Source organism: Amborella trichopoda, chromosome 3 (genome assembly GCF_054954075.1).
Source record: "Amborella trichopoda isolate Santa Cruz 75 chromosome 3, AtrichopodaSantaCruz75HAP2 v2.0, whole genome shotgun sequence".
Taxonomy (NCBI): Eukaryota; Viridiplantae; Streptophyta; class Magnoliopsida; order Amborellales; family Amborellaceae; genus Amborella; species Amborella trichopoda.
The window spans coordinates 59,177,643-59,249,731 of NC_142338.1; the positions used below are offsets into that span (position 1 = coordinate 59,177,643).

The following is a 72,089-nucleotide window of genomic DNA, read 5'->3' on the forward strand; positions in this document are numbered from 1 at the left end:
AGACGCATCTCTAAATCTTGCCAAAAGATGCAATTTGAATGCTGGATATACTTATGAGGGAAAAGTTTATATAAGGTTGCAACCTTAAAATGTAGAACTACGGATGCACCTAAAAAATCCATCGAAAAATGTTGTTTTAATATTGAAAAACCCTCAGATTGATCATCGAGATGTATGACTATGAAAAAAAAAAGGATTTTGAGTCCCAAAAACAGTGCATCTTACAACACATCATCTAGACTGTCCATTTTAAAGATTTTTATATATTTATAGATCTAATTGATTTTAATCATTTTTGAAGTTAAAAATGTTATAATTAGGTATGAAAATAGATTTGAGATAATCTTAAAAATATTTTAATCAAAATTATAGGTTGTGATCAAATTAGAAAGTGCACCTTAAATTGGATTGTTTAAAGTTGCAACTTTATGGAAACCACACCCTAATTATAATGATGCGAGGATCTATTTTAACATCTTAATAGAGATGTCAAAGCTTTAAATATAGTGTAGAGATTAAGTAGACCTATAAATACTGAAAAGGTTTGAAATGGACGGTCAGGACAATGTTAAAGATGCATTATTTTTATTTGTGATTGCTATAGAAATTCATCTCGATGTCCATTAGTTATAGGGTTTTTCAATGTGAAAATCAATTTTTTTGGTCGGTTGGATTTTTTAGGTGTACCTTTTTCTTTAATGTAAGGTTTGACACGTTATTCAAACTTTTCCCAATATTTTTGTATAAGGTGTCAGAGGCGGCAAAGGAAATCAGAGGCGCTTCGAATTTCTTACTTTCCCTCCCTCTGTAAAAAGTTATTAAAGTTTGAAAACACCATCGGCTGACGGGACATCTGTCACAACACACGAGACGCGGGAAAGTCTCTCTACTTCTCGAGCTCCATATTATTCGTGTCTTTCTTTCTCTTACCCCTCTCCAAACAGCTTTCCTCTTCTGAAACCCTAACCCCTATTTGCCTTGGCCATGGAGGACTACAGAACCTGCTCGAACTGCGAGCTTCACTGTCACAAAGTAGATCCTTTTCAAGTTTTCAAAACCAGGCCTCGGTTTCTCAAGGAAATGGCAGGTGACTTCTCAAAAGAGCTCGTGAGAATCTCTCCTTTCATATTACTCCCCGTTTGTGTTTTATTTTGAAATATGGCGACTTTACAAATGAATTATCTCTGTTTATTTGAGAGTAATCAGAGTTAATCATGTCCATTTCACTTTTCAATTAGGACTGACATTTTGATTATTATTATTATTATTTGTTTCCTAGCCCAATTTTTAATTAATACCCTTTTTTTTTCCACTGGTTTTACTGCTATTGTATTGTGGCATCTTTACCTTGTTTTGTACTCATTTTTTTGGGCCATAGTTGGATCCATACTATGTCTGGTTAACTGTTTTTTTCACTTTTGCTACATTGCGGCTACACATGGTTTTCTGTAGTCTGTTGAATCATAGCATAGTTCTTCTGTATGCGATTGTTGTGTGAATGCGCTGAGATCCCATATTCTGATGCTATAATCTGCTTCTCAGCTTTACATGCATATGATTTTTTTTTCTTTCCTCGCCACGTTAGTGGGGTTTGGGCTGGGACCCTACTGTTTGTATCGACTTTTATGAAATTACACAACAGGTGTGGAGCCGGACCTTATGTGATATATTATTTACAGTGGGCGTTACTGCAAGTCTCTCTCTGTCATTTGCTCTATTTTGTTTAGGGTCAAGGTTAACTGGCACATTGTATTTCTCATTTTTTCGTTTATGACTTTTATTTTTTCCATTCCTTGGAGGAATCATCTTTGTTTCTTGGATGGGGGTAGCTATTTCTGATTTTTCATATCATTTCCTCTATGATTTATTGAATGGTTTGGTGATGATATTCTTCTGCCCACTTTTTTTTTTTCCATATGACCTAATTTAGACATGCATATTTCCCTTGCATATTTTTTTTTGTTCTTATTATCTATTTAAAGCCTCTAATTCATTGGATTGTATATTTTATCACATTTTTGCAACCTGTAGACAATAATTATTCTGTACTTGTAGGCATTGCCACAGGAATTATACAAGCATATTAATGGGGTGGCATCTGAAAGGGCCATATTGGAGAGTCCCAGTGGGAAGTTATGGTTAGTTGAGTTAAAGAAGACTGAAGAAGGTGCTTTCTTTCAAAATGGTTGGAAGGAGTTCATTAAAGGTCATTCTGTGAAATTGGGGGAAAGCATAGTTTTTAGGTATGACGGGAATTTGCGTTTTGATGTTCAAATATTTGGTAGTAATGGGTATCAAAGAGAAGACATGTTCATTGCTAATACCTGTAAAAAGTCCACCTCAAATGAAGGAGAAGGGGAGCTCAATGAGGCAATTGATGCTGCTTCCATCAAATCTTGTAAATCCTATGCCAAAAGAAAGTTAAAGTTCCTCTTAATGAATAATTTCACTCCACCTGTAGCAAAAGAGCAAGATATGGGAGTAGATAACCATGAACAGTGTGTCGATGTTTCTCAAACTAGAGATTGCAAAGATCATGAAAAAAGAAAGTTGTCAAGCTACCAATCTAAATTATGTAAAAAACATGTCCGGCCAAGAAAACTCACAGAAACAGGGGATTCAATGGAGTCAACTCCAATGACACCTACTGAGGATCATCTCGTTGTTCAAAATGAGATCATTGCTTGTCCTCAAGAGGAAACAGTCGGAAAACCAGGTATTTCCTTCTACCTTTATTTCTAGGCACCAATACCATAAAGACTTCATCTCTATAAGAGTTCTGCTTCTCATTTATCAATTTCCATTAGATGATGCAGATGAAAGTGTTTTGCATAGAGAATCTGGCGACCCAAAGAATCTCACAGAAAATGGTGATTCAACGGAGTCAACTCCTTTGACACTTTATGAAGATCTTGTTCAAAATCAAATCCTTGTTTCCCCTCAAGAGGAAAATGTTACAAGAACAAGTATTCACCTTTATGATTCTTAAATTAATTAATATATCATCTCTACAGGGGTATTCACCTCTTTCTCGTTCGTCATTTTTTATTGGAAAATTTTACAGATGAAAGAGTGTTGTCCTCGCGAACAGATGGTTATACTAAAGAGAAAAAAGAAAGTATTGATGTGGTTCGTACTCATATACCCAAGCAAACTTCATCGCCTAAGTTCTTGAGGAAGTTTCAATCTGGGAGACGAGTGGTCACATTGGACGAAAAGGCTAGGGCCCTTGAAGCAGCCAATTCATTCAAGACAAATAATCCACGTTGTGTAATTGCTATGAAACCCTCAAATGTATATCATTGTTTTTATTTGGTAAGTATTGTCTATCTGACTTTTTGTGATATTCAAACAATCTAGTTGCATTATTTTGAATATGATGCAGATTATTCTCCATTGATTATATGATTAGCTATGAAACTTCAATATTTTCATCATCTAAATGTGGTAAACAACGGTGATGGATGTATGTTATATCTTGGCCTTCATGTTTCTATGTGGTCGTAAGTACTATAAAATTATAAGGTATTTGCTTTCATAAAGTTCTTAGAGTAGCACTTGGGAATTGATGTTGTGCTCGGGGAAAACTATCACTATAGTTGGTGGAGTTTTTCCCTTTTATTGAATCTCATTGTTGGGAGTTTATTGGTCATATCCTTGTGATTGATTTGATTGCACACACATATATTCGCTTTCGTATGGTTGTATTCTATTGTATTTGCAAACCCATATTGGATGTTGTAAGTTATTTTTGGAAGGAAAAGACAAGCAAAAGGTTTAAAACCCCACTCTTTAGAATTGTTACTCCTTATTTGTTCTACAAGGATGTGAGTTGGGCATTTCAAAACTAATATATAGCTATGTTTTTTTCTGACTGCCTTATTATTATTATTATTATTATTATTATTAGTAATTTCCCTTTAACAAATGCCAACTTCTTCTTCTAATATGATTGATCTTGTTTGGAAGTGAATGCATCTCACTGTGACCCAAGCATAAAATTGCTGGTTTATGTTAAAAACAAGGTGGAATTTTTTGTTTTTGAATTAGAGACTTGCTATTGAACTATGTGTCCACTTATGAAAGATAGTGTATTGAATGTTAAATGAATATGACATGTTGCTAGCTTGTTGTTAGTGACAGTAACAGAATATATTCTATGAACACTTAAAGTACGGGCCAGTGCTTTTGCATGTATTATAAATGTTATATTTAACTTATTTTATATATTTTATATTTTATACTTTCTATAAATTACTTGCTAGTTGGAATTAAATTGCCTTGGTCTGCCTAGATGTCTTGAGCATGGGCTACATTGATATTATTCTAAGGGGAAGGGTGACTTTCGTTACCATTGTTATCTATTCACTTTATTTGGAGACTATCTTGTGCATTTCTTCCAAATGTTATTGGTATGTTGTAGCCTAAGAACTAAAAGAAATCCGTGTCGTCGTTGGTTGATATGCACATTTTTTTCCCTTTCTCCTTTTGACATTTGAATACGGAGCATTTTATTTGGGGACTATCATTTCTGCCTTTCTCCTTTTGACATTTGAATACAACACACTTTTTTTTTTTTAAAATATTTCTTTATCTATGTATATTTAAAGTATTCATAGTTTAGGGAGGCATGATTACAGTCTAAAGGTCAAGGTAAAGTCAAAGGTCAGTGGTCGAGAGCATTATTATTTTCTTGGAGCGTTATTATCTTCTATTATGTTAGGACAGTGTTCAATGACAAGGACCTGGGTCAGAACTTGCTAGGTTCTTGAGCCCGAGCTTGACATTCATTTATTTTTCTTCTTTTTTTCCTTTTTAGGATGTTTAAGCACAATGTTTTAAAACCCAGATCATGCGGGTGGATTAGCCCTCCCCCAGACTGATCCAGATTGGTGATTTGAATTTGCCATATCGGCAAAAAATTGATAAAATAGTAATAGTAAAATGATAGTATCAGCTATTCTTTACCCACCCCCTACCCCTCTTGGGATTGCGTGCCTAGCAATTCTGATCTGGATGGCTATTCCTGATTTAGACCACCAGGTTTTTAGTCACTTAAATTAAGCATGCCATAGTCTGATGTTTAAATTTTACAAGGGATTTCAAAATTTCCTTTTCTCAAAACATGTAGCTAATTGTAAGCTTTCAGTTATCTTCAATAATCCCAAAGTGTGAAAAATCCATTAGAAGATCTGTCCATGTAGTGCAAAATGATTTATCTTTCTTTTTGTATTGTATCAGAATTGTGTTCATGAAGTCTATTTGTTAGTGCCATTAGGTTGCTGACCTTTCGGTGGCTTATAATTTTAGGAGAAGAACACCATACACTTCATATCGTCATGTATAATAATACACTACAGTCACCATCACATGTTCTCGAGATGGACAGTAAATGTGAACCATAAAATTGTGGTGAATTTGTTGTGTTAAACATGGTTCATCTCCATCGTCCGTCTTAGAATGAAGAGTGGATTCTGTGCCTTCTATCTTGTACATATGTATAACATATATTTTCCATTGTCTTCATGGCTATTAAATAGAAGTGCAGTAATTGATATTGTATTCATGCAGCATATTCCACGCAGCTTTGCAAAGATGCATCTCCCGAAGGTTCGATTAGCCATGCATCTTCGTGATCCAACTGGGAGGGAATGGGAGGTGATATGCATTTGCAGGGAAGGTAATGCGACAGCATTGAGTGGTGGGTGGGCAGCTTTCTCTATTGGAAACAATTTGGAGGAAGGAGATGTTTGCATCTTTGAGCTCAAAGAAGAAAAGCTAATGGCGGTGCACATTTTCAGAGTGGTGGAAGAGATTGTACCATTGATAAGGTGCTTAGAGCCAATATCAGCAGGTAATTGAAATTGAGACAAGCCTGAAACTGTTAATGGTTTTGAAGGCTAAAGGCAATTGGAGAGTTTTTGTCTCTTTTGACAACTTGAATGGAGTAACAATTCCATTTTTGTTTTTTGTATGTGGACATAACTGGGGACTCCACAATGAGTTGACCTCCACTAAAATGGCCTTTTGATTGGGTTTTATAGCGAGCTTTCACTCCGACTTCCACACAATAATGGAGTGTGTGATTTCTACTTGGTATAATTGTGATTGTGTTTTAAATGCAAATTGCTCTGCATCTCAACTAACCATTGTTTAAGAAAACGCTGAACTAGATTGGAAATTGTCGATCAAGATTGAGAATTGGCAATTTGGATTGGAAATCGCCCAATGGCAATTTGATTCTTGGTTGGATCAGCATTTTTAAGAGTATATGTATTGTAAGGAAAAAGTTTATACAAGGGCGAGGCACTAAACAATCAAAAGTGCACCTCAAAATTCACTAAAAGAAGTTGTTTTGATGTCCAAATCGTTAAATTGATCATCTTGACCTCAAGATGTAAAGACATTAGAAAAAATGGATTTTAAGTCTTGAAAATAGTAAATCTTGTAGTTTATTTTTGGACTGTCAATGTTCAAGTTTTTCAAGTGTTTATAGATATGTTCGATCTACATTATTTTTGAAATTTTAAATTTTATAATTACGGATAAAAATAAATTTTCAAGCCATCTTAATGATTTATAGTATTAAAACAATATCTTTCAATACTATTTGAAGATGCGTTTTACTTTGATTGTTTATAGGGCCTTGGTCTTATGCAAACCACACCAGAATATTAGTATGTCCAACCTTTATTAAAAGATGTAAACATTGGTCTTTGGTGTGTTTAAATGCTGAGCATGGGGTTTTTTAACGGTTGAAGCACTTGTTAAACAAAGAAACTAATCGCATGAGAAGCAAACAAAGAAACTTATGATTATTTTTCAAGTTAAAAATGTTAGGATTTAAGAACCTCTTAGATACGGAAACAAGAATTCCAAAAGTTGGATCCCATCAAGATTGTGTGCTTATTAAGTTAGAAACAAAGTCTGAGAGAGTACGAGTTATAATACAATAAATAAAGCATGAAACGCACATCACAATAACACAAAAATTTACGTGGTTCACTCTAAGGGGTCTATATACACGGGCATAGAAAATTCAAATCTACTATATCAATAAAAATTATATCATAGATTTTGGAAATTATATCATAGATTTTGGAATATAGAGTTGCATTTTTAACTTTCGACATTGAGCAAACCATTTTATATCTGCTCTCCTGATCGGTACCATCGTCGATCTCTCATCTCTATTCTACATACCATTGTCCAGAAGGAGAACTTTAAGAGCAATCGGTATCATTGTCGATCTCCCATCTCTATTCTACAAATCACTATCCTGGAGGAGAACTTTAAGAGCAATTGCAGACTTTTTCTCACAAAAAGGGAAACCATTCAAAATCTTCATGAAAAACGTTTCTCCACAAAATCTTTATGGCAACTTTCCCTCAGGGGAAACCACTTCCCACCCAAAATCTTCATGGGATCCGTTTTTTTACAAAATTTTCATGGAAACCATTTACTTACAACTCTCAATCTACAAGAGACATAACATGGAGTTTCTCTCCATAGGAAAGCTCTTTTCTTTCTGAAAAGGAGACCTTGTCTCTCATGCACAAGAGGCTCTTGCCTCTCTCCAGAAGAAGTCACATTTCTTGTATGGTGACTCAAATAAGACATACCAATTATCTCTTTCATCCCATATATATAAGATTAGGAGTCCACGCTAAATAGGAAACTTTCGATAGATGTTACATATATCTGAATAACTAGGAGATATATCTAGAGTCTTAATCTTTTTGAATTTTTATTTCTTTTAGGAAACTTATCAATATCAATCACAATCCCACATAATATGAGATTTCTTCATGTGGGTGATTTTGGATATCACCATGTTCAATAAATCACCGTTCGAATCCTATGAGAAACACTTTGTAAACAAGGAAAATGGTTTGATAGGGCTACAACCCTATTAAAATAAGTAAAGCCTCACTCCATAACCCATCAAATATTACAATTCAAGCTCTCGAAATGTTTACGTCTATCATCTTAGCTTTAACATATGGTTGTGAAAAAAACTTAAGGATTTTAAGCTTTAAAAATAGTGTATATTGTAACAAATATAGAGACCGTTTATTTCGCCCTAAAAATAAGTGTTCACAAATCCACAAGATTTGTACTAATTTTTAATTTTTAAAATTTTTAATTGATGTTGAAAATTGATTTTAGAGCTATCATGGAGCCAAAAGTGCTTTCCGGACAAGGATTTAAGATGGCAAAAGTGTTTTTTGGACGAGGATTTTAATGTAAAGCTTTATTTTGTTTTCATAAAGCCTAGGCTTTATAGAAACTTAAAAAAAAAACGTAGAACAATTTTTTTTTAGTTAAACCTTTGAAAAAGGGAAGATTGAGAACTTAGCCCATGGTGCAACAACTACGCCATTTCACCTTTTACTATGATAAAAGGTGTGAAATATGATATATATGCTATTTTTGTCCTTTAATTTATTTTTATTTTTGCCAATCTGGATAGGTGATTATGTTGGTCCCAAGTCGAGAATGGTGGTGGACAATCTGTTCCATTGATCCAATTTTTAAAACACTGGAACTAGCTATGCAAGCAAAGCTAGTGATTTTGCTTGTTGTATCCTATGCGTTAAATTGGAAACCAAAAAAAGACAACGACAATTACCGAATATCAAAATAGCCTGCTGAGCTCGTGGCTTACAAGGCTTTATTTGCTTTTCTTATTTTTTTATTTTTATTTTTTATTTTTTTAACAAGAATATTAAAATTTTATTGCTCAGGTGACAAGTACATCAGACACAAAGAAATAAAATATTTGATACTCAAAGGGATTGAAGCTCAGCAACCGTCTATGTTAGTCTATCAGCAATTTCATTAGCCTCCCTGTAAACATATCTAAAAGAAACACGCCATTGATTATCAAGCTCCATCACACTCATCCATTGTGTCCTAAAGTGCCATGGAGGTCTAGTAGCTATGTTAATCCAGTTAATAGCATTTAGGGAAGTCTCCGTCTCTTGTACATGGTTGCTCCACTCTCTTTTGCGTTAGTATTTTTAGACCTTGCAATAACGGCAACAGTCCATTTCAGTTGTATCTCCACAAGGTGTTGTATTACAAAGGATAATCTCCCCATCTGAATTCTTAACTACACCAAAGTCTCCTGATCCTGGATTGCCCAGCTTGAGCCATCCCACCAATGGCGGTTCCCATCTTTCGTTAGTTCTCATGCTTACCATTTTCTGCAGCAGGAGGTTCGGAAGTTTAACTTCCATATCCATCTTTGATGCACCCCGGTCCTCCAATATAGAGTTAAGCACTAATTTTAAGAAAAATACTTTTCAAGTCCATTTATGGGTCACGTCTGAATGTTGTTGATTGTAATCTCGTGCCCAAACTAGTTCCTTTCATATGTGATGAACCATATCAGAATCACTCGATGGGTGGACAGTTAAGGTTTCCACGTCTTGATTATCTATTGATTCTATTATTCTATTAATTTTTGTCTAAATTTTGATTGATTTGCTCGATTTTTTGATTCCAATCTACCTTATCCAAATTGGAATCGGTTGGTGGTGATTTGCTCTACCCTACCGATCTTTATTTAAAACACTGGCTGAGAATAAATGGTGCTGTTGTACACTTTGCTTGCCAAAGCATATGATGTACCGCCTTTTAATATGTTGGGGTTAAAAGGGATTATATATTTATTTTTGGCATAAAGAGGTCACAATTATTATTAATCTTTAGATATGAAATCTAATCGATTAAAGCTTGTCACAATATTCGAGAAATTTTATGTTGGATTTTGTTTTTTACTGGATTTCACAAATAATGATCAATATTGATATTGACCTCTTTCTATCAAAAGTAAATAGTCTCATCTCATTATATGGGTTAAAATTATGCTTCATATTTAGTTAGGAAAAGGTATATATGCCGATGGTGATGGTGATGGTGACATTTATTCCATGGGCAAAACATTTAACTTAGGAGATATTCCTTAATTTGAAGTTTTAGTTATAATTAGATGATTATTTAAAAAAAAAATTAGATTTAAGTTCATAAAAATCTAGATCATTCTCTAAAAAAAAGTGGACAATTCTAGTGCATCTTGGGATGACATTTTTTATGCACATAGAGAGTGAGAGTTAAATTTTTTTTTTTTTTCTTTGAGATTGTTCATTGGATTTTAGAGATCACATCCCAAAAGTTGAGACAAAAAAATAAATTTTGGCCGAGGGTGTAAATGAATAGTATACTCCGATGTAGAAATCTGTTGGTTGTGATACTCGTCAAATTTGATATCACCTTGGATGACATAATTCCAAGGACAAATATGTGAGACATGAACTCACCTTCTCCCTTGCTTCGTGACAGTTTTTTATGTTAGACTTGCTTCCCTTCGCTTTTAATCTGAGCCGTCGGATAAAAAATGGGACCAGGAGGCTGGCTTGCCGCCCAAGCAAGGTGTTTGCGATATTGTAAGGTATCACATTACTTGAAGAAAAAAGTTTATCTTGAGCCAAGGCTTTAAACAATCAAATTGGAGCCCACCTAACAAAATTCACTAGAAAAGGTTGTTTTGATGCCTAAATATCCTCAAATGGATCATCTTGATATCAAGATGTATGGACATGAGAAAAAAATGGATTTCAAGTTTTGAAAATAGTGCATTTTATAATATATTTTTGTACCGTCAATTTTCAAGATTTTCCACTTTTCATAGATATGCTGATCTATATTATTTTTGAAGCTTTAAATATTATAATTAAAGATGTTGAGGCTATCATAAAAATTTCCCATATCGAAACTACATTTCTCGACACTATTTGCACATGCACTTTACTTTGATTGTTTAGAACCTCGGCCGTATATAAATTGCACCCAAAGTTAAATGTCCCTTGAACAATAAAAATATTCAGAACTACCCCTGAGAATGATCAATAATTTTATTGAAGATATTCAATATTTTATTAGTGGTAGTTAGGGAATTGAAGATTATAGAATGTCTTAAGTTTTGAAACTTTTTTTTTATTAATCATTTATTAAGGAAGAGATGGATTTGTAGTAATTTGAAAAATGTTTCAAGCCTAAAACTCTTGAAAACTAAACCGTATGTAAATGACCAAGATTTCAGGCCATCGGCTTGGCGGATAGTCCCTGGATAAGGTTCAAAACTTGTTTACATACTCTGATAAACTAATTTTAGTTTATAAAAAAAAAAAAAAGTTTAAATAAGGTTGCAACTTTAAAATATAGAACTAAAGATGCACCTCAAAAATCCAACATAAAAGTTGCTTAGGTGTTGGAAAACAATCTAATTGATCATTTCGATATCGAGATGTATGAATATGACAATAAAAAAAGATTTCGAGTCCGTGAAATAGTGTATTTTGCAACATATTATCTGGACCATCCATTTTCAAGATTTTCAGGTGTTTATAGATCTAATTGATTTGAGCTATTTTAGAGTTTAAAATTATATAATTAGGGATGAAAATAGATTCTCAAGCCATCCTATGAATTTTTTATAGCTGTTCCTGTTAAAGAAAGGATATTTTGTCTATTTTCCTTACTTTAATGCCTTCCGTGTAATTCTTGTAGGATCACATGTGTTGCTTCTTTATATATATATATATATATATATATATTACATTATTAAGTCAGAATTAAAAGGTAGACATATGTCGCAAAAATAAAAGGTGACCCCACACTTATAGAGAGGTTAAAACAGGTCTTAGAAAAGGAAGAATACATGATTTATTTTTATCGTTTAGGCTAACTTTTTTTGGTTAATTAGGTGATAACAAAATATGAAGTTATCAACTAAGAATTATGCTTATAGCTTGGATGGTAAGATGCCTCCATATTTTTTGCAATATTTGTTTATTTAACTTAAAATACTTATTAAATTTAATTTAATATTTCTCATGTATGAAATTGTACTAAAATATAAATTTTCTTCATGGTCTCTTGATGAATAACCATGCAATCCTTTTTCTTTTTTATTTTTAAAATATTCTATTTTTTTTCACTTTGATGTACATTGCAATGGCCAAAGAGTTTGCTAGATTTATGATCTTCAATATTTCATTTCGCGTATTTTTATCTTGAGTTCCATGCTATTTTTTCTTTTTTTTTTTCTATTTTTCATTTCCAGATATTTTACTAAATCTTCATTTGATATTTCAATGAATATTTTTTATTATTTAGAGATGGATGAATGCATGAATTTCTTTTTGTAGATTTCTATTTTATGTAAATATCTTATATGTATTGCAGACAGTAAATTTTATTTATTTTTAATATTAAATATTTGTTTTCTTATTTCATATTCTCTATTTTTGCTACGTGGGTTAATGTCTTATTTTATTGGATAATTGGTGTTCGATTATATTGAAGTATTAAATTATTTTATTTCTAATGTTGTCACGGCCCACTAATTTACATGCTCACTTAAGAAATAATTTTATAATTTTTTTATGCCCTTATGGGATGTAGATTACCCTAATATTTTACAAATATTACAAGATTCATTTTTGGATCCGTTTATTTTTATTTTTTTATCTTTCATGTTGTATGTTTATGAACTAACAGTAACTGTTATTAAATTGATAGATCAAAATATTTGTCCTATAGTAAGTGTAGCCTTTTGTTAATGTTGCTATAGAAAGTTCAGTTCAGTGTACCAAAGCATCCTGCCCAAATGCACAACAAAATGACCCTGGAGGACCCAATGTCCAAAGTGACCCTGCATCCATTCCAACTCTCAGACATTGATGATTTCATGGTTTGGGCCACAGATGATAGAGTCACTAGGTTTTGCTTATTTGATTCTTATACATGCAGAGAAGCTGGACTATCTTTTATTAGAGATAAAGCCATCCCCTGCCCATGGTTCAAAGCCATATGCCTAAATGATTGACCCATTGGCTCAATCTCAATCACCCGATGGTCAGGTGAGGTTCTTTTTAGAGGTGAGGTTGGCTACGTATTGGCCTCACAATATCACTAGTGTGTTTAGTGATATCCCTGAGCTAGAGAGGGTTGAGGCCTTGGTTGATGTTGAGTCTCAAAGGGTCTTGGAGAAGGTTGGGTTTGATAGATATGGGGTCTTGAGGAAATACTTGATTCTAAAAGGGAAGACCAGGGATATGTTCATTTATAGCTTCCTTTCAACTGATTCAGTTGAGTAGCGGTCCTCCTTTGATTCGGGTGGCCTAAATGGTTTTCTTAAAAAAAAGAATGGTTCAAAATCCCTGTTGTGAGCAGTACCTCGTCGCAATGAATTGCATGGTTCAGGACAACCAAGGCAATTCACCATTCGGAATCGGGGATACCCTAACTCTGAGCCCAATTCCGCACGGGCTAGCGGATTTCTAGACCATTGGTTCCAATAAGTATTCCTGTCAAAAATCTTTGTACACCTATACTTTGTTGGTGACTCTTTTCTTGAAGTACGATTTATGGCTTGGCAGAGGGTGCTCAGTAGCACTTAAATTGCCTGTGCTTTCTTTTGTTTTTCTTTCCATTGTTGCATGTATGAAGGGATGTGTGCTTTCAATAATTTTCTCTGCTTTCCATTACGTAAAACTTGATCAGCATTTGATTAAACATTAAAAAGCACATCTATAGTGCGCTTCCTAGACCCTTCCCCAGACTAACAATAGGTCATGCCCAGTTCACTACATTAAGTCCCTAACACAAATGAAAACCACATCAATCTTTCGTGGGTACGTAACTCGTAGACTCAGCAGTGTTACTTGCCTCAGCTAAGGGCCGAGTACCTCGAGTGATAATGATTTCCAAAATATTGTTACATGGCTACATACTTCAATGATCGACTGATTGGCTTCATATCAGTGAACCGGGGGACTGGTGAGGCTCGTTGTGGAGTCGAGGTTATGTCCATGCCTCATTGGGGCCAAGGCCTAGCCATATGTGCAGTGAAGATGTTGATCGCCAAAATCTCTGAGGAAATTTCCTAGCCCAGAGAGATTGGATGCCCTAGTTGATGTTGAAATGATAGTCTCAAAGGGTTCTAGACAGGGGTTTGTCAAGATGGATTGTTGAGGAAGTAGTTGATCTTTAGAGGAGAGACCAAGGATGTGTTATATAGCTTAATTTTGATTAGTGATCTATTTTTTTTATCTATAATAAAAAGAAAAAAAATTATATCAACTGATACAATTTGTCAGAGGATTATATCAGTCAAAGCACTAAAAAACATATGGGAGGTTTGTTGAGAAAAATAAAATATAAGATTTTATTTTTCTACTAAGAATTGATGTTTTTTAAGGGGCGGCTTATAATTTGGAGTAAGTTTGCATGTAACCGGTAGACCACGAGGCGACTCATGAGATACAAAAACAAGTTGGCATTTGCCTACTGAAAAGTCTGCAATGAGACTCTAGAGTGGTGTTCTTCAGTTGTTGAAATCACACGCCTACTGCACTCACCATATTTAGACCCTTGCACAATTCAAAACACAATTATCTTTGATCCTCCCTCTTATCTTTCATCTCCTCCATATTTGCCCAAACCCAAGCAGCAGAATGGAGGACCAAATGGCCAAAATGACCTTACGTCCCTTCGAACTCTCCGACATTGATGATTTCATGGTTTGGGCAACAGATGATCTCGTGACTCGGTTCTGCTTATTTGAAACCTGCACGTCTCTAGAAGCTGGATTTGGATTCCTCAAAGAGTAAGCCATCCCTCAGCCATGGCTTAGAGCTATCTGTCTGAATGATTGAGCTATATGGTCCATATCTGTGAACTCCGGGGTCTGGTGTGGCCCTTGGTAGAGGACACCTTAGCTACATGCTGGCTTCTACATATTGGGGTCGAGGCCTAGCCATGACTGCAGTGAAGGCTGCTGTCTCGAGAGTGTTCAAGGATATTCCTGAGCTAGAAAGGTTGGAAGCCTTTGTCGATGCCGAGAATGTTGGGTCTCAAAGGGTCTTAGAGAAAGTTGGATGGGTTCATGAGGAAGTACTTGAAAGTGAAGGGGAGGACTTGGGATTGTGTGCTCTATAGCTTCCTTTCAACTGATACCATCAAATAGTGGTTCGCTTTTTTATTTATGTTGGAAATTTCATTGAAATTAAATTTGGAGTATAGATTGTTTGTGGGAGACTTATGAAGGTTTTGTTTTCAAGGGTATTTGAGTGTATTTCTTGTGAATATTTTCCAAGTTATGTACTCTGGGAGTCTGAACTGTAAACAACTTTCCCCATAAGGGTCACTAATAATGTTCTTTTTATATGGCAACTCTTTGATAGCCAAAAGATTTCATGCTCCAGTGAAAGCGTGTTGTTTATTTTCTCCTCAGGTAAAACCCAGTCTAGGAGTAATTGCAGGATTTCAAATTTTGAGGATGTAACTTCTTTAATCCATAGGTTAGTCTCAATTTTCAATCCAATATCTATGCACTTGAAAGATAATAATATCTCAAGATTCACTAGAGATGCTCCAATTTTCCGAGGGCGAGATCTAAGTGTTAGACAAGTTAAAAATTTTAATTTTATCTTTTGAAAATAATCATCTTAGATGGTTGGAAAGGTGAGGAGTTTGGAGTTGTGGGACCATGAGTTTGAAATTGCGGGATTCGGTTTTGTGAAATTCGCATTAATGTGGCAACGATCTAAATAGGTCTTCAAGGTTATCAACTGATATATTGGAAATGATATATTGGAAAAGTATACAAAAAGACTATTTGTTTTTTGTACAAGGAGGTCATAATCATTGTCACTGATGTGAGTTGGCTAAGCAATTGGAAATGATATATTGGAAAAGTATACAAAAAGACTATTTGTTTTTTGTACAAGGAGGTCATAATCATTGTCACTGATGTGAGTTGGCTAAGCAATTCCCAGTGGGTTGACTTATACGGTGAGTGAAAAAGATGAAAGAAAGAAAAATTGCCTGCTACTCAGGTGATGTCAGGGAACCGCTTGAATCCCTGAAGTGAACAGCCGGGTTCCAGACAACCCTGGTGATCCCCAGTTAAGGCATGGAAACCGGGGACAGCTGACTCCAACAATTTCGTCTGCTCGTTAATTTTTAAACCACTGGTACATCCATCTAATGATGTGCTTTTTCTTGAACTAAGTAGGATTTATGGCTTTCTAAGGGGGCGCTTGGTATCAATCATATTCCTTGCGCTTTCTTTTGGATTTTCTATTGATGTATGACTGTGTGCATGACTGTACTCCTGGGTTTTTTTCCATTTCACTTTTGACTAATTCAAAAGCTTTCCTTAATGGAATCTCGATCAACATTTGACTAGACATTCGAAAACACATCAGTGTTACAATTTATTATTTGCTCAATTCACTATATCAAGACACCCGAACTCAAAGGAAAACCAGATGAACATCTCATTCCCATCTTCTTCCCCTTCAATCCTCACGCAAAAACCACAATACAACCATGGAGGACCAAATGTCAAAAATGACCCTGCATGGCTTCGAGATCTCGGACATCGATGATATCATGGTTTGGGAGACAGGCGATCTTGTCCTTCAATTCACTGGCCGGGAAGCACCTACATCTCGAGAAATCGAATTTGCGATCCTGAGAGACCACATCATCCCTCACCCATGGTACATGGCTATATGCCTCAACAATCGAGCCATAGGCTCCATATCGGTGATGCAGGGGTCCGGTGAGGCTTGTTGTAGAGGTGAGCTTGGCTATGTCCTTGCATCTCACTATTGGGGCCAAGGCCTAGCCACATGTGCCGTGAAGATGGTGATCTCCAATATCTTTGAGGAAATTCCTGAGCTAGAAAGATTGGAAGCCTTAGTTGATGTTCAAAATGTTAGGTCTCAAAGGGTTTTAGAAAGAGTTGGGTTTGTCGAAGATGGTTTGTTGAGGAAATATTTGGTCTTTAGAGGCCAGAGCAAGGATATGTTGATGTATAGCTTCCTTTCAAGTGATGTACTTAATTTGTGGTCTACTTTTGATTTGTAAAAGAATACTTGTGAAAGTTAAAAATGGGTGAAATATTAAATAGTTGAAAGGTTAGATGAATTTTGATCAATTTCCCTTGGAAATTTGAAAGCAATATTATCAAAAAAGGGATCATGAAAATATTTTTTTTGGTTCTATCTACAGGTCAACTAGTCATCAAACCTGTTGAACTGATGAAAACCAGTCATAACAACATAATACATAAATTTTTTTACATGAATTATTTTAAAAGTCCTTTGTTTTTTCTTTTAGGATCCCTTTTTTTGTTAGACCAAACTGGTTTTGGAGACAATTGTTGGCCGGACTAATCCTATACCAATAATATTGTCATGAAGGGAGTGGCTTAATCTGCTCCCTGATATCATTAACAATTTTTTACCACTGCATCTCATGTAGTTTAGTGGGTTAAAAGATTTTTCAATGCATATGTGTTTAATTCTTTACTATTGTATAGGATCATGTTATGGAGATTAAACTTAATCTTTTCAAGATACTCAGTCTTTAATTAAAGGACAGGGTTTCTATGAATAGGCCAACTCACATGCACCTATGCGTCCCCATTAAGTGGATGCAATACTAACCCCTACAAGATTTTCAGGTCTTTTAAATACTTATACTTTTTAATTAAAAATATAAAATAAAAAATAAAATTAATCGTCTACATTAGGTGGACGCAATACTAACCCTTCAAAATTTTACCCTCAATATGAAGGCTAGCGTAGACTTTGACTAATTGTTGTATATTACAGTGTGGGTGCCTTGCTCTTTCCTTGAAATAACATGCCTAATGGGCTATATTAGGAGCCCAACACAAATCAAAACTTAAGCATCTTTCATTCTCCATCTAATCTTTCATTACCACCATATCAGCAGCCCAAATCCAAGTAGAAGAATGGAGGACCGAACATCTGAACTGACCCTACGTCCCTTCAGACTCTCCGACATCGACAATTTCATGGTGTGGGCGACAGATGACCTTGTCAGTCGGTTCTGTCGATTCAAGACCTACACATCTCGAGAAGCTGGCATTGCATACCTCAAAGAACAAGCCATTCCTCATCCATGGCTCAGAGCTATCTGTTTAGATGATCGAGCCATAGGGTCCATATCTGTGACTCAAGGGTCAGGAGGGGCCCTCTGTAGAGGAGAGCTTGGCTATGTGTTAGCATCAAAGTATTGGGGTCAAGGCCTAACACCTCATGCAGTAAAGATGGTTCTCTCTAGTGTGTTTAAGGATATTTCTAAGCTAGAGAGGGTGGAGGCCTTGGTTGATGCTGAGAATGTGAGGTCTCAAAGGGTTTTAGAGAAAGTTGGGTTTGTTAGAGATGGGTTCCTAAGGAAATATGAGAGAGTGAAAGGGAGGACCATCAATTGCATGCTATATAGCTTCCTTTCAACTGACACCATTAAATAGTGGTTTGATTTGTATTAAAAATTGGACTGAAGTTAAATTTGGAGTATAGAGTGTTTGTGGGGGACTAATGGAGGTTTTGCTTTCATGTGTTATGCCCTGGATGTCTGAATTGTATTATAACTTAAAAGGAGTCAGAAATTTTACTGTCCTTTTTTTCTTATTCTGTTTTGTTATGTGTCGGCGGTGGGAATGGAGGGTGGGATGTTATGTTGGCACATCAGCCCCCGTAACTACCGATTCCCCAACCCCATTCTATTGTTGGATCGTATCTCTAAATATATCTTGAGTGACATCAGCCGTGTATTTGTTCAAGTGTGGTGGTGGTGGTGGGTTGAGGATCTGTCTCTATTTCTTAGCTAAATGTCTCTGAAATTTATCTCATACTGTGGCATCTTATGGTAACATTTATGGTTTGATAACTTTGAATTGAGATGGTTCTTTGAGATGCATATGCGAGATGAAATTATTTGAGAATTTTGTTCCAACTGTGGTGTATATGCCTATCTTAGATTGCATTAATATGCAAGTGCTTTGTAGAATTTGAATGTCCAAATATAGCGCCTTTAAAGATCAAATGTTTGGTTATGATGGTGAGAAGCTTTATCAGCTTTTGTTCATAGAGTGCCTTTGATGATCACAACTAGCTAAGCTAAAATTTAGGTCCTCATTCACATATAGGGTGTCCAATTCCCTTGTACATTATGGATCATGTTTATTTTGTCTGAAACTTTGATTGTGTAACATGAATGTTTTAAAACTCGGATTAGAGGGGCAGATCATTTACCCATAGACCTGTGTTGGATTGTTGGATATGTGATTTGAATTGGGTCTAGATTGTTCCGAATAGGTGATCTACAAAAATATTTTTTTAAAAATGAAATAAAATAAAAATTAAAATCGTATTTTATGGGATGGGCTGTAGAGGAGACGTAAGAAAACATTAGACTTAAAGTTTTTTTTTTTTTACATCCATGTATCTCAAGGTCGAGATGATCAGATTTAACATTTTTTCAACTTCGAAACAACTTCTTCTAGTGAATTTTTGATTTGCGCTTTAATTTGATTGTTTAGGGCCACAATTTAATATAATTGTTTTCCAAAAATAATATAGATTATTATATTTAGGGTGTGGTTTCTATAAGGTTGCAACCTTAAATAATCCAATTAAGGCGCACCTTCGAATTCTATCATAACATGCAATTTTGGTGTAAAAACTTATTAGGATTATCTGAAAAATCTATTTTTACATCTAATTATAAAATTTTAAACTCAAAAAATAGTTAAAATCAAGTTGATCTATAAAATTATGAAAATCTTGAAAATGGACAATGTAGATAATATGTTGTAAGATGCACTATTTGTGGAACTCAAAATCTTTTTTATTTATAATATTCGTACTTAATGTCAATATTATCAGTTAAAATGATCAATTAAAAGGTTTTTCAACATCAAAACAACATTTTTGATGGATTTTTGAGGTGCATATGTAATTCTACATTTTAATGTTGTAACCTTATATAAAATTTTTCCTTATATATATATATATATATATATATATATATATATATATATATATATATATATATATATATATATGGATGATCCGATATAGCTCTTAAACGGCTAAAGAACTCAAAATTTGAATTTTAGAAATAAAATAAGGAAAAGTGTTTTGTGGGTCAAGGGAAACAATACTACATTTGCATCCATGTTAAAGATGGATTTAAATTGGTGGTTCCTCAAAAAAATAAAATAATATCAAAGGCAAATCAAAATAAATAAATAAATCAATAGGGCATTTCAGTCTTATTTGGCTGGAGCAATTTTGCAGCATATGCTCCCGCGGGAGCACGACATAGTTGGGATCGAGTTTTAGATTTTTCACACGGCGGGGGAAAGATCTCGACCGTACTCATTTCATGCTGGTGAATATAAAAAATATGAATTACCGCGCGACCCATTCTCTGGTGCCCGCTGGAGCATATTGTGTGTATGCTCCCTCGCTAGAGAATCCCATTCGGCAAGTTTTGTTTGGGCTAAAATTTTGGGAACGATATAAGAATGAATATATAATTATTTAAAAAAATTTAATTTTGAGTTTTATAGCACTCAGTCATCAGTTATTTTAGTACATAAAATATTTTAAGTTTTTTAATTGAAATATTCTCTGGATTGACCTAAAAGGCAATTTTTTAGAGGGAGTAAATACATTGTACACTCGAGCGGGAATTCGACTCGGAAATCGCATGTCCCATCTGGGAACAAACCTGTCTCTGCATTCTCATTTTTGTACTTCCTCTCTCTAACAACGTTATCTTTCTCTCTCTAAACGTGGAAATGGAGGAAACCCTTGGGGAAGAAGTTCGGAACTATGGTGGTACAGAGATAGCCCCAGCTCTCATAGCAGTTCATCCAAACGAAGAGTCCATTGTAGTAGCAGTCGGTCCTGAGCTCCGAGTTTATGATTTTAAGTGAGTCTCTCTCTCTAGATTTTCGCTTACTTCCTCTGATTTACAGTAAGTTTCTCTCTCTAGATGTCTATCTTTTTACTTCTTGTGGTTTCCAGTAAGTATCTATCTGAGCATCCAATCCATGATTACCGATTGTTTTCCTTCTAGATCACCTTGTGCTCTATCAATATACTATTTCAATTTAAGTTTCATCAGTTTTTGAAAATTTCATGAACAAATTTGTGCTCGATTCCTAGAGAGTATCGCATTAGCAATTTTCTAGTACTTAGTCCTGGATTTTTTTTCTTTTTTGGACTTGAACCCGCTTATTCTGTACTAATTTGGTGTGATCTTATTAGATTAGTTAATCTGGATATGAGTCAAAGGGTTATCTGCTATAGGATCGATAAGATGGGTTTTGGCAATGTAAATATCTCAAACTTCTCTTTATTAGGGTTATTAGAATGCTGGCTTGTGTTTCTGAGTTTTTCATAAAACAAATCGTAATTTAGCATTTGTGATTCAGGGTATAGGGGATTTTTCTTCTATTAGTTAACGGTGTGTAGGATTTCTGGGTTCTGGGGAAATAAACATTTCAAAGTTTGGTGAACCTGGGTCTTTATGCAATGGAATAAAAAGTTATCAGTGCAATTGAAAACCATGGTTATACTGCCATCCATTTTTGTTCCAGGACGAATTCTGACTAATTCTATTGCAGGAGTTTGTGGAAATGGTTATTGATCTGTATTGTAGTTCGAGTTCTTATGGTCATTGATATAGTGGAATGGTGGAATAGGATTTGTGTAGCTGACCCCAAATAGTTGGGATAAGGCTTAGGTGATGATGATGATGTTTTTAGTTTGAGTTTTGATAACCATTTTATATAGTTATTTCAAGAGTTATGGTTTTAGTTCGAATTTTTATAAGCATTTTAAGTGGTCTTTCTAGAATTATGTTTTTCTATCTACTATCCAAAACTCCCTACACGTGGGATTGATAGCATGGAAACAAAGAAAGGACCTAATGGATGGTTGGAGTGTGATGTTTGCTGGGTTTCCAAGGTTTCCAGGATCAGTTTGAAGATGTCATATTAATAGGGTTCAAGCATAACTTCATACTTATTATCAATCTATTTCACTGGAACGGGAACTTGTAGAAGATGGGCCTATATATTATGTGGATTTAAGTTCCAGTCTTCTCTGAGCATTGACCACTTAGGTGGTTGTGTACTCACTACTCATTCCTTCCTACTCAAATCAAATTTTTCTCAAGTGAACTTTTGTTGAGAAGATGTGCATTGTTTCATTTGAGAAGTAAATTTTGTGCAGCATTGACTGGTCATCTTTTTTTTTTTTTTTTTTGATAATCATACATTCATGCAATTTCGGTTTCTAGAATTTCAATTTGAGCAAGGAATATGGTTTTACAACATAATCCTTATTGGGATGTGGATCAGGTAGCTCAGTCAAAGCTTTGCACTCAAAATTTTACTAGAATTATGCTTTCTTTTTTTACGGGGTTCTTTTGGACGATCCTAGCAAAGTAGACAAATATCCGTGCTTCTCTCTCTAGGAGGAGATATGTTTATTTATGTTCTTCCTTCTCCCAAAAGGAATTTGTATTGGTTACTCTGTATTATGCAGTTAATCTGGAAAGGTTGGTTGTTTCCTGTGGATGTCTTTTATGCGTGTTTGATAATCAGGAGAAAGACCTAAATCCCAATTGGCATGCCATCAAACATATACAACACTTTTAAGGTTTTCTGTGTCTCTAAAGGAATTAAAATTATGACTGCTTGCCACATGCTTTCATCATTCTATTGGCAGATTATACCAGTAATCTACGTCATTGTTCTTTTCGTTTTATTCTATTCATATTATATAGATATTAGCAGGAATAATAGAATATCATCATTTGTGAAATTGTGTATATCTATCATCATTTATTCAAATGAAGCAATGGATTCGGTGGCACCGATAGGTGGGCTGGCTATGTGCAGCGCAGACCCAATACGGCACCTTTTAGTATATACCACAATGCTGTGTCATGGTTATCTCAGACTTTTGGAAGTCTTTTTTCCCCCCCCCCCCTTACTTTTTGGTTTGTGACAGTCGTTGGTTAGATCGATTCAGCTGATACAATGGCTTCTTGATGATGCATTGGACTACTTGAGTGTTAAAAATCCTGCTTTCTTGCTTGTCTATGGGAATTTCAGCACTTTGGATCATTTGTTAGTATGGGGTTTTTGTGTTCATTTGTCCTATATATTTGCTATTTGCATCACTCAATTTTTTCTCCATCAAAATTGTATGTTACTATGAATTCAACAGGAAGATAAATTCTCATTTTAATTATCTGCAGCGGAGTTTGATGTAGTCACCTCTTATGCTTTAATTGGTGTTACTATTTTCTTTTCTTATTGAAATCACTGTATTTCTTTTGTTATTTTTTTTCCCACAGAGGAGATTGTCCAATTACTTTGCAGGATGCCACTGATAGCCCTTCTCATATAGATGCTCTTAGAGCAATTTGCTTCGGTGCAAAAGGGAGGTTTTTTGTCTCTGCAGGTGATGACAAACGGGTCAAGGTTTGGAGCACAAATTCTTGGCATTGTATGACAACTGTGTAAGTTCTATTAACTCTTCCAAGTCAATATAATATTATTAGAATGTTTGTTTGTATTGTTCACCTTTGTGTAAGTGTGAATGCTGTGTATTCTTCATTTTCTTTAATGTTCTGGCCTCTTAACAATAAATCAAGAATATTCGCTTTTTCTGGCCATTGAAATTTTTTTCGACCTTGGGCAATATGCTTTTCAGTAACAAGAATATCCCCTCCTGAAAAGTTTGTTTTTTCGTGTGCATGTCTTTCTTTGCCCCGCTTCTTTCTTTATCATTAGCTTAATCCTTGCTTGTATCTCTTTGTACAGGTATGCTGAAAAGAGAGTAAGCGCTGCTGCTTTCAGCCATGATGGGAGGTTTCTTACTTTTGCAGACAAGTTTGGAGTTGTGTGGATTGCCTCTATAGAAATTACTGAGGAAGGTCATGTTTCACATACAAAGACTGCCAACCCACTTCTTGGTCACTACTGTAGCATCATCACGGGCCTGGTTAGACTTCCAATCTCACTTGTTTATGTCATTTACTTATTTGTCTCATTTACTCCTTGTCCTTGGAAACTAAGTTTGGATCAATGATTCAATGCTATGCCCACTTATTGTACTGTTATTTGTTAGTGGTGGTCTAAAATAGAGTATGAGATGCCTTTCTATGTATCATGCCTGTTTTTTTTTTTATATGTTCGTAAAATGCTGGACATGGATATGGAATCGGTTATGAAGTATCAATGCATCATACGTTTCTGCTAAATGAACCGCCTCTTTTGAAAAAATGTTCGATACAAGGTTTCCTGCTAGCTCTGAATATTTGATCAAATGGTTGATGGGATAATGGGTTGGTTGTGCTTACTTTATACTCACAAGCTTTACTATCCTAATAATTCTTAATGCTGAATCTTTTGTTTGCCAATGTAGTGATCTCATCTCTTTTCCTCTTTACACAGGAATTCTCTCCAGATGGAAAGTTAATTGCCAGCGCGGATCGTGATTTTAAAATTCGTGTGCGCATTCTTTTTTTAGCTGTTTAGTGACTTGTGTTTCTTTTTCTTTATTTTGTCCTTTTTTTTGGTTAGTTAGAACCAGTGCTCAAAAGAACGAATCTAGCCGACTAGTCGGTCCCGGCCTGATCCGCCTAGTCGGACCGATTGCGACTAAATTGCCATTAGTGCCCCGATTTTTACTGAAAAATGTAATTTGGGTAAATAATCCCAAAACATCCAAAAAAATTGTAAAAAATGTTTAAAATTTACATGTATTGTTTTTTTACATTGTCACATAAAATAAGCAAAACAAAAAAATATCATAGGAATAATTGTGTTTTGGAGAAAATTTCTAGTATACGCCTAATGATGGTTACTTAGCCATATCAATGTACAAGTCGGGCTTGGGCTTGATTAGTTAGCTGTTGCCATTTAGCAGTGCTACATCTCAAGTTTGATACCTACTGCTGAACTGCCCAAGGAAAAAAAAAATGGGTTGACCTATTTATTCGGCCAAAAAAAAAGGTAGGACATCTTCAAAGCAATGGTCATACTTTGGTCGCATACTAGTAGATATTGAATCCTGAATGAAGATACCAACAATTGAATTGATAAAATAAATCTAATAAAATCATTGACACAAGCTATTTGTATGCAAGACTGTCTGTCTTTGATATAAGAATATTGTCATCATCCCTAGCCGTTAGACGAGAAATTGGTAGGCTAAGGGCATGCCGCAAAATTAACGAAACTTTTTCTTTGACTTTGAGGGTAGTTAAAGGTATGCCTCCTAGTCAACCCATTTTGTATCTAATGGCTAGGGGTGATTGTGACCATCCTGTACAAAAAGTATTCGTTTTTATTGCATACTTAAATAAGGAATTTTTTTTTATAAGGTTGAGGCCCTAAACAATCAAATTAAAGCTCATCTCAATCACTAGAAAAGGTCGTTTCGATGCTCAAAAATCCTCAAATCGATCATCTCGACCTCAAGATATATAAACATGAGAAAAACTTGATTTCTTGTCTCGGAAATAGTGCATCATGTAATGCGTTTTCTGGTTTGTTAATTTTCAAGATTTTCAAGTGTTCATAGATCTGCTCGATCTAAATTATTTTTCAAGCTTTAAATTTTGTAATTAGATATAAAAATAAAATTTCTGGCCATCTAAAAGATTTCTAGTACTGAAACATCTTTCGATACTATTTGAAGGTGTGCCTTACTTTGATTGTTTAGGGCCTCAGCCTTATACAAACCACACCCCTTAAAACCAATAAAGGAGAAAGTTCATTTAAGGGCGAGGCCCTTAACAATAAAAATAAGGCGCATCTCAAAACTCCAATAGAAAAGGTTATTTCGATGCCCAAAAATCCTCAAATCAAATCATCTTGACCTCAAGATGTATAGACATGAGAAAAAATGGATTCCAAGTTTTGAAAATAGTCCATCTTGTAATGTGTTTTTAGACCGTCAATTTTCAAGATTTTTCAAGTGTTCATAGATTTTTCTCTGTAACAATGCACAAATCAGGCGATCTTTATAACAAATCACTGATTAGTGCACAAATCGGCAGATTTGTGTCGATTAGTACTAAGTAGTACAGTAAATTGGCCGATTAGTGCACTATATGAAAATTTCAGAATGCATAACCTTTGGAACTCAGGCCAACTCAGGATCGGGCAGTAACCGATCCCGATCTAGTCGGCTGCTTATTGAACAATCAGCTGATCTTTTGATCACTGGTTAGAACTGCTACAATCAGGAGTTATTATTTGATTAACCCAATGTCTTTGTTGGCAGGTCAGTGTATTTCCTAGATGCCCTCTAAATGGTGCTTATGCAATACAGAGCTTCTGCCTTGGGCATACAGAGTGCGCTTCTTACATACCCTGAGCTTTTTGCCAAATTATCATGCTACTTCAGTCCAGCGATTATATGCTTGCCTATTTTAATTAAGATCAGGAAAGTGATAGTCTTTGTGTAGTGTAAAAATGTAGTGTAAAAAAAGAAAATATTTCCTCTCAAAGTCGTGGATTATTTGCTTAATACAAATCTTGAGAGAGATTGTCACTTCTTTCTTAATAATATTGTTTTCATCATTTTTTACCTTTCAAAAAGATAAAAATGTTGTCTGCAGTAGAATAGTGACGTTTTTGTCTGGCATTTCATTGGTCATGATGGGAATTTACAAAAAATGACATCTCTACTCTAGAATTACATTGTGCTTTTTATGCCATAGTTTATCATATGTAACACTTTATGAGGTGATGAGGATCACATGGGCAATGGTTATTACATTTTATAAGTTATGGTCTTATGGATGCTCTAAAAAATTCCAATTAGGCTTCTGCCTCTCTTTGGAAATTGCATGATGAAGTTGATTATTGTGCTTTAAAAGAAAGGGCCATTGGAGCAAAACATAGCAGGAAAACTAAGCGTTGTGTTAAAATTTCAGAGTTATATTAATCAGTTGATGTTGATACACAATTATGTTCCTATTGGCAGCTTTGTATCATGCATCACCTTCATTTGCTCTTCAGATAGCAATAAGGCCTTTCTTATATCTGGAAGTGGTGATTCAACTGTGGGTATATCTCAAACTTAAGTTGTGGTTTTCCATGTTGGAATAATCTAACCATACAAGGAATGGACGATAAATTTTCTAATTTTCTTTGCAGGTTCGCCTCTGGGATCCCATTTCCGGAAACCTTCTCGACACCTGTGAAATTGGCTTAAAGGTAATACTTCCCTTTCTGCATCACCAATGAAAAGGATAAAGAAAGAACTCTCTCTACATCCCTGGTGTAATTTTTCCATAGAAGTTCTGTATACAAAGCTTTTGTATTCTGAAGGTGGGGCGAGTGGGTTCTAGTGGAGATGAGGAGGCTTGTCATCCTGCAGTAACAGATTTATGTGCATCACCAGATGGTTCATTGGTTGCAGTTGGAGTGCAAAGGCAAGTGCTTTAATTGTTTCCTTGTGCAAATTGTGAAAAAGAACCTGTGTTTCTCAAATTAAGCCTCTCAATTGCCTCAATAATGTTGTTTAGAATTTCAGACCGAGTGGACAAGCTGGTCCCAATTCAAACTGCTATGTCTGGTCAGAGTTTACCTAATGGGGTCAAGGCTAGTCAGGCCTCTTGTTCAGACCTGTTTCTAACTCATCTTAGGAAATGAATCCTAAATATTTTTTAGGTTTTTTGTACTTAAGAAAATATCTATGCTCCTGAGTTTACAGAAGCATTAATCTAAGACTACATTGTGCCCTACAAGAAAATTGAGGGGGCAAACCAAGCAGTCTATCACCTCTGAATGGCCCTTTAAGTTTGTTATATGAATAGAAAACAAAACCCACACCCCAACCAATCTTTCAATGCTTGGACTGAACCTTTGCTTGGTTAATAGAGCATAAATAAGGTCGACAGTGAATTATCCAGATTCCAAAAATAAATGAATGGGGGAAGATTCTTTCTGATTTATTCAGTTATTGTTGCTTGGGCATAGCAATCTTAACCATTCTTCCAATTCTTATTGCATATTACATACTATAGATGGAGCTATGATACTTATTTTAGATGGAATTATAATTATGTTATCTTGAGTTTCTCATCCTCGTTTGATACTGTCTTTTTTTAATGTAGTTTGCGTGGAGTGATGCTTTTGAGCTGTGACCATCACAAAGAATATCTCCTGGTCATCAAGGTGAGGGTTCTTAAACCCAACAAAGGGTGTGCGCGTGCATGTGCTCCTAAACCTAAGGGCCTGTTTGGGTAATGGATTTTTTTTAAGGCATGGATTCCTAATATCTTGGATATTGTCAAAATCCACCGTTTGGATTGTTTAATGATTAGGATGCTTAAAATCAGAAATATAAAAAACATGAAAATAAGACCTATATTCCCATGATTCATTTTCACACCAAAACCTGTTTTTTTGCATTTCTAAAGCCCATGGATTTCACTCAATGGCTCCCTCGACCCGAAACATAGGCAACATTTGGTAGGTATGAAAATTTTAGAAAGAGAAAGTACCTAAATTTTTTAAAGAGAAAACTATCTCAAAAGTTTTATAAAGAAAAACTATCTCAAATTTCAACTTTTAGAGAACGTATGATAAAATTTTAGAAAGATAACATATTAAAATTTTAGAGTACCAAAATTTTTTAGAGAGATGAACTATCTCAAAATTTTAGAGAGAGAAACTATCTCAAATTTTAACTTTAAGAAAGAGAAAGTATGTTAAAATTTTAGAGAGAGAAAGTACAAATTTTTTAGAGATAAACTCTCTCAAAATTTTAAAGAGGGAAACTATCATATTTTAGAGAAAGAAAGTACATGCAAATTTTTGGAGAGAAACTATCTCAATTTTTTAGAGAAAGAAACTATTTCAAAAATTTTAGAGAGAGAAACAATATCAAATTTTAGAGAGTACCTAAAAAGTTTTATAATAGAAACTATCTCAAAAAAATTTAGAGAGAGAAGCTATATCAAATCTTAAGTTTTAGAGAGAGAAAGTATTATTAAAATTGTTGAGAGAGAAGGTATTCTTAAACTTTTAGAGGGAAACTATTATAAATTTTAGAAAGAGAAACGGCCATAAAAAAATTTAGAGAGAAAAATGTCTTGTTTTTTAGAGAGAGAAATTATCTCGAATTTTGAGTTTTAGAGAGAAACTATCTCGAATTTTGAATTTGAGAAAGAAAAAATATATTAAAATTTTTGATATAGAAATCATATCAAAGTTTAGAGAGAGAAACTACCTAAATTTTTTTACAGAGAAACTATCTTAAAATTTTTGGAGGGGGAAACTATCGCAATTTATGTTTTAGAGAGAAAAAGTATATTAAAATTTTCTAGTGATAAACTATATCTAATTTTAAATAGAGAAAGTACATCAAATTTTTAGAGAGAAAAATTATCTCAAAATTTTTTAGAGTGAAAGTATCTCAATTTTTAAACTTTAGAGAGAGAAAGTATATCAAAGTCTAGAGAGACACCATATCAAATTTTAAAGAGCAACTATTTCAAAATTTTAGAGGGAGAAACTATCTCAACCTTGAAGTTTTAGAGAGCATCTTAAAATTTAAGAGAGTAACTATGTCAAATTTTAAAGAGAGAAAGCACATAATTTTTTTTGGAAAAAGAAACTATCACTTAAGTTTTAGATAGAAATTATCTCATAATTTAGCTTTTAGAAAGAGAAAGTATATTAAAATTTGAGAGAATAACTATATCATATTTTAGAGATAGAAACTACTTAAAAAAATGTTCAGAGAGAAACTATCTCAAAATTATTGAAACGGGGAACTATCTCAAGTTTTAAGTTTTAGAGAGAGAATTTTAAAATTTTAGAAAGAGAAACTAAATTAAATTTTATAGAGTAAAGCACTTAAAAATTTTAGAGAGAGAAGTTATCTCAAAAATTTTAGATTGACAATTTCAAATTTTAAATTTTGGATAGAAAGTATATTAAATGTTAGAGAGACATATCATATCAAATTTTAGAGAGAGAAACTATCTTAAAATTTTTATAGATATACTATCTTAAATTTCGAGTTTTAGAGAGAGAAAATATATAAAAATTTTAGATAGAGAGAAGTTGTATCAAGTTTTGCTACCGAATAATGGATATAAAAGTGATGGCAAGGAATCCATGAATTTCGTATGGTTTATCCAAAGAAGCGATTTGAGGAATCCACGACAAATATCGTTAGATATTGGAAATCTATAGATTTCTTTGGATTTCAAATATCTAAGATTCCTAATTTCCTCTTATGCCTTAATAATTGTTTTTGGGTAAAATTTGAAATTTTGAAACTGACACGTCTGAGAGCCCGAGGGATTTCGAGTTTTCAGACTTCCTCCCATGCTGACACGACAAATATCCTCCCTTGTTGTAGACCGTAACTACTTCCACGATTTTCACTCCCACTTGCCTCAGCATGGGTCACCCTACAAAGCAAATTTGGATGGTTGCTGGAGCATCCGATTTTTCGTCTGAAAATGGCCCGAGTGTAGCCAAAGCCACCGGAAAACCCATTGTGTTTGTGAGCATAAAGGTGGTTAGTATATCAGAAAATAGGGAAGTAGCAATTGTTTTGGAGGGAAAAGGCATGGCAGGTGGAGAGAAGCTGCTAAACTGTTTGCAGGGTGAGATTGGTGTTGGTGAGGAGGCTGCTTTGGCTGCAGAGGCTGCAAATGCTGCCCTGAGAAACCTGCTAATAAAGAGGCAGTATCCCGTGGAAAAGCGAGAGCTTAGGAAAAGGAATCGGAATGATAATAAGGTCAAGAAGCGTTGAGAGAGAGAGAGACTTTTTGGTTTTTGCTGCCAACTTCTCAATTTAGAAAGATTTTCAGGTAAGATAGGTGACAGCATTGGTATTTTCAATAGGTTTCTCCTACCGCCATAGCAGTTCACCATGTATGCATTATGTTCTGTAAACCATTTTGTTGCCGAGTGTAGCTTTTTATTCAGACTTAAAGATTGAGAAACAATCAATCGGTTGGAGAGCCTTAAGCTTTGGCTGTTATTGGATACAACTAATTGCTTTATTATATTTCGTTTGGTGGAGGACTGCACCACTTGAAATTTGTATTTAATAACGTTTTCCCTGATTTCAGTTTTATTTTAGACCGAGAAAGTGGTGGATAAATAAATATATATTGTATTAGTATCTTTCTCTCTCACACACACACAATGTGCCAATGTTAAATATATTAGTAATGTATTAATTAGATTGTTAATCTGTTGTGGAACGGATGTGTAGCACTGTATTGACATAATCTAGATGATTTATAAATAGCAAATATGGGTTTTTAAGTAGCATGCTTTTGTGATTGTGCAATTATTCATTCAAATCATCCACTATCTACTGGAAAAGAGCAGTTAGCAGAATTTTCATTGTTCTCTTTCTAGATTAAGAAAAATTAATCAAAGAGGCTGCTTATATGCATGTGTTTTTGTCTTCAGGTTATTTTCTAAGGAAACCTTGCTATGTGGGAAAATTTTATATGCGAGCCCTCTCAGATGTTTGATCTCATTGGATGGCTTCAATTAAATGTCATACATAAGCACTATTTTATATTTAAAGGAAAAAATTTATATAACGATGCTACCATATAATGTAGAACTATGGATGCCCTTCAAAAATCTACAGGTGCCCCCCAAAAATCGATTGGAAAAAGTAGTTTTAATGTTGAAAAACCTTTTGATTGATCATCTTGATATTGAGATGTATCACTATGAAAAATAAAAAGATTTTAAATCTTAGAAATAGTGTATTTTACAACATATTATCTATACCGTCAATTTTCAAGATTTTCATATGTTTAGATATCTATTTGATTTTAACCATTTTTGAAATTTTAAATTTTATAATTAGATATAAAATTGGATTTTGAGATAATCCTAGTGACATTTTATATCAAAATTATAGACCATGACAAAATTTGAAGGCGCACTTGACCTCTACACCTACGGAAGCATCTGTATGCAAACTGCACCCATATTTAAATTGTTTCTACATATCATATTGACACAAATTTGGGGGCATTCATCCGTGCCTAGAAAAAATATGTAAAGAATGTTTTCAATACTTTGAATTGTAAAATTCTCTCTCAAAAAAAAGAATGTTTTAAATAAAATAAAACGAGCAAGCTACCCTGAAAGTTTTAATGGTAATTTGGCCATTTTATATTGCCAAGATATTTTTTTATATTATTTTTAAGAAAACTTTTGTATAAGGGGTTAATCTTATACTGTAAAAGTAAGGTGCACCTGAAAAACCCCTTGAAAAATGTTGTTTTGTCTCTATAAAATTCTCTATTTGAGGATATTGACCTCGATATATATAGATTTGACAGAAAAAAACATGAATTTTAAAAATCTAAAAAGTAGTATATCTTGTAACACATTATCTAGACCGACAAATTTTAAAATTTCATGTGCTCTTAGGTCTGCTAGATTCATTTTTGGAGCTTTTAATTTCATTCTAGGGGTGAATAATAGAGTTTTAAGCCATGATAAGAGTTTTAGCCCTAAAATACATCTTTTAATGAGATTTTGGGTTCATGTGGCTTTTAAAAGCCTTATGAGTGTGTAATGAAAAATATTTACTATACAGGAACATAAATTCAGTGGGAGTGTGGTCCCTCGAAGACCATACTAAGTAAATGATATTTACGAATAACGGACTATGCTTGACAATCTAGGCCAGTCGGTTGGAAAACTCAAGGAACCTGGGCATAAAAAATAAACCGAGAAAGGTTTTTGGGTTAGTCCTTGATGAGGTCGGAGGTTATGCCTAGATGAGTGAGCCGAGGGACTGTGTGACCCTTGTGTGTGATGGTAGGCCTACAGAGACGGGCGCCAAAACCTCATCCATGTTCCATCATACGACATGTATATAAATTGATCATTCGGGAAAGCTTGATATCCACATTTGGGTGAAGAAAATGCATGTGCGAGAGATACCTCTATGCGCCATAGAGTTGTGGTCGCATCAGGTCATGGTGACTTTGACTTGTCTCTAGGGGAGGACCTGTAATCCACAAACTGGGATTGCGACTCCTTGGCTCGTCGCTCAGACTTTGGTGACCTGCTTATGAGCCCCTGCTTGGACTGTGGGTCATGGGAAATACTGGGTCGGTTCGATAAAACAAGTGTGGTCTGTAGTCCACAGTTGAAGGTGAAGTACCCCGTGATCGTTGATTGAATTCCTGAACCATATGGATCCACTTTCCATCATATTAATTTAAGTGTGTTGATTTTATTATTAAATTATTTTAGATTTATTATTTGAATTTTGTTAAGTCATTTGATATTTTAGGACTTATAAAAATGAAGTTATTAATTTACAAAGTTATAATGTTTTAAAATTTATTTTTAAAATATTTATTAAAAAAAAAATACATAGGGGCCATAGTGTACATGGGCCCACCATGTGGGTATTAGGTGGGGCCCCACATACCATACATGGGTGGCACGCCCCACCCTTGGATACCTTATCTTGTTTTTGTCTTCAAGTTTGTTAAAAATGGTAACTACATCTTGTAGCATGTGGTCAAATGTTGATAAGAAAATATTGACCATATCTTATTTTGATTATTGAAGGAATATCTTGACTTGATATAATTGAATTATTCTTGTGAAAAATATGAGATGGAATATGCAATTTATGGTATGCACTATATCTTTAATGGATTTAATTTATTTAAATATATTGATGGGAAAATGATTTAAAGAAAAGGGATAATGGTTCACTTCCATAATGTTGATGGCCCCTCTATAGAATTGATGGCTCATATCTCTCACCCCTCAAGTCACATTGATCAACGGTCCATACTTTATCTCAAAAAAGAAGCAAATTATGCAAACTCTAGACTTAAATTTCACTATAAATAGGGGTGCTCTCCCCTTATCTCAACACGCCCCTCTCGCTCCCTACTCTCTTATTTTCTCTCTCTACTCTCTCTCTCTCTCTCTCCTAAAAGGGACCCTAAGGGGTATGGCCAACATAGAGACTCTCTCTCTCTCGCATAATCTAATCTAAGGGTTGAGAAAATTAAGTTTGAGTCTAATTATTTTGAAGTTAGGGTTTTGTAGAGATTTAAGGGTCGTTACCTAGTTTGGCCGAAATTAGCTTTCTTGGTTCGAGATTGAAGCTAGATCGCTGATCCCACACCATTGGATGTGGTGACTCGATATGGGGTGTAAAAAGCCCGACTGAGATAATCTCCGACATCTTTTCTTTTAATCGTTTGTTATTTTATTTTATATTCTTAAGCACAGTATTAGGTTGTATGAATAACATCAAGTAGTTGAGATTTATTTTATTGATGTGTTATTTATTTTTTAGAATTTCTATTGTTTGTAATAAGACCACCTGTGAGTGATCTTGTTGCCAAAAGTATAAGGGGTGATTATTATTAAAAAATAAATAAATAAAATTGTATTTCCCCGGTATAAGATTACATAGGTCTTTCTTTTATTGATATCCGTGCTAGCTTTACTTGATTGCCATTAGGAGTCCTTTTTTTTTTTTTTTTTTTTTTTTTGAGAATATAAAATAATAGCTGCTCGTACCTTCATCTCTGAAAACCGAAAGGTTTGATGGGACCAACTTTGCTTCATGGAAAAAAAAAATCAAATTTGTGCTTTATAAAGAAAACTTGTATAAGATACTCTTTGAAGATCGACCTCATCATCCAACTGATGACTCATATCAAATAATCAAAGATGAGTACGGCAACTGGAAGAGGAGGAACTTGAGATGCAAACACATTCTTTTATGTGTCATGACTGACTCGTATGCTTCTGAGTACGAGTCAATCTATACTGCAAGTGAGATTTTTGATAAACTTGAAAGAGAGTATGCTGAACCCTCTCTCATGAAGCTAACTATGGCTTGAGAATGTAAAATGATTTAAAAATGGTAGAAGGTACCAAGTTTGCAGATCATGTGCACGTGTTTCGTGCGCTAGTAAGAGATTTGGAAGATACAGGCATAAAGCCCAATGAATCTATGTAAGTGATTCATTGAATGAATTCTCTTCCTAATTCATGAGAAACTTTCATATCTTCCATCTCTGTTAGAAGAAAGGCACTAAAATTGAAGGAACTCATCACGACCATCAAATCTGAAGAATAAAGCAGGAGTTCAAGACAAACCCCAAAGGATGCTGTGCATATGGTAAAATTTCATCCATCTTTTAAATTTAAGAAAGGAAAGGGAAGAAATACTTTTGAGAAGAAAATATATTTCAAAAGAAGAGATTTTGGAAATAAGGGAGTAAAGAGAGAGACTCGAACTTGTTTCATTTGCAATAAGGTGGGTCACATAACCAATAATTGTCGGTCCAAAAAATCTGGTGGAACTAACAAGGAATTGACATGTGTGGTTTTCGAGTCCATGCTAACTGACCCCAAGGAAGCTTCTTGGTGTCTTGACTTGGGAGCTACGGCTCATGTCACAATTACCAAAGAAGGTTACCGTTCTTTCACTCCCATGGGGCTAGGACATCAGTATATTTATATGAGAGGAAATCAGAAAACTAATGTACTTGAAGTTGGAGATTTTGAGAAGAAACTAAAGAGTGGGAGCACATTGATCTTAAAACAAGCACTATATGCTAATGATATGAGGAAGTGCTTGGTTTCGCTTCTTAAGATGTCTATTGCTGGATTCATAACCACTTTCATTGGGGAGAAAGTGGTGGTCAAGAAGGGGAAAGATGTGATCATGACTGGACGACTTGTAGACAGACTAACGTTGCTTATGTTTCGTCCCCTAATGAATTAGATGCTACCCTATGGCATATAAGGTTATGACACATTAATATCAAACGAATGGAAAGATTAAAAAGGAACGAGATTCTTCATAATTATAAGGGAGATTTATCGAAAGTGTGCAAGTCTTGTGTGCAAGAAAAACTAATAAAGAAAAATACCACCAAGGCAAAAAAAGCTACTAGCGTATTGAAAATCATTCATAGTGACATATGTGGACCTATGAATGTGACCACCAAAAGTGAAAAAAGATATTTTATCTCTTTTATAGATGATCACTCTCGATATGACCATGTGTACCTTATTCATGTAAAATCAGAAGCCCTAGAAAAATTCAAAGAATATAAAGCCCTAGTAGAGAATCAAACCAACCTGAAAATTAAAATCCTTAGAACCGATAGAGGGGGGGAATATTCATCTGACATTTTCAAAGAATTGTGCATTAAAAATGGGATCATACTTCAGTACACCATGCCTTATACTTCTGAACAAAATGTCGTAGATGAGAGAAAGAATAGAACCTTAGTGGAAATAGTAAGGAGTATGATGGCGCATGCAAATATCTCATTGGAGTTTTGGGGAGAAGCCGTATTAACGACATGTTACATCCTTAACCGGAGCAAAAACTACGCCATTTACTCCTCACGAAATTTTCACAGGTTGTACTCCCTCCCTTAAACACTTGAAAGTTTGGGGTTACTTAGCTCATGTCCTTATTCCACATCAAATTAGAACCAAATTGCAACCCAAAAATGTTAAAATATTGTCATTGGTTACCCAGATCATGGTAAGGGGGTATCGATTCTACAATCTTGAAACTGGTACGGTTATTGAAAGCCGCGATGCTCACTTCTTTGAGGAAGAATTTCTTGAAGCAAGGGTGAGTAGAAAACAAATCAACTTTTATGAGGAGGCCAAAAACAAGGATGTAGTTCGAGACTCTGAACTTGAAACTTCTAAACTAACCCAACCTGTTTCTGAACTCCCTAAAGAAAGTGAACCTTTATCTGAACCAAGACGAAATAACCGAGTTAGTAGACCACCTCTTTACCTAGAACATTTTGTCTACCTTGGAGAACATTTTGATAAGGTAGGGGAAGATCCAGATTCAGAACCTAAAACCCACCGTGAAGCCTTGACCTGTCCTGAAAGGGAATATTGGGTAGAAGCCATGAAAGATGAGTATGTTTCCATTAACCAAACCCATGTATGAGATTTAGTACCCCTACCTGAAAAATTTAAGGTCATTGGTTGTAAGTGGATTTTCAAGAAAAAATTGAACTTTGAAGGGAAAATAAAAAAATACAAAGCTAGGTTGGTTGCAAAGGGTTTCACCTCGAAAGAAAGAATAGATTATGAGGAAACGTTTTTCTGTGTTGCCAAATTTCCATCCATCTGAATCCTTATAGCTATAGCAGCCCATTTTGACTTTGAGGTTCATCAAATGGATGTCAAAACAGCCTTTCTAAATGGGGATTTAGAAGAAGAAATTTACATGACCCAACCTGATTGATTTGAGGAAAAAGGGAAAGAAAACCTTGTATGCAAACTTAATAGATCCCTTTATGGTTTGAAACAAACATCGCGCCAGTGGTACATAAAATTTCAAGGGACTCTTGCTCTTGTAGGATTATCTACAAATAATGAGGATTATTGCATCTATCAAGAGGTCAGTGGGAGTGATGTGGTCTTTATATCATTATTTGTGGATGATATGCTAATTGCTAGTAGCTCAATTGCCCTAGTAGTAGAGACGAAAAGTTTTCTTGCAAAACACTTCGATATGAAGGATCTTGGAGAAGCTTCATATGTGTTGGGCATCAAAATAATAAGAAACAGCAGAGAGAAGACTATCCAACTTTCCCAGGCAACCTACTGTAAGAGGATACTGGAAAAGTTTGATATGAGTATGTGTAAGCTCATATCAACCCCAATTGACAAAAAGACAAAGCTTAGTAATAAAATGTGTCCTACCGAATGTACAATTGGGTCCCTTATGTACATCATGACGGGAACAAGGCCTGAGTTGTCATTCGTCATGAGTTTGGTGAGCCATTTTCAAAGCAACCCAGGAGAGGAGCAATGGAAAGCAATAAAAAGAATTCTCTGATATTTAAAGGGGACCATGAACTATGCACTCACATATTAAGGGGGAACTAAAATAGTAATAGAGCGATATTCAGATGCAAGCTATCTCGCGGATCCAGATGATGTGAAGTCTACATCTAGGTATGTATTTATGCTTGGACGGGGTGCGTCTTGGAAGTCAAAGAAACAAGATAATGTGGCTTTATCCACCATAAAATCCGAGTATGTAGCATGCTGTCTAGCAGCCAAGGAGGCTGTGTACATTAAGAAGTTTCTTAATTAACTTAATTTCCATCCTGTACATTGTGAGGCAGTGCGAATTTTTTACGACAACATGACAGCTATTTGTGTCTCTAAGGAACATCGGTTTCACAAGAATTCCAAGCATATCAAGCCAGATTTCTATCACCAGAGAAATGAGGTGAAATTAAAAGAGATTGAGATCAGCTACATATCTACAAATTTGATGATTGTAGACACTCTGACTAAGGGAGTTGTCCCTAATTTTTCGTAAGACATGTGAGAGAGATGGGGATGAGAGAAAGTGAGGATGAGAGAATGTAAGGCCGTCAAAGGCCAAGTGGGAGATGTTGGGTTCATGTGGCCTTTAAAAGCCTTATGAGTGTGTAATAAAAAGCATTTACTATAGTGGAACATAAACTCAGTGGGAGTGTAGTCCCTCAAAGACTATACTAAGCAAATGATACTTGCTGATAACGAACTGTGCTTGACGATCTAGGCCAGTCGGTTGGAAAACCCAAGGTACCTGGGCATAAAAAATAAACTGAGAAGGGTTTTTGGGTTAGCCCTTGATGATGTCGGAGCTTATGCCTAGATGAGAGAGCCGAGGGACTGTGTGACCCTTGTGTGTGATGGTAGGCCTATAGAGATGGGGGTCAAAACCTCATCTATGTTCCATCACACGGCAATAAATTGTTTGGGAAAGCTTGATATCCACCTTTGGGTGAAGCAAATGCTTGTGCGAAAGATACCCGCCACAGAGCTGTGGTCGCATCAAGTCGTGGTGACCTTGACTTATCTCTAGAGGAGAACCTGTAATCCACAAACTGGGATTGCAACTCCTTGGCTTATCGACTAGACTTTGGTGACCCGCTTCTGAGCGCCTACTTGGACTGTGGGTCATATGAAACACTGAGTCGGTTCGATAAAACAAGAGTGGTTTGCAGTCCACAGTTGAAGGTGGAGTACCCCGTGATCGTTGATTGAATTCTTAAACCATATGGATCCACTTCCTATCATATTAATTTAATTGTGTTGATTTTATTATTAAATTATTTTAGATTTATTATTTGAATTTTTGTAAGTCATTTGATATTTTAGGATTTATAGCAATGAAGTTATTAATTTACAAAGGTATAATGTTTTAAAATTTATTTTTAAAATATTTATTAAAAAATAATAATACATGGGAGCCCATAGTGCACATGGGCCCACCATATGGGTATAAGTGGGGCCCATAGTGCACATGGGCCCACCATTTGGGTATTAAGTGGGGCCCCACATACCATACATGGGTGCCACGGCCCACCCTTGGATACCTTATCTTGTTTTTGCCTTCAAGTTTGTTAAAAATGGTAACTACATCTTATAGGAGCTGGTCAAATGTTGATAAGGAAATATTGACCATATCTTATTTTGATTATTGAAAGAATATCTTGACTTGATATAATTGAAATATTCTTATGGAAAATATGAGATGGAATATATAATTTATGGTATGCACTATATTTTTAATGGATTTAATTTATTTAAATATATTGATGGGAAAATGGTTTAAAGAAAGGGGGACAATGGTTCATGCACATTCCATAATGTTGAAGGCCCATTTATGGAATTGATGACTCAGATCTCTCATCCTACAAGTCACCTTGATCAACGGTCCATATTCAATCTCAAGAAAGAGGCAAACTATAAAAACCCTAGACCTGAATTTTACTATAAATAGGGGTGCTCTCCTTCCATATCAACACGCTCTTCTCTCTCCCTACTCTCTTATTTTTTCTTTATACTCTCTCTCTCTTAACAGGGATCCTAGGGGGCACGCCCAACATAAAGACTCTCTCTCTCATGATTTAATCTAAGGGTTGAGAAAATTAGGGTTTGAGCCTAATTTATTTTGGAGTTAGGGTTTTGTAGAGATTTAAGGGTGGTTACTTAGTTTGGCTAAAATTAGCTTTCCCGGTTCGAGATTGAAGCTAGATCGTTGATCCCGCGCCATTGGATGTGGTGATTCGGTATGGGGTGTAAAAAGCCCGGTTGAGGTAATCTCCGGCATCTTTTCTTTTAATTGTTTGTTCTTTTATTTTATATTCTCAAGCACAGCATTAGGTTGTATGAATGACATGAAATGGTTGAGATTTATTTGATTGATGTGTTATTTATTTTTTGGAATTTTTATTGTTTGTAATAAGACCACTTATGAGTGATTTTGTTGCTAAAATTATAATAGGTGATTATTATTAAATAATAATAATAATAATAATAATAATAATAATTGTATTTCCTTGAGGCAACTCACATGAGAATTTTATTGACATGTAGGCGGTTCTTGTGGGAGCTGAGAATGTGTTTACTCCCTCAGGCAACTCACATGAGAATTTTATTGATATAAAAATTTGGGATTTGTATCATAGCATCTTGGGTACCTAGGCACTTGACTGTTTCTGAATTGAGATTTTATTGATATGAGATTTGAGATCTACATCAATGGACCTTGAGTGCTTAAAACCCTAGATCTAACTTGGATCAGATTGTGCAGAATAGGTGATCTATGTTTAACTTTAGGGTGTGATTTTATTTTAGGATGATCTAAATTGCGACTTCCAAGGATTTGTATTGTTCTAAATTATGTAAATATCCCTTATTTTTTTATTCTTAAAAAATATATTCCCCGCATCTTGTGATTACGCTTGTATCCTAATTTTTTTTTATTATTTTCAAAATGCCATTGGTTTGGATTTTGGACTTCTAAAATCCAAACCAGTTTTTTTATGAAGCAACTAGTTTGGATTTTAAAATTCTAGACCGCTTTAGTTATGCTTCGAGAGAAGGGATCGAGTTAAGTAGGTGAGGAATGGGGGTCGAATTTTGAAATTCCAAGTCCAAAATTCAAGTAAACCAGATCCGAATTTCAAAACCTGAGTCCATTGGTTCACAAAAAAACCCGTTTGGAATTCCAATTTTTTGAGCCATTTTTTGTAATACTTTCAGTTTGGATAAATTTTTTAACTCCCATAAAGGGATATTGGCATAAATTTGTGGATCACTAGCTTGAGCAGCTCACATCAAAACTAGGAGCCTAAAAATGCTCCTAAGGTATTGAAAAAGCAATTACACATTTGGTCACAAGAGCATATAATCTTTTTGATTAGGAAAAAGTTTATATAAGGTTTCAACCTTATACTGTACAAGTAAGGTGGACTTCAAAACTCATCGAAAGAGGTTGTTTCGTCATTAGAAAACTCTTCAATTGATCATCTCCAATTTGATATATATAAATATGAAAGAAAAATTAAATTTCAAGTACTAATAATAGTACATCTTGTAACACATTATCTAAACTGTCTGTCCATTGTCAAGGTATTTAAGTGTTCATAGATTTGCTAGATCGACACTATTTTTATAGCTTTTAATTTCACAATAGGGGTGAAAAATACGTTTTGGGGCAATCATAAGAGTTTCGGCACCTAAAAATACATCTTATATCGAGATTTTGAAGTGTACCCTACCATGATTGTTCAAGGTTGACAGCCTATACAAACCTCACCCTTTTATTAAGGGTGTGGTTGGTATAAGGCTAAGGCCCTAAACAATCAAAGTAAGGTGCACGTTTAAATAGTATCAAAAGATGTTGTTTCAATAATAAAAATCTTGATGACACCCTCAAAATTCATTTTTATCTCTAGTTATAAAATTTAATACTTCAAAATTAGGGTAAATCAAGTAGATCTATGAACACTTGAAAATTAACAGCCAAGAAAATGCATTACAAGATGCACTATTTTCAATATTTGAAATCCATTTTTTTCTCATTTTCATACATCTTGAGGTCGAGATGATCGATTTGGGGATTTTTGAGCATCGAAACCACTTCTTCTAATGAATTTTTGAGGCGCCTTAATTTGATGGATTAGGGCATCATCCCTATATAAATTTTTTCCTTTTATTAATATATTGTCAACGGGTGGTCACTTACTAACATTTGACTTGCAATGCTTATATAGGCATTTGTTTTTTTAAAGGAGCTCTACACATGCAAGCAAGGTTTTCCTACAGAAAGTACCAACACTCTCATGCATTTAGGGGTAACTATTTAAGCAATTGACATGTTCTTAATCTCGTGCAATTGCTTGTCTTCTTGTAAAGTTACATCACCCTAAAACTATTGATTTTTCCAATTTTCAGCTACTGCCAACATGATTTAATCTCACTGAGCCCTAAATATTGAAGTTAACCTTGATTAATCAATTGGTTATGTGGGGTGATGTAGACCCATGAACCACCATATTATTCTAGGGTTTTATGGCAATTAATGGATTGATACCATGGATAATTTCATAGCCCATGCTCATGCTATAGATGGGCCTATTATCCTACTAATTATGCTTAGCTTATCTATATTATTATTGCCTTTCTCCTTAAAGAAACAAGGAATATTGTAATAATAAGGAAAGTATAGTTGGTGATAAATATGTGGGGCAGGGTCATTTGGTCTATTTATTTGGTGATAGATGATTGGAGTAGTTCTCTTTTGTTTATCTCTTTTGTTGATTGTGGTTGTCGAGTGAGATCATAGGACTCAAGAAATGTCATGCACCTGCCAAAGATGTCCACATACCTTAGTTTTAGCTTTAGCTTCAGCTTCCAAACAAGTGTTAACAACTATTTCATAGCCGACAAAGAAGAAGAAATAGGCAAAACACTATATGGTCCAGCAAGACCTGGTCGTCCATTTACTCTCTCTCAGATAAATTTCTATCTATGAATATTTTTGGGATTTGAAAATTGTAAAATCAAACGTCTACAATATCGTCGTACTCCGAAAATTTAACAGAAACAGTCTTCTTCTTCTTCTTCTCCCCTCTTCTTTTTTTTTTTTTTCGAACTGTCAAATCTAGGTGTTTTAAAAAATTAAATCTTAATTTATTGTGTGTGGTTTCTATAAGGTTGCAACCTTAAACACTCCAATTAAGGCGCAGCTCCAAATTTTATCATACCATATGATTTTGGTGAAATTTTTTTTAGGATTATCTCAAAATCTATTTTCATATTTAATTATGAAATTTTAAACTCCAAACATGGCTAAAATCAAGTAGATCTAAAAATATATAAAAATCTTGAAAATGGACGGTCTAAATAATATATTGCAAGATGCACTATTTTTGGGACTCAAAATCTTTTTTTTTTTTTTCATATTCATACATCTCAACGTTGAGATGTAAATCAACCTTTTCCAATGGATTTTTAAGGTGCATGTATAATTCTAAATTTTAATGCTGCAACCTTATATAAATTTTTTTCTAATTTATTCGTTAACTACTCTGTCCAAAATCAATATCAAATTTTCAGATGGAAAGAGTCCTCTTGAGTCTCTCTCTAGTGCCAAGTGGCTTCCTAAAGCGCTTTCAAATCAGTTCTTTTTTTTCTTTTTTCTTTTTTTTGTTTTAACAAATTAATGGTGATGACAAAAGATCGGACATTATGTTAAGGCATCAGCCCCTCTGTTCACTTTTATTATCACTTCCGGTACTTGCAGGGCAATTACTATGTTATTAAGCGATCGGAATTTTAATACAATCTTTTCTAATCCGGCCAAAGGGGAGGCCCTATATTATATTAGCATCTGCATTGGTTCTTTTGGTCATCGAGAAGTGTATATTCTAATTCCGCCCGGATCCGGTTTCCGGGCCTCAGTTCATTAAATAGAAGAGATATGCCGAATAATAGAAGCTTTTCGCTAATACAATATGACACAAGTGTTTTTTGGATGGGTATTCTATTATCCCTCAAGGAGAGGGTAAAAGTAATGGGTAAAATATAAGAAGGAAAGAAAATGATATTTGAAAGAAGAAAGATATAGCATCCACATTCTATGTTCAATACCACATACATAGGAGGATCCATTATCCTTTCTTGAAATGGAAGGTGGAGATGAACCGTAGTTTTGATGACATAATCACCTTGAACATCATTTCATTGCCACCGTCTATCTTGAGAGTGCATGGTAGTTGCACCTAGCTATTTGTTGCTTACAATATGGTCTAGGGAGTATAAAATCCCTCAAACTTAGGAGTCATTTAAATATGGGGTAATGCTTTAAAAAAGCCCCTACGGAACTGTTAGATACCTTTCTATGGGTCTCATACGTATAAAAATTGAATGGTGGCTAGTTGACAGTAAGAGAACAATAATATCACATAATAATACCAATTATTTTTATTCATGCAAGAATTGATACGTAATATTATTATCGCCTCATTGTTAGTCATCGAATCAATATCTAACAATGTATATAAATCATGGTTTTATATTGTCAGCACCCTTGGTGTGTATAAATCGTGGTTTAAGGCTTGCGACCTAGATTGGAAATCATCGATTCAGATCAAATATGGTGGGTGGGCGATCTAGGTCCTCACTCCCCCAAATCCCCCCCGGATTTATTTCAATATTATTTTTTCATATTGACTTTTCATTTATTTTATTTTTTTACTGATTGCTTACCATTGTGACAAATCCAAATCACCAATCAGGTATTTCTTACCATTGTGACAAATCCAAATCACCAATCAGGTCGATCTAGATTGATACATTGAATGGACATTCCAACATCTATTTCCGGTTTTTAAAACACTGACATAAATGGTAAGTGAATGCACCCAAACGGCCATTAGAAACAAAATTACTATGTGCATATTCTTGAAGTGTTCACTATAGATCCATGTTAAGCAAGTCTTAGCACATTAATTAATGGAAAGCATATGCTCACAGTAGGCATCAATAGCATGACATTAAAGGTCATGCTAAAAGATGCATGTAACAAAATCTTGAAAGCATAAAGGTTTGTAATTTGCTTGCTTTTAGTGGGGCTCTAGACCTCTACTATGAACAATGGCTCATAACCCACATAAAGTCCAACTTAAAGTCTTTAGGGTGCTTACATCTTTAATGAATAAACTTTATTATTTGTACACCTTTCTCACTTTTTAACCTTTATACTATTTACTTTATGCCAAAATATTTTAAACTCTCGTAGGAGTATACTATCCATTTACTCCCTCAAGTAAAACCCATTATGAGAGTAATATTATGACACCAAATTTGGAGGATGTAATCCCTATAATCATAGACTAATATCGATAAAAAAAAAAAAAAAATCTGAGTTGGACTCACTATGTACTAGAAAAGAATAATGTCTCGAACAGATCTAAGTGTTAGAAAACTGAAAATTCCACTTTTGCTTCTTTAAAAAAAATCATCTAATTTAGATGATTACTAAAATTTCATATTGAAAACTTCCTCCTAAATTGATCTTTTGACTGAGGGAGTACATATACAGTAGGTTCATGCTCTTACTTTATATCCTTCAACTAGCCTTCCCCTCTTCTTGATTGGAGGAGGTCATGTCCATTTCCATACTTTAATAAGTAAAGAATGACCTTCTTGTACCCAAAATCTGAAGTACTATTATTTACGCAATCCCTAGTCAATATGTCAAAAAGCATTTGTCACTGGAATAGGAGCGAGAGTGCCAGGTCTCTTTCATCCCTCCTTTCGTGGATTCTTAACCTTTTTGTTGTTTTGATGTTCACCTCTGCCCTTCAAGGCTACACTTTTTCATATATATGTATATATATAAATATAAAAGCAAGTTTTTTTATGCTTCCCTTACGTCATAGAAGTTCTGTCTATCTTTTTATCCAACCATTCATTTTGAATGGAGGGTTAAGATTGTCCCAATCACAATGTCACATCTTTACACTATTTTATTTTTAATTTTTTTTCTATTAACTATTTTGATATCGAATTTTGGACGTCTATTTTTCTATTAAACTCGCACTAACGAAAAATATAAAAAAAAAAAGTAAAATACCTCTAAAAGTTTTAAAGGGTATTTTGGTCATTATATTTTATCAAAAAATTATTTTTAATATTTTTTATAAGCGTGCCCCAATGAGAAGATGGCACATACAAAATGTTCTATTCATACAATTTGTATATAAAAAAACTAAAAATAAAATTCTTTGAGACGTCGGATTTAAGATCAAACTGTGAGTGTCTCTCTTGATCAAAATTGGACGGCTGGATGGTAGGGGGAGTATAGAACTTCTATGCAGTAGGGGAAGCATAGAAACCTATATATATATATATATATATATATATATATATATATATAATAGTAAATTTTCAATTATAATTAGATTTTACATTTGAATTTTAATAATTTTTTTTACAAATTCAAATCACTTGAAATTTGGAATGTCTACTCTTCTCATTAAGGCACACCTGACAAAATACAAAAAATAATTTTTAAAAATAAATTTATCAAAATACCTTTGAATGTTTTATTTTTTCTATTTTTATTAGGGATGCATATTTTTCAAGAATAAACGCTTTAAATTTCTAATAATTCGGATCTATAAAAAAATTAAAATTCAAAGATGAAATAGATTTGAGTTGTTGAGTGTATATTATTATTTTCAGCTAATGGGCTAATGGAATAGTATAAGCTCAACAATTCAAATTGAATCTAAGCCTATCGAATGATCACGACTGTATTTCGTATTTTAATTTTAAGTTTTTTAAGTTCAAATCTCACTTTTTAGAATAGATAATGTGTTACAATTTTATTTTATTTATGCATATGATTAAAATCAAATTTTAGGTATATATACTTCTTACAATTACACACCTGTATATATATATATAAAAAAAATTCAATAATAAAAGATAACCAAAAAACGCAGACAAAATTTATCGATATGATGATTTTATTTCTTTCAAATTACGTTTTTTGGCAGTTGCTTGGTGCTGATAAGTATGCACACCCAAATTTGATCTTAAGATAAAAAATAGAAACAAAATACACTAAGCTCTCAATAAGTGAGATTTGAGTGTAAAATATAAAATATAAAAAATTATTTGCATTTTTTTAAAAAAAATATTTTTCTTTGATTTTCCCATCTCTTTTGGCCCTTTGCCTAATGATTCCAACATTTTTCATTTTTGAGATTTTTTTAGAATCAAAAGTGGTTTCCATCATTGGTAAGAGCACTAACAAATTTGTGTATCTTAAAGCAAGAACTACACAAGTATATACAAATAAGAGGCTTTTCTGGCCACTTGTGCTATAAATAATCCACACCCTGTTTTTTATTATGCCACCCAAAATGCGGTGGCAATATTAGTCCATGCTTATTGTCAGAAATATTATAAGTCAATATTCATTTTCCTTCCTACTGTCTTGTGTAGATTAATAAAATCATGAGTGGCAAAATAAGGCATAATTTGTTCTCCCTACACCATAGAAGTTTTATCCTCTCCCTTATCCAACCGTCCATTTTTTAATGGAGGGTTAAGATTGCTCCAATCACAATGTCACGTCTCTATACTGTTTTATTTTTAATTTTTTTCTATAAACTATTTTGACACCAAATTTTGGATGTCCATTCCTCTATTAAACTCGTACTAACAAAAAAAAATTTTAAAAAAAAATTCAATAAAATAAAATAATCAAAATACTTCTAAAAATTTCAAAGGGTATTTTGGTCATTATTTTTATCGAAAAATTATTGTTAATATTTTTTATAGGTGAGCCCCAATGAGAAGATGACACATACCAAATTTCATATTCAAAAAAATTGTATTAAAAAAAACTAAAAATAAAATACTTTGAGAGGTCGGATCTAAGATCAAACGATGAGTGGCTCTCTTGATAAAAAATGGATGGCTGGATGATAGGAGGAGGATAGAACTTCTATGTAGTGGGGGGAACATAAAAAGCTTTCCCTATATACAAATATGATCATTTGTTCGTGCTACACAAAGGTATGCACAAAAATATCACTTCTTTGCACAGTCTGAAAATAGAATTTCTCTTATACTTTGAGAGCAGTAACTTATACATCCGCTGCTACTTGATTTCACATCCAACGATTGTAGGGATTGTGCAAATTTGTAACTGAGGTGGACAATTTTATTCTACACCTCAGTATCAATGTCCTAATATAGCCTACATGTTGGTGGCAATGGACACGACAGGTAGACCTTACCTCGGGCCCGAGTATAGGTCTAAATTTTGGATCTGACGGGGTGGGTGCGGGTCTAAAACCTAGAGCCAAATTCTATTTAGGTCTGAATCCGGGTCCATTCAGACCCGACCTGTACCCGTAAATCGTTGGAGATAAAATACTTTACTTTAAGTCTTATTCATTTGGGTGTACTAATGATCACATACAATAAGAACTCGTAGTCATCTTTAGCCATTAAACGACAAATTATACGGCTTGAATGTTCCTAATAATGTGGATATATGATGGTAAAAAAAAAAAGGCAAAAAAAAAAAGCTCATAGTCATAGGGTGGCAATGGACCTGACTCGGGACACGATGGGTCACGTCGGAGTCCAAAACCCAAACATGAATACTATTCCGGTCTGGACCTGAATAGCTCGACCCGACCTACCTATTGCCACCCCTATTGCATGATCAAAGAAAGATATTTTATCTAGTAGAGCCTGTGGATATATATATATATATAGGAAAATATTTCATTCGGGTTGGACCGCATTTCTACATATGCGGTCCAAAAAGTGTAATGCATCCATCTTAAAGATGGATGCAAAGTAGTTGTTCAATCTAAAAATAATGATAACTAAAGGTTCAAATGTTTTCTTACTAGAATTATTATTTTTAACTTTTATAATTTATTTATTTATTTCATATCCGTGATCTCCATGTTGGAGATTACATGTCCTTAAAATCCATTTCAAAAATAAATTTACCAAGAGTCCTGCATTTCTATATATTGCCGCATAGAAACCGGGTCCATATATATATAGACACACGAACAAGACGAATCGCGGTTTTCTTTCCAAATCTGCCCTCTAATGTCAAGGTTGAAGCCAAGGTTTGGCGTTTTGGAGAAATGGTTTCTTGTCAAAAATCTATTCTTGGAGGGACAAAAAGTGTAGTGGTGCGAAATTCAATTATTGGTGTAAAATTAAATTTGAGCCGTCCATGTGAAGATTGGGTGTCTTTATTGTCCCTTTGTTAATGGCTTAGATATTTGGTCCGTCCTAGACAGGCAACATCAGGCTGGTCATTTGGATAAGTTCTTTGGTAGGACCTTGCAGGAACCTTTTTTAGGAATGATACCTAACCATCAAAACCTATAAAATAACTTCATATTTATCCTCTTATCAAGTAATCATTCATCCTACTAGTATGTCACATAGGGCCCAATAAGAAAGAAAGAAACAGAGAGAGATGGGACTTCCAAACTTCCTTTCATGTGTTCATGTTGTGAACATCATGGGACACAGGCCTGAGTTTTCTTCCCATTTGTGCTTTAAAGGATAGAATGGTTTGGCTGTACATTGTTTTGATAAAGAGTAATGATTCTATAAGACCCTCACTTATTCATGTGTGTAGGATTCAAAAATGATCATTTAAATTTGGTACAGATATCTAAAAAAGTTATTATATAGGTGTGAGACTTGGCTTTTTTAAAGATATATACCAAATTTAATGGTGATCTTTAAGGGCCCTGCATACATTGATGAAAGAGGGTCTTATAGGATCATTTCTCTTTGATAAAAGCATGTTTGTTTTATGGTCAAGAAACAACATTATTATTGATTGGATAAGTGTAATTGAGATGGATAAATAGCAAGATAAGAAAGGATAGAATTCGAAATTAACACATTGGAGAGAACTAATTGTGATTCTAATAGGCGATAAGATGAGATAAAGTAGGCTTAGATGGCCTAACATGACATCTGTTAAGCGGCGTGAATTAGTTCAAGTGGAAAGCTAGTCCTAAAATACATGATTGGAAGTAGTTCGAAAAAATATGGGGACTTATGACTTCACTGAGGATATAGTTCTTGATAGAACAGAATGAATCATCAGGATTCGTGTAGCGAACTCCAAATAGTCGAAAAAATGCTCTGATGATGATGAAGTTTGTTTTTATGCTAACAAATGATCTTTCATAGTAGGGTGCAGTTTGCATACGGATGCATCCGTAGGTGTAGAGGTAAGGTGCATCGTCAAATTTTATCATGGTATATAATTTTGATGTAAAATTTTCTTAGGTTTATCTCAAAATTTATTTTTATATATAATTATAAAATTTTAAATTTAAAAAATGGTTAAAATCAAGTAGATCTATAAACATATGAAAATCTTGAAAATGGACGGTGTAGATAATATGTTGTAAAATGCACTATTTTTTAGACTTAAAATCTTTTTATTTTTCACGGTCATACATCTCGATGTCGAGATGATCAATCAAAGGGTTTTTCAACATTAAAACTTCCTTTTCCGATAGATTTTTGAGGTGCATCCATAGTTCTACATTATAAGGTAGCATCCTTATATAAAAATTTTCCTTCAGGAGTAACATTGATTTTTAATGGCAAGGATAATGGTAAAGTAATCAAGAAAATATCATCGCCAGGTTTGTTAGGGATCCTATTAAATGAATACTTAGTCGGGATAAGGTTTGGGATAGTGTTTGCAAAATCGAACTGCAACGGCTAACTGGACAACGGCACGGAAGCGGTTTAACTGGCCTAACAGGTAAATCGGTTGATTCAACAGTTCTAACCGGGCAAGTCTAGAGTGGTAAAAAAAAAAGTCGAAAAAATAATAAAAAAAAGATACCAAAAAAAAAATCTACGAAAATATGAAAAACATATAAAGAATGATTAAAACCAAATATATTCAAATGAAGTTGAAAATCAATGAAAAAAAAAATTGAACGAATCAATTTTTTAATTGAAGTGAGTATTAATGATAAAAATAATTTATAATCTTTATCATAATGTAAAGGGTATTAAAAAATACATTACAAACCAAATTCCTTATTTTTGAAATTTTTTATATATTTTATTGTAAATACCGGTTGATCACGAAACCGCCCAAAACCAAAACCGACTACTTGCCATTTCCGATCTAACCAGGCGGTTAGCGATTAGATCGCCCGGTTTTTTCCAACAATGGTTTGGGATTAGCATTCAAAGTTGTATTGGATTAAGAATAGGATATCATATTGTTTGGGTTAGAGTCTCTTTAGTATTTGGATTCCACATGTCAATAAGAGTCCATTGTGATTAAAAAGAGAATGAGGGTCTACTTAATCGTAGGAGGATTAGGACAAAATCAAAAGTGCCATAGATGCGGGGAGGGAGGGAGGGAGGGAGAGAGAGAGAGAGGTGAGGTATTAAGAGTTTGTAGAGAGAGGTGTAAGAGAAATTCTTGACGTGAAAACGACATCAAGGAAGAGAAAAATTTAAAAACTCTAATTATGAATGGTGTGTAGGTAGGATGAACTTGGTAGAGTCTAGTAATTGATGACACGTGACAAATCAAGCGCCGGGACATGTCATGAGAGAGTGATATGCAAGGGAAGAGCCGCTATAATAATTATAATTAATTTGGCATAATCGGATCGTTTAGTCTAGACTAATTGAATAATTAATTTTTGATTGATCTAATTTTAAAATAATTGATTTAAATTAATTTTATTAAAAAAATTACAAAATATACTATTTCAAATTCATTAAAGACTAAAAATGTCTTTTCCTATTACGCCCAAAGGCTCAAGTGTAGGTGAGTTGACAAGCGTGACAAAAAAATCACATCCTGCCACGTGTCTCGTCATCATCGACGGTCTCAATTCATTCTAAGCTTTATTTCCGCATCATCATTGTCAAGTAGCTTTTGTGAGTGGTCGTGGGTGTCGTGGTCGCATAGATTGCCAAGAGGACCCATGGTTGAAAACGACTTTACTAAGAAAGGAATCACCTTTGAGATAATTAAATAAACCAATAAACTACATAAATAAATTAACTATAGAATAGGGTGTAAATTAACTATGTAAGGGTTTACCTTGACCAATTAGAATAAACCACACCTTCAAACTTTATTGGAAGATGTAGTTTGTATCAAAAAATTCTTATGAGGGTCTAGAATTCAGTCGTAACCCTAATCTTAAAATTTAAAAACTTTAAATATGGTGCAAATCAAGTAGAACTATAAACGTTTAAAAATATTGAAAATGGTTCATCAAGATAATATGTTACCACTATTTTTAAGCTATAATTTTTATTTTATTTTTCATTTATCATCTCGTGGTTGAAATGATGGGGAACCTTCTAGCATTGAAACAATAAATTCCGATGGATTTAGGAGATATTGAGACCAAGAAAAAGAAGAGAAACTAGTTCAAAGATACAAAAAAGAAGGGAACAAGGTTACATACATAAAAGGGAAAAGCCAATTAAAAGAAAAAGAAACGAAGATGAATAAATTGATGTATATGATTTTGGGACCATCTTAGTCCATAAGATGTATAGTAAAAAATTTGAAATAAAGGAGGATGTTATATTACTAGTTTTTCCAAGTAAATAAGGGCGTGTTTATTAGCTTACGTTTTACGATAGAAAAGTAAAGTTAAATCTTAGCACTCTACCAAAAAAAATATGGTTCCAATGTTGGAAACTCTTATTATGGGTTGGATCAATCCTCATTATGATATTTAAAGCTTGAAAATGGATGGTCTAAATAATGTATCAAAAGTTACACTAGTTTAATGAATTTTATTTTATTTTTCAAATCCATAAATGGCAAGGCCAAACTGATTAATTTGATAATTTTCCAACACCAGAATGGTGATTCTGTGCTTGATCTGAGCCATAGAAATATGCACCTTTGTAGAACTAGGTCCTCTAGAATGGCATTCTTCACAATGTTCTCTCACTCTCTTTAAGATATGTGAGAACAATACATCTTTGAAGAAAAAAAAAGATGAAAGAAAATTGGGGTGTGGAAGCGAGAGAGGGTTTTTCTTTTTTTTTTTTTTCAAAAAACGGGCTTGGGTCAAGATAGTAGACGCTAGGATTCATAGTCCAACGTTTCAAATTCCATTCCTATGTAAACTTGTCAAAAAGAGAGAAAGAGAGATCATATTAAGTTCTTATGGAGAGATCAGGTGGCCCACTCATGGCCAAAACAAGCTTTCCAGCATTGGTCCCAATCATGAGATAAAATTAAATTAAGCACCTATTCTTCTTTAGAGATTCCAATATGGTGGAAGTGATGCATCTATGTGAGGGCCAAATGAATCAACATCACTTAGTGGTAGAAACAAGAAACCCATGATTGATTTGCAAGAGAAAAGCAAAAGCCATAAGGATGTACCCCCACTAAAGCCTGGATGCAATCAATTTCTTGAACAAGCAAATAAAGGGGCCAATAGATTATGAATCTAAAAGTACCATGAAAACTTGATGTACCAGAGAGCGAGCGGTTCCAAGTTCAAATGAATATGAGAGAGAATGAGAGAAATTAAGGGAGAGAGAAGTTCTAAATTCCAAAAAAGCATGGAATATAATTCTGATATCACCATCTTGGAACTCCAAAAGGAAAAAAGCCATCAAATTCTTAAGAGGGGTATTCTTTCCTCTAAATGCAATTATCCTCAAACATTAGAACTTATCCTTTGAAATCTAGAAAGAGAGAGATTAACATGGACATGCGCAAGCCCTCGAATATAATGGCCAGCCAATTAAAATTATGTTAAGATTCTACATCCATCTTTTACCGGATCTCCCAAATAATATTACTTGTTGTCCAGTTTCACATATTCGAGAAGTTAAATAAAGTTGATATTGGGATTCTACAATAATATTTGACTAGTTATTCCCACCAACATTATATGTTGATCTTTCATCTCTGTTCCATAACTAAACTATTGTCCATAAAGAAAAATTTGAGAGCAACCGAGAGACTGTCCTTAAAAAGGTATACTACCAATCAGCATAAAAATTGTTTCTCTACAAAAAACTAACCTTACCCTACATGAGGCACCATTCGCAATGTTTCTGTTGTTGGGTAAGTGTGGCCATTAAAGGCCTTATGAGTACTTGTAATAAACATTTTGATACAATGGAACATGAACCCAGTGGGAGTGTGGTCATGTGTAGATTATACCAAGCAAACGATGTTTGCTGATACCGGACTGAGCTTGACGAGCTAGGCCGGTCGGTTGGGAAAATCCTATGTTACTTGAGCATAGAAAACTATTTGATAAGGGTTCTAATAGGTCATCCCTTTGAGGTCGGAGTATGTCCGGATGAGTGAGTCGAGGAACTGTGTGACCCATGTGTGTGATGGTGGCCTTCAGAAACGGGAGCCAAAGCCTCATCCGTGATCCATCACACGTCATACATATATGATAGTCATTTTGGGAAAACGAACCACCTTTCAGGGTGAAGCTTATGCATGTACGAGAGATACCCTAATGCGCCATAGGAGCTATGGTCACATCAGGTCCAGGTAACTTTGGCACGTCTTTAGGGAAGAACCTGAAATCTATAAACTGGGATTACGACCACTTGGCTGATCGGCCATACTTTGGTGACTTACTAATGAGCCTCTGCATGAACAGCAGGTCATAGGAAACACTGACTCGATTTGATAAAACAAGTGTGGACCGTAGTCCACAGTAGAAGGTGGAGTGCTCCAACGTTTATTTATTTAATTCCTAAACCATATGGATCTTTTTCTCATGTAATGAATTTAATTATATTTATTTTAATGATATATGATTTTTAGAATTATTATTTGAATTTTTTAGATCTCTGAATATTTTATTTATCAAATTTGTATTTATAAAAACAGAGATATTGATTTTAGATTGATTTAATTATTCATATTGGATTTTATGAATTTCTAAAAATCATATAATTTTTAATTAATTTATTTTTGGATAGGAGGCTCAATAAGCATATGGGCTCACCATTGCAATGTGGGGTGGGGCCAATGAGTGCTACCTAAGGTGGCACGCCCACTCTAAGGAGCTTTCCAATTTTGTTTGATCAAGCTTTAGCTTGAAGAAAAAGGTTTGAGATGTTTTGGAAACCCTTTGCCTTGAGGAAGCTTTGAGTGGATTTTTTTAGAAAGCATGATAAGGCTTGTGCATAATTTTGGTAAGTATGATATTATGACTGGAATTATTTTATTTAATTTCTATTGAGGGGAAAATGGTTTAAGAATGGGGGATAAAAGTTTTAATACCTTACAAGAATGGAGGGCTCAAATCTCTCACCCCACCAATCACCCAAGATCAATGCTTCATATTCAATTTTACAAGAAGATGCAAGCCAAGAAAAACCCTAATATTTTTCAAGCACTATAAAAAGGGGATTGATCCTTATCCAAATCTCTACACCTTATCTCTTACACCTAATTCCTATCTCTCTCTCACATCTCACAAAGGGGGGCACACCCTACTTAGTTTATCTCTCTCTTAAGAAAGTTTCTCTCTGTCTCTCGAGAGGCCCAAAGGGACACATCCCACTTTCTCATCTTTGATATCTTTCATATGGTGGTTCTCTCAACTCTCTCTTGATCTTTCATCTCTCATTGGGGTTTTAGACAATAGGGTTGTGATAAAAAAAAGAAGCATATTTCTCAAACTAGGTTGCTAAGGGCATTCACCTAAAGGTTTGAGATTTGTAATAAGGGAGTTCACTGTTCCATTAGAAGGCTTGACCTAAACTTGCTTTCCTAGTTGAGATTAAAGGTTGATCGTTAATCTCGCGCCATCGGATGGTGGTAACTCAGTGTGGGGTGTAATAAACCCGGTTGAGGTAATCTCCGGCACTATTTTTTTTGTTTCTTGCTATATTTAATTATATTTTATTTACATTCCCAAACATAAGAAATGTGGATATTTTCTTTATTAAAAAAAATTTGGTTTAGTGACATCAAGGTTTTTAAGACATTGGATTTGTTATTTTATTTTCTTTGAAGCAATAGTTATTGTAATAAGACTGCTTGTAAGTGATCTTTGCCAAAAGAAAAGGAAATGGGCGAAAGGAAGAAAAATAAAAAAATATATCCCCGATAAGATTACATTTGTCATTCTTTCATTGGCATTGATATTTGATGTCATTAGTTATCTCTTCATTTTATTGAGTCTAGATCAAAATTGGGAATAAGATATAAGAAAGCTAATGACTTTTGTAATCAAGTAGTACACCTAAGGTTAAGAATTATTGGAATATTCAAACATTGATAATGACATTCTGTAGAATGTGTATTATGTGCTATTTTGAAGTAGTAATATGAAGAATATAATGAGTTATTTTTTTATTGTATACTTCAGTAATATTATATATATTTTAGAATAAGATCTACCTACAAAATTTCAATGGGAGATCCTAAGGGAATTGTGAGTTATAGACTCATCAATGAAGGGTATTAGTTCTAACCTTGCAAAATCCAGGAACTGTCTATTGAGTTCCATGATTTTTCTCACCAATCATATGATTTTATTTCTAGCTAACATTTGACTATAAGTTATCAAATTGAGTCTAATTTCAAACAAAAATAGTTTCATTAAGAAATTCTTTGTGGTTTGAAAGATATGGTCAATTTATTGAAGGAGGCACAAGTATTGTTTTATGCAATGAAAACTATAGTAATGACTTGTAAGTCATGATTTTATTTCCATTCTTATAAGAATTTTTTGTAGCCTACACTAAGTTTTTAAAACTTCCATTCTGAGTCTAGTCTTGTGCTAGAGTATGAACTACTTAAGGTAGTGATACACATAGAGATATGATTTGCTCAAGGGCTTTGAGCCCTAAGGATGAAACACGAGAGATCATTCAACTATGTAAGTACGAATATAGTATTATGACGGAATTCGGTCTTAGTGACCATTCTCCCAATAATGTCTAGTAATATGATGCGTTGCATGTGATGATGATCTTTTGATAAAGTTTCCATATTTGCTAAAATGAAGTATTTTGTTAAAATTTTAATAACCATTATTTAGTCATGCTTTATTTTGGATAAAATTACAAGATAGTTTTTATGATTTGTTTTTGTGCCCATGAACTTGACTTGGTAGGAGATTCAATGTGAATATGGTAAAATGATTTATTATGGCTAAGCATGTATTTTAAAATAAATTGGATGATTTGAAAAAAATATAAGTCTATGAATATGGTTTTGAGAAAATCCTAAAGTCTTGCAAGGTCCACTAAGTCTTTATGGAAAATCATTTTAAATCATCATACTCTTATCTAACTATTGCTTATGAATGTATATATACCTGGTACATATTTTTTTATTAAAGAGAAAAACATTGTGTCTTGAAGGTATTTATAAAATTGGGATAAAAATTGTCAAGCATTGGTTTTTAAATACCTGTATGCATTAACCCATGTTCCAAGGTATTTAGAATCCTTGATTACCTAAGATCTTGAGCCATAAGGAATGTTGTAAGAAGGCAATCTTGATAGGCTTCTTTGACACATGTTGTATTGATTAGATAACTTGGTTTGTATGGATTTACTACCAAGATGACTAGTGTGGTTGAACTTTTGTGGTTCATAGGTTTTGCATATTGTGAAACCAACGGATATTGAATTACTTATTGCATAAGAATGCTAATAATGTATACGTTGTATGTGCTATAATTTAGTAGGAGCTACTATAGTCCCACGTTTTTTTTAGATGTTTGTATATTCAGATATACAAATGCAAGCTATATCATCAATCCAGATGATGCGAAGTCTACATATGAATATGTGTTTATGCTTGGAGCGGGTACAGTTTCTTAGAAATCAAAGAAACATGATGTGGTGGCAATGTCTACCATGGAGGCAGCGTTTGTAGCGTGTTGTTTGGCGGCCAAAGAGGCCGTATGGATTAAGAAATTTCTTGATCGACTTGACTTTCACCCCATACGTTGTGAGGTAGCAAGGATTTTATGCGATAACACGATTATGATATACGTGTAAAAAGAGTCACGATTTTATAAGAACTCCAAGCATATAAAACCATGTTTCTATCACATGAGGAATGATGTGAGATTGAGAGAGATCGAGATGAGCTATATATCCATAGACTTTTGCCAAAAGAAAATAAAATAAAAAAAAAAAGGGTGAAAAGGAAAAAAAAAAAAAATCCCCCAACAATATCACATTTTCTTTCATATGTTTGTAAGCTCACTTCTCTCTTTGTGGAGTCCTTGCCCTCTGTGCAAAAGCCTTTACCTCTCTATAAAAGAAGCCACATTTCCCCTATGACAACCTTAATTGGGTATGCGTATTCTTTTCCTCTTATTCCTTGTATATACATTTAGGAATCCATTGTAAATAGGAAACTTCCCACAAACATCAATCAAATATATATCTAAAGCTAATAGATATAAATAAGAATTCTAATCTAGTTGGATTTCTATTTTCTTTATAAGGAGGTGATTTTGCTTATCGCCTCTTTAACCATTGAGCAATTCTTTTGTAACATATTTCATATTTTAAAACTATTATTCTTATGTTTCTTTTACTTTTTTACGATCCATTCCAAATAATTCAACTGACATCATGTCAATTTTGACTGGAACATACCCCTCACTACTAGGGTTGGCAACGGGTCAAGCCAAACCACATCGGGATAAATAAAATAATAATAATAAAAAAAAACGAGAGACGATAGTTGGGTCGAGCCAGGCTTGCCTTGGCCCTACCCTAGGGTCGTGGTTGCCCGACTTCGGCTTGGCCCCCAGGCCACAGTTTCACTGACCGGGCGGGTTGGGCTACGCCACCCATTGCCACCCCACCCACTAATTCAACAACCGGTCTAATCTTGACATGTATTCCTTGGAAGACTGTTGTCTATGTGGGGCATGTTCCTGTGTGGATTTGTGTTTGAATGTGCGTGTATGAGAACTTTGTCATCGCCAGTCCCAATCCAATCATGTTGGTCCCAAACCTGCATAAAAGAGGAAGGTCGTGTTTGATAAGGCAATCATCATAAAACTTTGCCACATCTTTTCATGAATCCCGAAACCTATGTGCATTATAGTCTAACTGACGGTATGATTGATAGATCATAATGATGGAACATAATTCGTTTAGCCAACCCTAAATAATTGGGATGAAGCTCGGATGATGATGATAATAATGATACGTGTCCATGAGAGATAGAGAACGAGATAGTATATAGAAATCGTCCATTTTTATGGCAATACTCAATTATTGAAATTTGAATCTTATTCGTGCTTGTATTTAGGTAGCGAAAGAAAAAAGTGAAACCTAATCCTACAAGAACATATTTGTTATTAAAATGATCACTATTTACTGTTATGGACCGTTTGTTTATTGCTGTCCCCTTCCCTTTACCTTATATACCATCACGTGCAGGGGATGTCACTCATTGTTTCGGTGGTTGTTCCAGTTTTTAGCCATTTTGAATTCTTTTTCTTGCCCATTAAACATTCTGCATTGCATGTAAGATCGCTTGGTTTTTTTGCTAATCAAAACCCATGCATCATCATCATCGAAATCTTATCAAACTTTATTGGAATCAGCTACATAAGCTTTGTTTTGCCATTCAGCTCTATCAAGCAGCATACCTCGGTCCAGAAAACACCCTAGTATAAGTATGATCATAATTCATGATATAGATTTGGTAAAGGTTTTATACTAGTGGCCAATCTAACACAACTCTCATGTTTTTTCATCTAAGCTTAAGACCTGCCATGGCAAAGTTAATTAAACCCAAACAAGTTGCTGAAAATGTAAATTTTTTATATAGTAAATGTAAAAATTTTTACATGGTAATAGTAAGAAAGGAACCTTTGACATCAAGTTGTGGCGCTGCTGCCCTGGCCACTCAAGCCACCGGCTAGTGACCTTGTTGTAAAATGTAAATAGCTAATAGAAACATGGTTGTAAATAACACTTCCCTTTTGCTAATTTCTTTTGGCCCATACAATCGGGTTTTTAAAACTATGTTAGTAGTGAGGTTCCCCATTATAGAGGTATCTTAGTTATGGCACGAGCATTGCATGAGATTATGGGAGACAAGGGGGTGGGTGTGGAGCCTAGTTGGCTGCTTTTGGCAGTTAGCAAATTTTCTTCGATGATTAATTTGATCTAATGTTTCCTCTTGGTGACTTGGAAAGAGAGAGAGGAAGGGGAAAGAGAGGGAGGAAGGGGGAGAGTGTGTTGGGATGGTCATATATATATACATATATATATATATATTTAAATATATAAACCTCACAATAGCTGGGCCGCTATAATAAATAGTAATATAAATGGAATTCCAAATGTCAAATTTTTATTATGTGGTTCAGAATGCATATCACTATATGAATTTTTAATTTTTTTTTTAGAAATTGGATCATAATAAAAAATATATAAAAAATATTTTCCAAAATATAAAATGATTTTTTTATATATTTTTATAAAATATATTGAAAATAATTTTTTTATATTTTATATGATGCGCAATAGTGTTAGGTATATACGTCCAAAATTTCATCTAAATCAGATTTATAGGAAAAATTAAAATTAAAATAGTTATATGTATTTTGAACCACTCGATAACGGTTGTGATTCCACCTATATTACTGTTTATTATAGCAGCCCAACTATTATTAGATTATATATATATATATATATATATATATATATATATATATATATATATATATATATATAGTAATTTCATAAACAACAGTATAATAATATACTGAAACAATCTGCAAAAATAATATTAGCACGATTTATTTGATATCGATGTCTAAATATACACTCTTTTTATTCCAGTGATTAATCATAGAAGGGAAATTTTCAAAACACACTATATAAAGTATTTTTTTAGCTCTATTAATATAAGCCATTCATTTTTATAATATGCTTAGATCTAGGTCTTAGAAAGATTTATTCATATCCAAATTTGGCAATTAGATGAACAATGATAAAAAATAAAAAAAAATAAAAAAAAGATTTTGAGTTCGTATTGAAATTCACTAAATGGATAGTCTAGGTTCATTGTTGGTGGGGAACTCATTTTGATCATATCTAGGTTGCAAACAAAATTTGATTTTTTTTTGGATAGATTATTAGGGTGAAGAGAGGATGTGTATAATTTTGAGGTCATACAAATGGGCAAGCTTTCTATGCTTCCCCTGCCACATAAAACTAAGATTGTCCCAATCACAATGTCACATCTCTACACTATTTTATTTTTAATTTTTTTTCTATAAACTATTTTGATACCAAATATTGGACGTCCAATCCTCTATTAAACTCGCACTAGTGAAAAATATAAAAAACAACATTTCCAATAAAATATAATGACCAAAATACCCCTTGAAAGTTTCAAAGGGTATTTTGATCATTATATTTTATCAAAAAATTATTTTTGATATTTTTAATAGGTGTGCCCCAACGAGAAAATGGCACGTACCAAATTTCATATTCATACAATTTTTATAAAAAAACTAAAAATAAAATACTTTGAGATGTTGGATCTAAGATCAAACAATGAGTGGCTATCTTGATCAAAATTAGACGGCTAGAAAAAAGAAAAAAGAATATATATATATATATATATATATATATATATATATATATATATATATATATATATAAGATGTTAGGGTGAGCCCACTAGCTCACATAATACTATAAGCCCAATGGTTCATATTGAATCTAGGCTTATCTGACGGCCAAGAGTATTTAAATTTTATTATTATTTTTTCTACAAATTCAAATCACTTAAAATTTTAGAAAAATATTATTCTCATCAAGCCGCACCTAATAAAAATATAAAACAATAATCCGTAAATTAAAAATAACCAAAATACCCCTATAAAAAATAATCCTTTAAATTAAATTTTTGGGGTTATTTTAGTTATTTTTTCATGTAAAATATTTTTTAAATATTTTTCAAATATTCACCTATTTTTTATCAACATATGTCTAAAATTTTAAGTGATTTGGATTTGTAAAAAAAAAATTAAAATTCAAACACTATCAAGCATCCGTGATTGTTAAATCGGCCCAGATTCAATCTGGACCATTGAATTCATTTTTTCTTGTGAGCACATTGACTCACATAAACATTTATATATATATATATATATGTCAAAGCCCTAGCCTTGGACCATGGTGGTCCACCCCTAGCGCAACCGTTGTGGGATACTTTGTGGTGCATGCCCTAATTTTTTGGGGCCAGGCAGGACCACCTGGCCCATTGCCACCCCGACATACAAAGAGTTAAGAGGGGGGATGAGGGCACTTGGGTTGATATTGAGAGAGAGAGAGAGAGATATATATATATTGGTGGGTTGGGGAGGTCTCTTTCATAGTTTGAAGAGAGGGTTGGGGAGGGGAGGGGAGGGGAAGGGAAGGGGGAGGTGTTGGAGAAAATCATTTTCGTAGGTTTCACATATCTTCCTACTATGGTGCACTGTTTCGTAGCGTGATCCTCCATTGTAGAGAGAGAGAGAGAGAGAGAGAGAGAGAGATATTGCGTCCAAGTGGGTGGGGCCTGTACTGAGCCCCATGTGTTTAGAATGAAGCATGATGATCACACAGGACAGAAGTAAGTGAGAAAAAAGGTACAGTGGAATAATAATTTGTGACTCCAAAAGCCTATGTAATGTGGCAAAAATAAATAATGCCATGTGAAAGTCCTCATGTTGGACCCTCAAAAGCAAAACAAAAGTAGGAAGACTTAAATTAAAATCCAAATATACTCATCAATCAAATACCGTGATCATGGTCTTCTTAGTTGAGGTGTCATTACGCCCCAACCAATACACATGCACTCCATTGTTTCCTCTCTCTCTAAACTCAAAATTAATGGTGACAAAAAGAATTTAAAAGTCAGGTGTTAGAGAGAGAGAGATATAAGTATTCAGTTGTGTTCCTTCAAGGTTTGTCTTGGCCAAGGGAATTATTGATTACCAAAATATATATTAAACTAAGCATATTGTGTTGTTTAGTAGGAGATGGAATCATTTATTAGCTATTAACAATCTCTCTCTCTGTCTCTCTCTAAAACGGCTTTGGCCATCAAAAGGTTTGTCTTGGAGAAGGGAATTATTGATGAGCAAATAAAGAAAAGAAAGATATGAGTAAACAAATATTTTTGGTTATCAAAGGTTTGTCTTGGACAATGGGATTTCTGTTACATTTTAAATTTCATTTGTATGATAGAAAATCAAATTGAATAAAAATATGTAAGATTCTGGTTATCAAAGGTTTTGTCTCGGTGGGGAGAATTATTGAGTGCCAGAGTTGGAAATATATTATTTCATATAAATAATCACAAAATGTCATGAGAGAGAGAGTTGGGCGATAAAAGCGTGCACAAAGAAATTGTCATAGTAAATTTTTAGAGAGAGAAAGAGATTTGAGTGAGAAAAGCTCGCATATGTAGAAATTGAGATAGTAAACAAAAGCTCTTCAATAAAGTTAGATCTTCCTTTGTAAAGGTGTATAGATGTGCATCTCATTCTCCTCTAAAAGATAGTCATGTAGCTCCCTTCTCCAAAAGAAAAAGATGAAATAAAGACATTGTTTAGTAAACGTCCCTTAGTCTAGAGAGAAGAGAGAGAGGGTGAGAGGAGAGACATAGATATGTCATATAGAGAGAGAGAGAGACGGGCTTCGATTCTTTGACACCATTTGTTAGAGAGAGGAGAGAGATACATGTTATAGACCTCATTTGGTCTGGAGAGAGAGGAGAGAGATGCATGTTATAGACCTCATTTGGTCTAGAGAGAGAGAGGTTTTGATGGTTAGGAGAGAGATGAGAGATATACATGTTATAGACCTCCTTTGGTCTACGGAGAGTTTTGATTTTTAGAGAGAGGAGAGATATATACATGTTATCGACCTCCTTTGATCTAGAGAAAGAGAGAGGTTTTGATCCTTTGACATCATTTTTTAGAGAGAGAGAGAGAGAGAGAGAGAGAGGTTTATATTCTTTGAAAACATTTGTTAGAGAGAGAGAGAGAGGGGTTTCGATTCTTTGAAACTATTTGTCGTGGTGAATGGAAGCAGGCCGACTCTTACACTACAACACTTGCATTTTACACCCCCTTATTTTTCTCTCTCACTCTCTCTCTCTCTTATTTTATTCACTCTCCTTCTCTTTTCTCTTTTTCCTTTCTTTATTTCAGGAAATCATTCGTCTAGTGGGCCCCACGCTATCGGCGCGCTTTACGGGCGGAATAACACGTACATCCGGCCCTACACGTGGTCTACGATCTGACCATTGGGATTGAGACCCCGGCCTTAGTGGGATAGGGAATCTTCAGATCTGACCGTCGGATCACGCCTAACCGCCATATGCACACCGATGCCCTGCACGTGTCGTGATCTGAAAGCCCTGACTCCCGCGTGCGGTAAACAGGTGTTAAAAAAAGAAAGTCACCTCGGGATCGTTAACGATGGAAATTTCGGGTTTGCCCTTACCATGGTTGAATCGGTCTTGGATAAGGCGGGTCCCACGATGTGGGTTTAAGGGGAAGGGCAAATACGTCTAAAACGGCCACTAAATATAAATCCCCAAAATTTACTTGCTCTTTTTAAGGTTTCCCATTCTTGTCCTTCTCAAACTGGATTTAAATCCCAGTGAGGTTTATTTATCATGTATACTCGAAATGGGATTTTAAACCTGTAGTTATCATGACCGGATTTGGTTCAAGATAAAAATGAACGGATAATTGCAAAACCCCATGACCTTTCTATGCAACTTACCCAAAATTATATTTTTTTTTCAATTTTTTTACCAAAACCAAAATTCTATGCAAATACCCCTTCAAAGAAAAAGTTACCCTTAAATGAAAAAAGTTAATTTTTTTAAACATAAATGTCCATTTTGTACATAAAAATTATTTGGCCAGATTTGATGTTAACTTTTGGGGAAAATTGTGAGAGAAAAAGTTATATTGGGGATAAATTGTACAGAATGTGTAGTCTTTGGAGTTTTTTTGTAATTTTTTTTAAAATTAAAATTGGTCAAAAATTAGTTAAAATTAATATTTGGTTAGTTTAGGCTGATTTGACTAGACGTTTTTAATTCGGTTCGACACAAGGTGTAAAGTTTTTTAATATATTTAATATTTTAAAACTAATATATATATATTTTTTATTTTTTTATAATATGGTGCAATCGACTCGACTAATGGCTGGACCAGTTTTGACAAGACCAAACATTTCTTCAATTCAGTAGCCGATTTGATCTAGATAACATTGATTAACCATAGAACAAGCTGATTGATCAAACCGATCACTAGTGCCTTTATTGGTCTCATCCAAACTGAAATTTAGACTTCCTTAGTAAAAAATTTGTCAAAAGAATGTTTGATAGGTTGGACCAACTAGTTTTGAATAGCTAGATTTGGTGACCAAAATTGAGCAATTCATTTGGCAATATATTTTATTTTTTAGAGTAATTATTTGAATTGTTTTAAAAAATATATATAACTCAACAATTTAATTGTTAATTCGATTAATTTTAGCAATACCAGGCCTCTCATCACTTTCGTAGATAACATAGGTTTTTGTCCTGAAAACAAAAGAAATAAAAAATAATTATCCTCACTCGGTTTACGCCCTTGTAATCTTGTTGGGGGAAATATTTTTGCTAGGCACAAAAAGCCTCTCCATCCACCCAATGCATCTGGGCCGTCCATTCTAGATTTTAGTTTTATCGAGCATTCTGGGGCCTCCATGATGTGAATGAAAAACTCTATGCAAACCATATCCAAACTAACCATAGTATCATTTCCTTTGCCTGAATTCAACCTCACATCTTTTCGATCTAGGTCATTAAGCTTGTTTCAAATAATTTTTGGCCTCTTGATTTGATCTAGAGGTAAGGCTATATGGTCAGGACACTCAGGTGCCATGTAATATAGCGTATTGAATTTCTCCGTTACTACAAATAAAAGATCATTTACTAGCTGAACTACCCAAAAAGTAAAAAAAAAATATAGGGATAACCATGCCATACCACAATAGCAATGCCTTTGGGTGCATGTAAACTAATAACATTTGGATTTTTACCTATTTGTTTTGTATCAATTACTGTGGTGCACATGGTACACCCTCTGTGGGCATATTGTAGGGACACTTATTTGGGGGGCCTATGCCATCCCTTTAAGGAGCACCATTGTCTTACATGAGTTAGGGACGGTGGAGATTGTATCGAGAAAGCAACTCTACAATACATTTGGAATGTACATTGGAGATATACAACAAATGCATTATCTTTATTTCCTTATCTCAGCTGTCCAACTAATTTTTGAGGGTGGATGCCTCTTAGGGAACAAATGAATATTGTTTTCTCTTGCCTACTACTCAATCATTTTTATTTTCCAATGAGTTCCTACATCAAAGTAGTTCTACTAATTTGGGCCAAACAATTAGAGGCTTGTTGGTTGTTCATTGGGTAAAACCTCATCCAGGAGTATCTTTTTTACTTTAAATTTTATGAATTAACCCCCTCAACATAAAAAATAAATATATAAATAACTAAAAAGAATAGTATTGTATGTGCGCTCAAAAAAAAAAAGATCATAAGATTGAACATAGATCATGTTATTTTGGATTGTCACCTCTAAATGTTTAAAAACTGAAAATTTAATTTTTTCTAAAATACTTGTGAGGTGATTTAAAGTGGATTGCAAAATTTTAAGTGCAACAAATCCTCTTAAGTAGCTCACAAAAAAGCAATGATTTAAAATTTGATTCAGATCGTGAATCGTTTAATCGAAACTAAAAATTTGCCAAGATCAAACTACAAATGCTTTTATAAATTGTCGATCTGGATGGACAATCCCGTGATCTGGCACAGGATAAATGGATAGACAACCCCTTCCCTCCAACCGATCCATTTTTTTTTCAAACATTGCCATGGTGACTAAGGAGTAAGTACAGCATGAACAAGTAATTTAGATTTAAATTCAAACCGGAAATTATTTCATTTGTCGAGGATATTAGTATCAATTTTGAAGCTAACAAAAAAAAAAAAAAAAGTCGGTGGTGAGTCTGAGCCGGCGGTATTTAACCAGGGTTAGGAGACCGCGGTTAAAAGACGACCTCTGGTTACTATTGATGACGTGGCAGGCGTCTGTGACCTTTCCAAGTAGGCTTGGACCCACACTTGACGTCTAAGTCTCGTTAACTGAATTAACGTTTGACCCTACCAGTCCAGACTCGGTTTTTCATTTTTCTATTTCGGCGAAAGTTTCAAAGTTTCGGTTTCGTTTCAATTTTGGGGCCAACCCGAGTCGACATGCACAAACATGTTAGTAGAAATTTGAGTAATTTACGTGTACATATTCGAAAAGTCCCGTTATTCAAAAAACACTAGTAAACTTAAGTTGTTCTTAATAATTTAAAAATGAAATTTTTTCCTCTATCTCATATTTTCGGTTTCTGAAGTTTAATATGTAATATATGTTACCCGGAGGCCAGTATTTTAGTTGCAAAAATACTTCAAAATTTAAAAGTTGAATAAATTTAATTTAATAAATATTTAAAATTTTTTAAGCTCGATAAAAACTAACTTTGAAATTTTAAGTTCCAAATATTTACTCAATAAAATAGTTTGGATTCTCGGATTTTAAAAAATCTAAAGTATGGGTAATAATTTTATTTTTAAATGAATAAATTAGGTATGAATGTAATTATATGGAAATTTTAATTTTTTTAAATAATTCGATTTTAGGAGGACATACGTGTAAGTTATTAGAGACATTCTCGGGCAAATTTTAAAAATTGCCTCCAAAATCCGTGATTTAAGAGGATAAAAATTTCGGCGAAAACCAGCGGAAGCCTTGACAAACTGTTTAGAACGAAATTTCGACGAAATTTATCCGAAGTATAGACAGAATCCCACGAAAAGACAAGATTGTGAGATAAAAGTTAAAGACAGTCTACGAGGTGAGAAAAGTTTTTTGAACTCTTATTATATTGTGGTTTGTGCCCAAATTACCCTCTTGCGGTTACTATAATTACACTTGGTACTATGAGTTAAACTGAAGGTACCCCACTATTTAGACATTAGGGTAAAGGGATTTATATAAAAGTAAGGGCTAATTATGGTTAAATCAATAATTCTAACCCTTGTTTTGCAAAGGAAGAACAATGCCATTTGATCTCGTATTATTTAAAAATATAAAAAAAGAGCTAAAATATATCCCATTTAACATGCGAATTTCTCTTTCAAAATCAATTTTCTAATTACTCCTAATCGGAGTGAAGAACCTTGAAAAATGGATATATTTTGCGATTAAACATTTTTTTTAGTAAAGGGGAAGATGATAATTTATGAGGAGATTTTTGATAGAGTAAAACAGTGAAATATGATTCATTTAGTCTATCTCAAATAATTAAAATAAAGTTATGATGATAATGAAATATTTGTTAAATCTTCATACTTGCAAAAATTCTTATTTTTTGAAAAATAAAACTACCCAAAGACACCTTTGGTCAGGAACAATCACGGGTACTCGAGCTATTGGATAGTTTCATTGTTCACAACTTGAATAATTTGAGGTATTTTCATATTTTGATTCCCATTTAAGTGGGATATCAAATTACCAAAATGCCCCTTTTTGCTTGTACTTACTTTAGGCAATTGGATAGTTCATAAATTTTAGACCATATTTTCAAGGATGGTTTTTTTTGTGAAATGAAACTTAAAACCTAAATCTTGTTTGATAAATACTAAGAGCCTTTTAACAAGCAATGCAATAATACAAAGACAAGAAAAAAAGATAAAATATTATATAAAGTTAGCAACTTCAAAATAATGTGTAAAAGTATTTACAAGTTAAAAAACCTTCAAATTGAACATCTAAAATTTGAGATATATAGATATTAAAAAAAATAATTAAATCTTAAAATAATACATTTAGTAATATATTATGTACATCATCTATTTCTAAGATTTTCGAATAATATAGATTTACATGATTTTAAAAATTTTAAATTTCATAATTAAGTTAAACATAGATTTTAGATCCATCTTAAGCTTTTTGATACCAAAATTTACATCCTATGTGAAATTTAGAGATATATCGTGCTTGTATAGTATAAAATAGGCTTTATAAAAATCTCACCCAAAAAATAAAACAAGTGAAAAAGAATGAAAACCTAAATAGTTTTTTAACTCAGGTTAAATGCGTACGGGGAATGGTTAATTGTACGGCTCCGGTTACGCACTGTGTCGTCACCATTTTCTTCTTTTTTCAACATATAATAAATAAATAAAAACCATCGTAAAAATCTGTTTCTCATTTCTGATTTTTGTCTCTAAATTTTGTGCCTCGAAAAGAAACCCCTTAAAAACCTTGGCGCTTGCTGAATCACTCCCTCTAGTGGTGGTTTTTCCAAAACCACTCTCCCCTGATTCACATGCAGAACAAAACCGCCCTTTTGTCTCTCACCTCTGCGAATCCATGGCGGTTTTGCAGTTCATGATCTTCTGTCACATGGGTCTTGATCATTGATATAAACTTTAAAAAGTGGGAAACATTTTCAGGTGAAAGCTCCATAGTGGTTTTCAAAAGCGGTTTGGGTTTTAACAATGGTGGTTTCTCAGAGCTCCCTTTCTCTCTGATTCCCATGCACCTTGTCTAAAAAAACCCACTTTTCCTTTTCTGCTCTCTCTGCAAAATCCATGGCGGTTTCGCAGAAGCCCCATTTGTAAAATAAAAAAAAAAACCCCATCTTTTGTTCTGTTTCTGGTTTGGGCTTTGGGTTTCCCAATATCTGTTGGGAAAATCATGGTGGTTTTGGAGGTCCCTTTCAGTTTATGGATTTTGGGTTTTCACAAAGAATACCAGGTGAGTTCAGAATCCAGAGTGGTTTCTCAGTGGTGGTTTCTGGTTTTTTGGGCCTTTGTGTATATTTAGTATGATCTTTCTGTTTATTCTGCAAACTTGCTAAATCTGTTTTTGCTTTTTTAAAGATATATTTAATTTTTCTTGCCTTCTGTGCTCTGCTTTTGCAGGACGTTTATTTCGAATAAAAAAGAAAAAGGGGTTCTAATGTTGAGTAGAAGATCAAGCCATGTAACCAGGTGATTTCTAATGCTTAGTTTGGATTTCTATCACTGCTTTTCGGTTTTGGGACCGATTATATGCAAAAATGTAGTACTTTTGATTCAATTCACTTTGTTTTTGTGTGTAATATTATCTCTCTCTTTCTCTCTCCATGGATAAATTGGGATTATGATTATGGTCCTGCGGATTTCATGCTTAGGTTTTGCCTCTAATCCGTCTCTATTCATTTCACCTGAACCTTTTTCTTTGTTTTAAGTTGTTATTACTCTCTCTCTCCCCCCTGTGTTATTGTATATCAAGGGGGATGGATATGCCATCATGGTTGAATGCGTTATAATTGCTGTGGTAAATCGCTTGCCATCTCTTTCTCTCTGAAGTGTCTTTTTATGAGGGGAAGGGGTATGTTCATCCTGGTTGAGTGCTTTATATTTATTGTGGTAACTGATTCCAGCTCTCTCTCTTTCTCTCTCTCAGGTCTTCACTGCACTCCATGACTTTGTGTCCATAAGAGACATTGGAAAGTATGCTTAGAAAGAGATCAAGGGCTGTAAGCAGCAAGCCAAACTTGATGGCTGATTATGTTTCTGATACAGCATCTGTAACTGAGAAATTCAATAAGCCATCTTCCTCTTCTTTTTTCGGTTCACCCAGGTTATTCACAGGCTTTGGGACGAAGGGTTTCTCTGAATCTGATACAGCAACAAGCCCTACTTCCATTCTTGATAGCAAACCTTTCACTGGCTTTGGAAGCCATTTTTGGCCCGATACTAAACAGTTGTCGTCTCCAAGGTCAAATTTTGAACAAAGACGAGCCTTGGAGAAGATGGATTCTAAAGGGATTGGTCTTGGTATAGTTGATTCTCTCACTACTGAGAATAATGATAAAGATTCTAAGAAACCAGACGCTAGAATGGTTGTCTTTGGATCCCACCTCAAGATTTCAATTCCCCCTTATGACCCCACTTTGGTTTCTCAGGCAAGCCCCCTAAAGTTGGCAGATTCATCTCCTTTTTTGAGCAAACCTCGCTTTGATCCCTCAACTCCTGATCTTTTTGGAGAAGCTCAATTTGGTTGCCCTGAGAATTCTAGAGAAACCCAATTTGGGTATTCGAATTCTAGCTCCTCTGTTCCGTTTTCACCGAGTAACCATTTTGGTCCTGCAAATCCCACAAGTTCTAGTGAAACTGGATTTATGTTTTCGAATTCCCTGCCCTTCTCGCCCAAGCATATTTTTTACTCCGTGGCTTCTGCCAATTCTAGTGAAACCCAACTTGGTGGTTTGAACTCTCTGAGTTCTTCTCCTTTTTCGCATGAAAACCCTGCATATTCTAGTGAAACGCGGTTTGGGAAATCAAATTCAAACAGTTCTTTGCCTTTATCCCCACAAAATGTGATCATTTCACCACGGCGCACTAATTTTAGCGGAGCCCAGATTGGGAATTCATCTGAATCCACTGAAAGACCCATTGTTCATTCAACTTCAAAGGGTTCTTTGCTGTTTTCTCCTAAGAATCTGGTTGACTCTGCTAGTTTTGTGAATTCTAGTGGAACTGGGTTGGTTTATTTGAATTCCAATGGTTCTCAAGGGAGCTCATTTCAGTTAGAGAAGCGGGTGATTGACTCGAAGGATCGGGTTAACAGTATGGAGGTTTCTTCACCTCTATCTGTGGGGTCTCCTCGGGTTTTTACCGGGTGCCTTTCGGCTAGCGAGATGGAACAATCAGAAGATTATACTTGCATAATATCTCATGGACCCAATTCAAGGACAACCCACATATTTGATAACTGTGTTGTGGAGAGCCCCTTTGTTGGGTCTTTCTCTACGAAGAAGGAGAATTGGGCCGTCTATGAAAATCAATCGACTTACCCTTCCCACGATTTTTTGAGTATTTGCTTTGCCTGCAAAAAGAAGCTAGGCCAAGGGGAGGACATCTTTATGTACAGGTCTCTTTCTCTCTCTCTCTCTCTCCCCCCCAAGTGTGCGTGCACGCGTGCACATGCTTGGTCGGGTGCACTTCTAAGGTATTAGGCTCACTGTTCTTTTTGTTCTTTTTGTACTTTGTTTCTCTCTATTGTATCTATTTAATCTGTTGAATTGATTCATCTTCTATCAAATTTGAGCTTGCCATAGTTGAGTACTTTCTTATCTGGTTTCCTAGATATCA

The 72,089-nt window shown here is 34.3% G+C and overlaps 4 protein-coding genes across 11 annotated transcripts in view; all 4 read left to right on the top strand.

The window, feature by feature from the left end:
• The first annotated feature begins 762 nt into the window (after nt 1–762).
• On the top strand, nt 763–6,126 carry LOC18429680 (B3 domain-containing protein Os01g0723500). 4 transcript variants are annotated; one of them, XM_006838963.4, is made up of 5 exons: nt 763–1,107; nt 2,056–2,716; nt 2,808–2,966; nt 3,065–3,315; nt 5,572–6,126. In XM_006838963.4, the coding sequence occupies exons 1-5, from the start codon at nt 985–987 to the stop codon at nt 5,860–5,862; spliced, it is 1,485 nt and encodes a 494-aa protein (XP_006839026.1). In that variant the 5' UTR covers nt 763–984; the 3' UTR covers nt 5,863–6,126. The 4 variants fall into 4 exon arrangements, with proteins under 4 accessions (XP_006839026.1, XP_011621668.1, XP_088717923.1 ...); XM_011623366.3 differs by having other exon boundaries at nt 2,817–2,966; XM_088861797.1 differs by having other exon boundaries at nt 763–1,087.
• A 6,492-nt stretch (nt 6,127–12,618) lies between these two features.
• On the top strand, nt 12,619–14,070 carry LOC105420300 (uncharacterized). Its single transcript, XM_088862163.1, is given in 2 exon segments — nt 12,619–12,905; nt 12,907–14,070. Coding segments are annotated over 2 exon segments (477 nt in total). The 5' UTR covers nt 12,619–12,688; the 3' UTR covers nt 13,167–14,070.
• A 6,404-nt stretch (nt 14,071–20,474) lies between these two features.
• TRM82 (Transducin/WD40 repeat-like superfamily protein) lies at nt 20,475–30,997 on the top strand. Of its 4 annotated transcripts, none has more exons than XR_016051991.1 (10): nt 20,475–20,832; nt 23,272–23,436; nt 23,741–23,921; nt 24,374–24,430; nt 26,211–26,281; nt 26,916–26,998; nt 27,089–27,148; nt 27,263–27,366; nt 28,051–28,111; nt 30,309–30,997. XR_016051991.1 is itself a non-coding variant. In XM_011623368.3 (10 exons), exons 1-10 carry the CDS (start codon nt 20,699–20,701, stop codon nt 30,705–30,707), a joined length of 1,311 nt encoding a protein of 436 aa, XP_011621670.3. In that variant the 5' UTR covers nt 20,475–20,698; the 3' UTR covers nt 30,708–30,997. The 4 variants fall into 4 exon arrangements, 3 of the variants coding, with proteins under 3 accessions (XP_011621670.3, XP_088717926.1, XP_088717927.1); XM_011623368.3 differs by having other exon boundaries at nt 26,916–26,994; XM_088861800.1 differs by lacking the exon at nt 20,475–20,832 and having other exon boundaries at nt 23,349–23,436.
• A 38,239-nt stretch (nt 30,998–69,236) lies between these two features.
• The window catches only part of LOC18421374 (uncharacterized), a 4,573-nt gene continuing 1,720 nt past the window's right edge, over nt 69,237–72,089 (top strand). The window contains exons 1-3 of one of the 2 annotated variants that reach the window (XM_020670565.2): nt 69,237–69,705; nt 69,873–69,941; nt 70,399–71,946. In XM_020670565.2, the coding sequence (XP_020526224.2) occupies nt 70,448–71,946 (1,499 nt within the window). In that variant the 5' untranslated portion in view covers nt 69,237–69,705; nt 69,873–69,941; nt 70,399–70,447. The remainder of the gene's footprint in view (nt 69,706–69,872; nt 69,942–70,398; nt 71,947–72,089) is intronic. The other variant, XM_011622320.3, reaches the window with a different exon arrangement.

Excerpts from the sequence above, each read along its gene's own strand:
- LOC18429680 (XM_006838963.4), top strand. The coding sequence starts at position 985 with ATGGAGGACTACAGAACCTGCTCGAACTGCGAGCTTCACTGTCACAAA. Across the intron at positions 2,967-3,064 it reads GGAAAATGTTACAAGAACAA|ATGAAAGAGTGTTGTCCTCG; the intron begins GTATTCACCTTT and ends AAAATTTTACAG. Across the intron at positions 3,316-5,571 it reads TATATCATTGTTTTTATTTG|CATATTCCACGCAGCTTTGC; the intron begins GTAAGTATTGTC and ends GTATTCATGCAG.
- TRM82 (XM_011623368.3), top strand. The coding sequence starts at position 20,699 with ATGGAGGAAACCCTTGGGGAAGAAGTTCGGAACTATGGTGGTACAGAG. Across the intron at positions 20,833-23,271 it reads CTCCGAGTTTATGATTTTAA|AGGAGATTGTCCAATTACTT; the intron begins GTGAGTCTCTCT and ends TTTTTCCCACAG. Across the intron at positions 23,437-23,740 it reads TGGCATTGTATGACAACTGT|GTATGCTGAAAAGAGAGTAA; the intron begins GTAAGTTCTATT and ends CTCTTTGTACAG.